We start from the raw sequence: 72,089 nt of genomic DNA on the forward strand, positions 1-72,089 counted from the left end.
AGCAATTAGTTTACTAATAATTAAACTCGTTGCAGTAATAAATAAGAATGTATCTAAAAATAAGTACTTTATGCAACAAACGAGTTGTGTAACACTGTAAAAGCTCTAAGATGCAGCTTAGGGCCTCGAGTTACGAGTCTACAGCTGAAAGCCTCGCATTTTTACCTGTATTGTTATTTGGTAGAGGGAAACGACCTGTTATACGTTATAATTTAGGGCCTCAACGAGTCCATTTCCCACTCTGGCTCTAAGGCTAAGGTATAAGTTATAGAGCCTAGTGTAAGCTTATACCTTAGCCTTAGAACCTGTACTAAAAATTATATATTTACAGAACATATTCGTGAATTGTATATTAAAGTGTATTATAATAACGACTATAACACTAATATTTATATAGTATACTATTATATACTTAGCCTGTACTAAGATTTCGTACAGGCTTACAATAATATGTAAATTATAGATTAATTTATTCATTATTTTAACAATTTACATCGATGTATAATTAATTCATACAGTTTAAATTAATATTTGACTCTAAATATATAAACTAAACTCCTTTCTTAGTAGCTTATCAGCATTAATTCTATACTTTTCTTTATTCGCATCGATAATTATTTAAATATTTGCTGTAAAGTCCGTAATATATATATATATATATATTGCTTGTTCTTATTATAGTTGTATTTCATCACAAGAATTTATAATATTAAAGATCTTTGACTCGATAGATCAAAGAGAAACAGAATGCATACATTGTCTCAACCGGTCCTCCTTCATTTTCGATATTTTTATTCGTAATTTATAATTAACGAGGTCAATAAACGATTGAATAATCCTGTTAATACAACAATTCGTTGTCAAAAATTGTGACTTCAGTTAAATATTCTGTAATTTATATAATTAAGTTATCGTTGGAAATGGTGCTTTTGATGTCGTTCCTGTGTGACTAGTGTTTAGGGATCATTACGTATACTTAACCTACAATGAAATTTAAATAAGGGGTGCAGAAAAATGGCGAAATGTCATTCCTATCGGGCGTTTCCATCAAAATTCTTTACATTTTTGTCAAAATTTCTAAATTGCTGGTCACTCCGAGTTACACGATTCTGTTAGGAGCTCGAATTTCTAAAGTCAAAGGTCATTGTTTCAATGTTAACTACTAACGTTCCGGGTCAAGTTATCAAGATGCCAAGTTGTATACGAGTGTAACAAGTACGAAATAGGCGAAGAGTTGATAACATCGCGTATCAATTAGAAAAATCAATTTTATGCCGCCTTAAAAACAATAGAAAATTAATAAACACTCGAGAATCGTAACCCTTCAACGTAATCGACGTGTTTTATATTAAGTTTTCATATTTTTAATTAGATCTTTATATAAATAAAAGTAAGCGCACTCACCTTTTCCATTCCGAATGCATTAACATATACACAAGTACGACGAAATGCACAAAACAGGATTCAAAAGTTCAAAAGTACTGTACATTTATATTTGGAGTATCTGACCGCAGGCTCTGATATGTGTTGGGGTGGGATTGGATGGACTATATGGGTCACGTTCAAGGAGATGCTCGCATCCTAACAGTCTCAGGTTGATTAACATGTTCGTACGTTTCCTCGATTACTGGTAACGTGATACGGAGACGTGTCTTAAGGCGAAAGTTTTCCACCCCTTTACATAAAAAATAAATAAATACTTTAATATTTATTTTTTTTAAATAAAAATACAACCGTTTATGCTACGAATAATTCAATTTTGCTAAAGATAATATAAGATTCCACGTGTCTAAACAGTCGATAAAATAGAAACACCCTCCCCCGAAGAAGACTTTTATATTTGGTTCAATAAAAACTCGTTTAATCTAAATCTAATTTTAAAATATAAATAGAAAATCGGTAAGCTAATATTATAAACTGTTTTAAATATATATACGTGAGAAAAGAAGAATTAGAACATCAGGAAATGCTGATATATTCGAGTTGTATCTTCAAGCGAATCACATCTTTTGTTTCTACTACTATTGAATATAAATGAAGATATATTCGTTCATCTACAGTGTAAAATATATCATTTTTCTAATTTTTAAGCTGTAAATGGCTTAATAAAATATTTTAAAATCTGATTATCCATCCGATAGCTTTGATAATAATATTAATAAGTGCTTGTATAGGAACAGATATTTGTTTCCTCTATAAATATATTTATAGATACGAATCTAGAAAGGTTTTTATATTAAAAAATACATAAATATTAACAAGGAAAGTTAATTAGTGTCGATAAATAAGCCTAAGACACGTATAGTGTTCAGAGTGTTGCTTGGAAAATAATGTTGCTTGCTGTGAAGTGTTTTACTGTAAAGCTTATAAATAGATTTTTAAAAGGTTAATTCACTTAAAATTTATTCAATTTGTATAAATATATAAGCGTATAAACCTTATTTTAAGGCATTCGTATTATCTGTCCGTCACTCTCTTACCACTTCATCATTTGATTCTAAGTTAGAAAGCCCATTTTCCATTCTAAAAAGTCCATTTTTTTTCTAAAAAAGCACCCAGTTACAAAGAAATTCTGGTTTTTTTAAAGCTTTTTTTTGAATTAAGAAGGCGTGAACACACGCGAAGAATATTTAAAAACTACTGTATTTATTATAGAAAAATGCGGTTAATTTATTGCACTGGGGTTAATTTTTCTTATTTCTTTCTCTATTTTTCAAATTGAAATAAAAATAGAGCTCGGTGGTCGTTCGAAGAATGGAACTTCACCTCGATTGCAAAGAGGACATCAGCAGAAGTGGGATGAAAATAATTAATTCTAACATAATTTTGATCGCTTATTTTTCGTTTTTATGGGCTACAAAATATATTTTCTTTTCCTTTTTTTATGTTTTGAACATCATTTTCTTCGTTTCTATCTTTATCCCTTCGTTATAAATTTAGGTTATCGCGTAATATCTTTCAGGTTTTAAGTCACGAGTTCGATCTTTCGTAATACATAAGTATTATTTTTTTTATGGTTATTTTTAAATTTAAAACACTAAAAACACTTCAAAAATTTAAATTAGTTACATTTGTAATTAAACAAGAACATTAAAATCAATATTTCTTTGGTATACTCGTATCCCTCCTCCGTTTAAACTTAATTAAAGTCCGTTTTTTGAAAGTTTTTCTGGCGATTTTTCCGTAAGAATTCGTATTTAAATACGTTTAGAGAAACCAATAATTACTTTATTTACTTAATTATATCGGTTAACCACTCTAAAGACTAAATGGCTGCCATATTAGATTACCCAAGAGTATCCACCATTTTATAGAGGGAAATCCGCTTTATAATTCGCATTCACCAAGAAAAAAAGGAAGGGAAAAATGTTAATTAATTGAATTTCGGACCACCCCGTCATTTTATTCTTAATCTTGCATTTATAATTAATTTTTAATTAACTCTTCCTCGTTATCTTCGCCAATTATCGCCATCTTAGCCGTAGTTTGGGACTGTTTATAACGTTTAAATTGCGATAATAGAGTAAAATGATTTAAAATAAATCGATAATTATTAATTAAAAAAAATAATTAGGGAAGAAGGTAAACATTTTTGTAAGAGGGATGAAGTTTCTGGAAAAATTTTCAAAAAATATACAGGGCATCGCCTCCTTTGTGTGAAAGAAATCTTAATAATATAGGTCGAAAAATTATCCTCGAGCCATTATTATTTCCTTTTTTTTAATGTTTTTAGGAGAAAAATTAGATAGAAATCTTAATTAATATATACATTAAGAACACAACACTGTACCGAAGTATAGGATAATTATTAAAGTGAGTAGAGGTGGCAGATACTTTATAAATCGCCATTTAATGTTAAAAAAAATTAGTCCACTGATCTCATTTCTATATTAATTTATTTCCCTGATCTATTTTCGTTAACAATAAGTAAGTATTTAAGGTTGCAATGACAATATTTGACCTTTATGCCATCGTCGAATATCATAGAGGGAAAATCTTCCCATTTTAATATTTAAATTCGAGTGTAGAAAACATAAATAAAGAGTAAAAACTGCAAGGTCGTATGTATATTGCCATTAGTTCCTTTGATAGAATAACTGTGTTGCCTTATTCGGGTCATTTCCATAATGTTATAGGTCAAACTCTATGAGTGTTGTAGGGTTTTCGCTTTTATTTTTAAGTGGCCTTGATGGTTGCATCGCCGGGTAAATTGTTTACTGTTAAGTAATTCAATTTTTAAAAATAGAACGGACTATTGTAATAGAAAGATTCCGCTGATGGAATCTTCCATCAATGGAATGGCTCGCGTGAGTGGTAAATCGTGTTGCACGCAAAAACCACGGGTTTAAAGCCGAATCCCGTTATATATTTATGAGTTTTAATTAATTTTGAGTCGATTTTATGAATTATTTTATAAGTTAAATCTACATCATAATCGGAGGATCTTGCAGAATCGGAAATTCAGATAGGAGGATATACTCTTCTGCAGTGCCGTAACTATGCAGGTGCAACAGGTGCACCCGCACAGGGCCCACTTGGAAGGGGGGCCCAAAATGCATGTATTTGTTTTATTAATTTTCCAAACCTAATTAGTTAAGGGGCCTAAATGCAAATTCTTGCACAGGGCACAGAATGGCTAGTTACGGCACTGCTCTTCTGCTGTCGTACTGTACGTTAAAAATAGCGAAATATAATACTTATAAAAAATAACTTTACTTTGTTTTTACTTGGCTTCCACTATTTTAAATTGGTATCGCGAATGATAAGTTTAAATCACGAATCCGAGTAAAAAACGTGGCAATTTTTGGATCGTCCTAGTAGTGACTATCCGTTTCGGTCGATCTCAGGCGAGATTTTCCATTCAATATTTGTAATATTTAACATTGGTTATTCGTAATGCCTCGTTAAAGTGTCTTTTTAATGTTTTATTCGGTTCTGTTCCACAGGAACGTAATTATAAATGAAAGTTTTGATTTATCGAGTCGCCATCTTGCTCCGCGCCTCGGGTCACGAAGTGTAAATTAATTAATAAACAAATAAACTGTATCCTATACGCGACTTCTTAAAAAAGAAAAAGAGATATTTCTTTAAAATTATCACATTTAAAGTTCAAGAATAGCGTAGAATCTATTGATAAAAATACTCTGCAGCAGTTTGTTTACGAACAGGTAAATTTATCTCCTTATCTAACTTACGTTATTAAGCAAAAAAACTGATTATTGTTATCTTTATTATCGAACGAAAGATCTTAAGAAGATTAAATAAAGTCTCGATCGATGTCAAGTGATAAAAATTGCATTTCAAATTAGATCAATCGCAATTGCACCCCGTTACAACGACTAAAACAAGACGTGTTTCACTCTGTAAAAAATACATCGATTTTAACGAGATCTTGTTTAAACAGTTTAAATAAAAACTAATTTAATAAAGTCATTTCGATTATTAACGAAGAAAGCCTTGTTAGTACATTATCCCTATGCATTCTAGCGCTTAAAAACACGCTTAATGCCGGTCACAATCGAGAACGACTGACGTATCCTGTTCATATGTCACCCTCAACACATGCCAACGTTACCGGTTTCGACATCAACAGAATATTAATTCGATCGCATTCGTCCTCGTCAACAGAAATTTCGTATATACGACATCAAACTCTTCACCCCTCTCAAGTATAGCTGCCATTTGCATGCCACTCTTCAATTCTAGGACACTTATAAATTGATATTTTCGAACCCACGATGAATATTAAGTAATTTAATCCAGTTTAAAGTCATTAAAAATAAACTTTAACTTACCGAGATGCGGTGTTTCTACTACTTCCATCCCAAGACTAAAGTATTCTATAGTTGGTTAACGATGCAAAGCGTAAGCTGTGTAAACTTTTTACTAATATTTCCTGCTTTTTTATTATTATTTTTTCTCGCAAATCTCTTCCTTCCAGGACTTCCGGTAATTCTGTAAAAAAAAAAAAAGTCTTACAAATTATTCAAAGAATAGCGCAAATACACCTGAATAATTGAAGAACACAGATGAGATCATACACTACAATTTTCTCTTCTCGGGTATATTTAAAGTGAAATTTCTAGTAATTTATATCCTTAAAAATTTATTTTTAATTTGTAATCGGTATAAAAACTTCTAAAAATATAAAGAAATTCGAAAAATATACAGGTTTTGTACCTAAATTATTCGATATTTTTCGAACGAACACGCAAAGATACGGCTTTGACCTTGTGTAGTTCGATACTTAGTTCCTTACTCTTTTTAAAAGAAAGGTCGGCCCTACAAACATACTTTCGAAAATATATCTACTAGAAACTCATTAAATATTCTAGAAATTTTTGGTGGGGTCGTCGAAATGCATGTGAGATCAAAGAATAACCTTTGTAAGTTCAAAGTAGTTAGGGTGCTTAGACATTTTCCTAGTTATAGATTAAACGAAAGGAAAAAAAAGTTAAACTATTAAGCGTTACTAAAATTAACACAAAGGGGCATTTGTTTTTGAGGAAGTATTAGTTATATCAACGGAACAATGACCCTTTTTACTTGAATTTTAAACCAGAAATTCATTTTTAACCATTCAGAGTATTACAAAATCTAAGTATAGTGATGGTTAAATTCAGATTTTCCTTAATATTTTTTTAATTTTGAGGTATGTTCTTGTGTCTAAATATCAAAATAGAATATAATTCTTTTGTTTATATAAAAAAAAAGATTAATTTTTTAGGCGATTTTCGAACATTTTCGTCCACTCGAGTAGCTTGGAGGAAGCTGCGATTTTATGGTTATTAAAACTTAAAAATCTAAAAATTTAATAAAATAAAGTCTAAAAAAACTCAATTTTTTGAATTTTCTTAAAAATTATTCGCAGTTAAATTGAAAATCGAGCTTAAAATTAGAGAATTTTATGTTAATTTTGCTAGTCTAAAAGCGCATTTTTCGTATTTACGTTATAGGATGATCGATAATCGATACATTTACCGATCGATTTTCTGCTATTTATTGATCGTTTTAAAAATATTTTAAAATAATTTGACTTCTGTAGATCTTAATTAACATTAAAACTATTTAAATTATTGTATTTTTTGATCGTAATAAACATTATTAAAACAATTACTCGCCATTAAATAATTGTAATTAACTTCTATTTTAATCGCTAATTCCAATATTTATACATTTAATAATATATAAATAATTAATTCTAATTAACATATATAACGTTATAGTTAAATTAATGTTTCGAATCCATTCGTAAGGTTAATTAAAAGTTATTTATATTAATTTGCCCAATTACAGATATATTTTAATTAATGTCTTAAAACTAAATTAAAACGTGAATTTAAAAGGTAAAAAACATTATGTTAAAGTCAATTTTTCACTTTTAATCATAATTATTTATTAATTCGATTAATTATTATGTCTAAAAATTCATTGAGTCGATAGAATTCCTTTGTGTTCAGGCGACAATTCTCGATGGAAGAACTAAGTCGACCGGATAATTGAAAGAAAATACGACGGTTTAACGGTTAAACGAGTTTAAAATTTGATTTAAAAAAAAAAAAAAAAACGTTATAATAGGCCAATTGGAAACGTTTTACGTGTTAATTTTGTTTAATTTTGCATTTGAACTCACGTAGTGTCTCGAATTCGTATGATTTTGAATGCAAAATCGCATTTGAAAGTCATACAAAATGGGCGAAATACATAAAAAAATTCAAAAAGAATGGTTTAAAAACTGTTTTGATTTATTCAAATTTCCACAAAACTGTTTTTAAGTGAATTTTTATGAATTTAAACTTGTGTTCATCAACAGAACAGTTTTTCACGTAGGCCTACACGATAATAGCGAAGTTGAGGCCGAAGTTTTCAACGCGAAAACGTGTACGTCTGACGTTGAGCGCCGCTTTCCTGTAAACCTAAAAGTTTGACAATGGCGTTTGAAAAGTCAGTGGAATCATGCTCGACGTTCCAAACGCCATTGTCAAACTTCTAGGCTTACAGAAAAGCGGTGCCGAATGTCCGACGTACACGTTTTCGCGTTGAAAACTTCGGGCCTCAACCTCGCCATTAAACAAGATCATCATTGATAAAACAAAAACCAGCAATCAATGAAGAAATTTTTAGATGAAAGAGCATTAAAAATGTCATTTACTTCGTTCCCTAACCTCAAATACCCAATTACGTAACAGCACGAAGAACTTCAACCATTTAATTTTCATTGCTGCATTAAGGAGAATGTTAAGATAAATATAAATCCCACTTAATTTATATTGAAATTATACGTTTTAAAATATATATAAAAAAGTTAAACTTAGCAATCCGAATGGCTCGGTTTTCTTCAATTATTTATATTACTCCGTCACGATTCTTCGTTTTGTATGAAGTAAATGGGTCCAAGAAATACGCCCATTGGAATTATGTAATTAACTTTCGTTCTTGACTTCGAGAAACGTCAAGAAACGAAACTTTTTCTTGTAAAATTACAATCTTTCAGGTAGCGAGCACGTGGCCCAGTGCCCTTGAGAAACCATTTATTCTCTCCTACTTTCTTCGCAATGTTTACTTAACACGCTTTGCAAATATTTTCTAAGCTCTTCTACGAGTAAATACGTGCGTATTCTCGCTCACTGGTGAGGTATTCTTAAATATTTTACGTAATAACCATTCAAAAATCGAAATTTAAATCATTATGTAAGGTAAATCATTTTGAGAAAGGGTCTTGCAGGATACAGAAGTGCTTGCTTTACTGGAAAATGCCTGAAAATTAGTTGAAAAACTTGAATTTTAGATAAAATTACGTGTTTAAAAAGTTCTTACAATGTTTATCTCATAAATTGCATAATAATTACTTTATATTTTACTAATTATAAGCCTATATTAGAACACTCAAGAGTTATTCGCCTTCAACACTAGACTAGAACTTAAGTTTACAACAAGACAATTAGGACAATAAGACAATAAGATACGTTACAATAAGACAAAAAGAAAATAGAAGTATGTTGTTAAAAAAGTTAAAAAAAAAAACTAATAAAATTTAAAATTTTTAAGGTAAATTTCCACAAATTAACGGGCGTAGAGAAGAAAATCGAATACATTTACGTAGATTCTCATCAATATTGGTGAAACGATACCGATATTTACATTCTCTTCGATATTGGTATTTACATTTACAAGGTCTACTACATTTTATCACGAAATGAATATTAATCACCGACGTTTTCCCTAAAAATCTCTTGAAAGTAGGTCACTGCTGTTAACTAAGTTTACACACAATTATATAACGAAAAGAACGAGAATTAACGTTCGATTTTTCTTATATATTCGCGAAGAATGCGAAACGGTTACGCGTTACGGGATCCTACCCGATGAGGTAACAAAACAGTAACGCGGAATTAACAGTTAAATGTTACAAAGTAATCTACGTCAGTTTTACGTAAGCGTATACGTACGCGGGGTGGTACAAAAGTAATCGAAGTTTGGGCCATCCCGTACATTCTTTAACTTAACTGGAATTATCTTCCATCAGATTGATGAATTTATTAACGAATAAACAGATAAAAATCTACGTATTTCTTATATCGGTCATTGCCTATTTAGTTTGCAAATGACGTATTAACCCGGAGGAAATTCTGGTGATAGACAGCGACAAGATGCCACTTCCTAAACCCGAAAAAAAGCTCTAATTCTCCGGGACATAATTATGTACGCCTTAACATTTCCTCAAATAATTATACGAGAGAAAAAAAATATATATTTATTAGGCCGTAGATTAAAGACGAGTTCATAAAATAAAAGAGAAAGTTTTACCTGCGCTCCTGTTATTTCGGATCGATAACCCGAGTTAAGTGTAGAACATACACAAAAGTTCCATCTATTTCTAGATAAATTACGTGGCGATCACGTGTCATTTATAATGATCGCCACATTTTGTCTATTATATCAACTAGACGGACGTATTTTACCCGTCTAACAATTACTTCGTGCCTTACGACTCGATCGTTTAATGCCTTCCTCTAACGAAAACTTCTCCTTTGAAAATGCGTAATTTCTCACGTTTTCCTCAATTAAATAAAGAATTTAATTAATTAATTACGAATTTTACTCATTAATCGTGTCGCAGAATATATATTTATGCATTTCTGTTATCAACGTTTTTCCTTACTTTCCTCCATGTTTTTCTTTTTTTACAAGCTCATAAAGTAAAATATAGCATTTTTTTTTAAATATATAATATCGTTCGTACGTCTGTCGATCCGTCATTTGTACGATTCTTTAAAACATGCGATAAGTCTACTTTTAAGAATATTTAATCTGAATTATTCAAATTGGATATAAATTGAGCTCGACTCAATCATCGCTCGATCGATAATCGTCGACATTATGCTAAATATTCTACAATTTTACGAATAAAATCGATCTTTTTTTGTTTTAAAAATATACAAATATTCTTCATTCTTATAATTTAAACCGTTTTAGACGAAGAAATTAATCGGGAAGAGGTTAAATCTACGTGATTTTTGCATACCCGATCGAATTCTTTTTCGGTGTATTTCCGTTCGCTCGATCTTTTCCGAAAATAAAATATTAATTAGAAAACTAAATTTAGTCGAAAAATCTTACCGATTTAACCGCATTTTAAATGTTATAATTTATTTTAAATGCCACCTAATAATAAAACTAATAAACATTTTGCTCGCTAATAACATTACGAGATGGCAAATTTAATGTTTTAAATAGCCACTAAATTATATTAAATTTACTTATTAAAGCGAAATTAAAATGCGAGTAAAGTCGGATGGATCGAAATTCCAGAAAAAAACGAAAGGAAAAAACAAAAAAAAAAATACACGTGTTTAAAATTCTGTAAATGAAGTAAATCAGTTAATTGACGTCCTTCAACTCGACCGTGTTACCATTCCCGTTAATGGCGATCAATTAATATTTCTAGGTTTTTCTTTTACTCTAAAAAATTTATTAACCACTTAAACCAAATTATCTTCTTTTTTTTTTTCTTCATTAACTAAGCCTTCTATAAATATATATATAGTGTTTTTAATTTATGAATTTTATAGATATTCCTTTAAATTATTCGTGGCGTAATCCCGTTAGTAAGAGTTGAAGGTAGATTTATGGATCGGCTCTTGCAAAAATTACGTAACGAGTTAAAGGTGAGAATGAATTTATATCGTATGACCTATATAAAATGAAGTTTTTCACCGGTTATTTTTGGTTTAATGAGAAATAAAACAAAGAATAAAGATAAATAAATAAATAAGATTAATAGAGGCGCGTAGAAATCGATACCATCGATTCCTCTTCTATTATTATTTGATCAGTTATGAATATATCGGTGTATACCGATGTTTAGTATCGCTGTAAAATAATAAAATTTCCTTTAAAATGACCTAAATTCACCGTTTAAATGTGCCACAAATACTATTTTTCCAAATTACAAACCAAAAATCTCTAGGACTGCAATATTTGGTACTTGTAAGCCATGTCGCTTTAAGCAGCAATAATCTACGCTTACTTGCTGGAAAATTCGGGTAACGACAATAAATTTGTATAGGAATTCGACTTAAATTTGCTTTAAAAAGTCCTAAATTTATCATTTCCCATATTGCAAATCAAAAATTGGTAGCGAGCGCTACAAATTTAGTACCGGTGAGGCGGTACCAAAGCGAATCTTCTCGTTAGAATATTCGGTCGATGTAGATATTTCTGTAAAGGAATTCTATTTAAAATTCCAGTAAAAATGGATTTGTGCATTCCGAAAGTAGATCTGATAGAACAGATACGAAAAAATTATTCGGGAGCGTGATAAGGCCGTTCGAAAAATTCTCGTCACGAACTCGACTATCGCTCGTGTTTATCGTATCAGTAAAGACTTAAGCTTGATTAATTCAATCAGAAAAATCGTGATTTAAAATTGATTCTTCCGGTCAAAAGAGTTCTTCGAATTAAAGGAATCAGAGAATTCATTTTCCGTGCAAGTATTGTCTTCTTTATAACACAATATTTCAAGTTTTATTGTTATATTTCCTAAAATTCGTAAGAATAAAGTAAGAATCGCTTATGCCAAGGTTATGTAAGGCTTTCGGTATTCTTTTTTTTATAGTATTCTATAAAAATAAAATGGAAAGTTAAAGAAAAACAGGGAAAAATATTAATTTTCGCTTCTAGAAACAGAAAACGCCAACATTTCCGAATGTATCAATCGTAGTATCAATGTTATATAAATGCGCAATGCAGAAAAAAACGACATTTACGTAAGGTAAAATTAGAATGCATCGAGAAAAAGAACTTCTCGATGATCAGATAAATATTTATAACTTATTGATTGATCGATTAATTAATACAACACATCGACATATTGTAGGTTATACTTACATCCAGCCTACATTACAATTAAAGGGCGGTTCTGATCAGCAATCCAATCGACTAAAGGAATGAAGAACGACGATAAGTTATATATTTGTAATTAAGAAAGTAAAATAATTTCATATTGAAAATTTATCGAGCATATAAATTTCTCTTTGTTTGTCAAACACATTTCGTTGTATTTTTTTTTTTTTTTTTGATTAATTGTTGGTAACTATGGATAAATTTTCTAAGTAGACATTTCGCTTTTATCTTCGTTCATTTGAAAAAAAGTATTGTGCCTTTCCTTCACCGAAGACTTTTGACTTTTCTTTAAGCGAAAACGAGTCCTTAACGGCGCCATTTTTCCATTGTTTCTAAGAAAATTACATAAGTGATCAATGCGGTGGGCCGCCGACTAGAAATACAAATGCCAAAGTATATCGACAGATAATTTAGTTAAAAAGTCTTGCATTTGCAATTCTTCCAAATATTTTCCTCTTTTTAACTATAATGTACGGAATCAATATCAAGTCCGACATGGCTTACGTCGGGAATAACCTTAGTTTCTCTTTTAAAAAAAATCCTCATATTTTAGAACCGTATATAGATTTTTTAATCTTTCTACCATAATAACGGTATTTAATATACAGTATTTAAAAGTATTATTAAAAATTAATTTATAACGATGTAAAAAACCAAACGATACGTATTAGGTTCGATTTCGTAACGATAATAAACAACCGCCAGAGTGCGCTGATAATGGAGATTAAAGACATTGCTATTGATGGGAGGAAGGAGGAGGAGGTTCGGAAACGCAGGATTTTTGAAATGTTGGGCCGCTTAATTCTAGTTTTCGAACGAGAATCGTCCGGCGGGAGAGTGGATTAAATTACATCTTTACTTATCTACGTACGAAGTGAAGAAAGATGGATGTACCGATCGAACTCGAACAAACTTTGTTTCGGTTTAGCTTACAAAAATTATGCATTTATACAGTATCTTTACCGTTAATCGCGATGATTTTCTGTTTTGTTACATCCATGCTCTTTAACTTTACTCTAGTCAATACTACAATATGTAAGGTAAGTTATTTTCTTACATATAAAACATTTCTCTTCAAACAACACCACATGTCACACTATACACATCTCTGCATTATTTTCCATTCACACTTTCTATTATTTGTTTATATTACATTCTTGTCTTTAAGTTTAAAGTGTTTAATGATGCTTCCACACAAGTATGAATTTAACCAAAAACAAGATCATTTATAGAAGTCGAGTGTAAATCTCATTATTATACAATTCTTTTTGTATAAATATACCACTATACAGAAATTGTGATTTGTGTGTTTAAATCTCTCCTTTCTGTAGCGGAAGAATGTAATTATGATTTGACGATACTCGAACATTTATCTTCTGGTAGATGTGAGAATTTTAATTATGTGCACGTGCTTCGTATCGTAAAACTTTTTTGAAAATTTCCTGCCGTGATTATTTGTGTGTTGCGTATTTCGTAGTACGTCTTATGTGTGCGGTACGCTTGCCGGTAATGAAATCCGGCACTTACGACGGAAATACCGGACGAAAAAGGATAAAACCGAACAGATTATCACCTATGTACTACGAAATACGATACGATAATTACCTTACTTAAAAATGCTTACTGTTCTATAATATTTTGATATAAACGAGTCTCCGTAAGATATAAGATAGTATTTACTGTACGTACTTTATAAAATTAATGTGGTATGACGACTCGCATTTTGATACGCTTATCGTGCTACGGAATTTTTATTCGTAAGCTATATGATGTAGCGAGTACGTCGAATATAAATTATTAGCACCGTCTTCGTTAATAATTAATTTTTTTCGAATCAACTTTGATATTTATTGAAGTTAATTCTGATTTAATTATTAAACTTATAATTTAAGCATTGACGTGTATGCTAATTTGCTAGTAAAATTCTTAGCTTTGATGGTATTGAAATTTCCGACACAATTAAATAGCCGTAATTTATCTTTACAAAAATATATTTGATTACAGTTTGATCTAATTTAATTAATAATACATTAGATCGTTATTTATGTATGGGTTTGTTTCTTTTTTTTTCGCCATTTCGTAAAATTATTTTATAAATTAAATAGAGTAGCTCTGATTTGGACGTAGAAGCGTTGCTGTGTTATATTTCGTTTTTTGTGCAGATATTAATAATGGTAACAATTGAATTTTTCAAATAAATAATTAAATCATTCTCTAAATATCTTTGAGTAATTATTATATTTCTATGAAATATAATAATTTGGAAAATGTATGACATTTATAGTTATTACCCATTAAAAATTTTATTAAAGTCATTAAATAATAACAATTATTGTTAAAATTATAATTTAATAGCAATTTCCGTTTTAATTCGATAAGAAGTTTTTAAAATGTGATAGATTGATAAATAATTATTATTAAATAATTAAATTAAATAAAGGTTTTATTCTATTTTTACTTTATATTTTGGTCTGTTAGTTACTTTATTTTAGGAGCTTCATTTTTTAATGCAGAGAAGGTTGGTTATCTCGTTCTTAACATCCTTTGTACCGAAAAAATTATTAACTTTCAAATATTTATTTATCTAAATTTGATAAATTCCTTTCATATCTCATCTTGATATAAATTTATTGTAAAAAATGTGTACATATAATTAAAAATTTTATTATAAGTTTGAAATTTTTATGCACTAAATAATTGCATTAATTTTGAAAAAGATTTAAAATATAGATGTTAATTAAACAACACAAAAAGAATATTAAAATAATTTTAAAAAGTAACATATTTTTATTTTTTAAAGGAAGTAAGATTTTTAGTGTCATATGAACTTAATTTCTTATACACTTTTTTTAAATAAAGAATTAATATATTTTTGTAAATGTAGAATGAATCGTTATTGAACAGCCTAAATACCAGATTTTTCCTACTGTGAAGACCATAACTTAGGGTGTGGCCGCATATCGCTAAAAGATAGTGTATGACCGTATGTATCCATTTAAAATATTTATAACGAAACACTTTAAGTGGACCATTTCATTTTCTTTTACAGTTCTGTACATCTCGCAACTACATTAAAATTTTAAATCTAGTTTCGAGAAGACATTTTTAGCTGCAAGTGGATAAAATGTGTTTAATCAAAAAAATTAATATTTCTGTAAGAAGAAGCTATTTTTCATTCAAATTATTATTTTAAACACCTACTTAAAAGTCAAAAAGTCATTGATATTTTTCTTCTGTTCAGTTATTAAAACAGATTTTAATAAAATAATTTAGTTAAATTTGAATTATGTAGCATGATATTGTTATGTATTTATTTGCTGAGAATAAAAATATTTAATTAGTAATTAAATTTGATAGCTATATGTATTGATTTTATTAATTCTTAATCAACTAGCAAATGAACTTCTGTATTAGACATACAAACGAATAGAATGGACAGTGAGTTGTAAACTATTTCATTCAGTTTAATACGACATTTCGCATGTCACGATTATCTCCCCTCTTTGTAAAAAAACAAATACAATTTTTCATTTTATTCTGTTTATAAAAGTCAATGCACTCTTTTTCTCTTTAAAATCAATACATTTTACAACTATATGATTTTAACAGTATACGATTAAAGGAATTTAAGCTTAATTTGTATTCAATAAAATAATTTAAAAACATTAAAGTCTGTAAAATTTGTCATTTTACAGTAACTTAGCAGTAGAGTGAATCAATCTAGAACATGATTCTATAAAAAAATTGACTATGCTGGGTCATTTGAAGAAGTTTTAAATAGATTTTCATATAAATAACATGTTTTGAATTAATAATTTTATAACACAATAATTATATATACCGATTTGTAAAATTATATTGAGAACTGAGCTGTTATTTCTAATAAACTATCAGAAAGACATGACGTCAAACTTCTATGTAAATAGATTTATTTTATATATTTTACATCATTTGTAATTGTTGTATAAGATGATAATGCACTTAATAGCATAGCTGTGTGTAATTATACTTCTGATCTTATTGGAGTGAAAATATATAATGCAAAAAAATTATTTATTAACTCTGACTCTTGAGCTCGGTAATGATATTGCTAGATCGTGTTAAAAAAATAAACATGCTTTTTAATAATAAATTTTATTTTATCTCTACCAGAGAAACTAATGACCTCTGGCAAAGATAAAAATCTTATTGTTTGCATATAGTTTTGTATATATAAATAGGACAATACTATTTTATTTTTAATGTTAGCGATATTTCATATTTTTTACGGTATAATTAAATTGATGTAAATATAACATTCAACAAAGATTGTTTGAAAGATGCAGAATGCGACATTTTCAATGTTTTTATACCGCTGTCAATATATTTTGCACATCAATTCAGCTTGAGGTTAAGGTTGTCTTGATGGCACCATAGTGATACAGAAAACATATTTTAATATAATCATTTGTTTTTTTATTATTTTGCACAAACATCAATTTTTCTTTTGTAATAAAATACTATCAGGAAAGTTACTTGTGTTTAAAACCAGAAATGTGTGTTTTAAGTTTATAAACTCATTTTAAAAGAAATTAACTTTTTTAAAACAGAGATTATATAAAGTTAAAATTTATAAATTATGTGTACTTTAAATTTTTGTATTTACATGTTTACATGAAAGTTTTGCATGTAAGTACATACGTGCATGCAGAATAATAACAAATCTAATTATGTCACATACAACTTATTATTATTGTTCATTAAATATTAATAGCCGAAACAATTTAAATATTTAACATTCAATTGTTTACTTGGATGCTTATGCTAAAATGAAATTTGTTTAAAACAATAACTATGAATTGAAACTGATTGACAAATTTATGATAAGTGAATTTACTTATATTATTTACAATTATGTGTAAGCTAATCAGATGCACAAAGTTTGTAAGAGAGTCGCACATAATCAATGTAACACTTATTGACGTTACTTTATAAATGAACAAAAACGTCATTTCTGTTGTTTGCTTTGCACATTATTCTCAGTTAGGTTAGTTTTCTTAAGAAAACTGATCAACATTTAAATACTTGTTCCATCTTGTAATGTAATCAAGATAGGTTGATAATAATAATAATAAGCTTAGAGCCCAAACGGTTAGGAGTTGAAAGTTAAAATTTGGGAATGCACCATGAGAATGCACACTAAGAAAGGATTTTTGGAAATCCCTCCTTGTGGGAGAGAGGGAGAGGGTTAAGGATTACCCTGAAGAACTCTGCTTCTGCTGTACTATTTTAGATGCGGTTTTTGCATTTTTGTGGGAAATCGAACATATTTTTAGACCCATCTAAAAATTCTCTAATTAGCCTTGGAAAAGGGGGACCTAATTCTTGCACCCATTGAAAACAGATACGATTGACTATGTAAGATAAGCTTTGTAGTTATATAAACCAAATTCTATAACAGGCACGGGCAATTGCGGCTCTTTTTGAGTTACGTGCGGCTCTTGCCGAAAGTGCTATCCTTTCCAGCCTTACCATACTATCCGCCACGACGGTACAGAACTGCAGCTCCCATGCATTTTGCAAAACCTACATTTCGGCTCCCACTGAACTCTTGCTTGCCCACCCGTTCTATAACATAATACAATAGAAGGGTAGAAGTACTAAATTAGCTATCGTAATATTTGTTCTTATTTCTTGCACAGACAATGCCTGGCTTACCCACTAGTTTATGTATAAAACATAAAACATTTTTGGATTTTTAACTGGAAAATTAAATTTTTTTTTTTAAACTGTTTATAATTATACAAATTTTAATTCTTAACTAAGTAGAAAATTAATTTAAATCAATATTAATAAAAATTTGATTTTTCTTATCATTTCTAATAATCTAATCGAGAGTAATCATTTAATTTTCTAATAATGTAATAGTCTAATTTTATTTTTTTTTAAATATTTCAAATTTTTAGATTGGTTTAATTTTGGTTATTGAAAATAATTTGCATTTAAATGATTATAAGAAAATAGTTTGCTAGAATTAAAATTTATAGACAAAGTTACAACTAGTATTATAAAAATATAATTAATTAAAAAATTAAAATTGATTGCACACAAGCAATTATTTCTTAATTATAAATTTCTCAATAATACATAAATTACTTATTTATATTATTACATTTAAATGGTGTGATTCTTTATTTCATAAAAATGTTCACTTTGCAAAGATGTTTTGCTGAATAAATAATTATTATTTAATTTGGTAGGTATTTTCTGATGCTAAAACCAAGATAAGGGGAAAAACTTTTACAATCCAACATTTCATTTTCAGAAAAACAAATTTTTTCTGCTAATTTAACTAGTCATATTCTCAGGTTTACTCTATATTATGTGGATTGAGCATGAGGATGACTAGTTAAATTAGCCAAAAATATTTGTGTTTCAGAATATTAAATGCTGGATTGTAAAGGTTTGTATATATTACTGCAGTTTAATAATGCATTTGTTAAAATCAATATATAACATTAGAAAGAATATTTAATAAACAGTAAGTTTGTAATAACAAATACACTTGAATTATTTATTAATACTTATTTTATTGATTTGTATCTCGCTTTTAATGTTAGAAGACTTTTGAAGTAAATATTTTTGTTTCTCTTGAATCTAATTTAAATAACATCAGATTATGCTATATTGATTGTTTATTAATGAACTTCTGAACTTCTTTTAAATTTATAATTTGTAAAAAAGAATTAAATTGCTTTATCAATGGTATGTGCAAACGAAAGATCTTGAGCATAAAGTGTTTACTTAATCTATATTCAACCTATTTATTCGTATGAAGGATCATAAAGTTACTTTGACTGTTTGTTAGAAAGCATTTAATTCAAACAAAATTATAATTAATTTAGTAGTTATTTTTTTATAATTTGAAGAAGATATTTCAAAGAGATGAAGGATTCATATATATAAAATATCACTTTATCTTCAATGCATATTTGCATATTTATTAACATAGGACTAATATAGGAATTTTCTGTTTGAAATTTTTGAAAAATAACAAACTACTGGTACATTTTTATCAATTAATACATTAGGAATATGTAATAAATTGAGATCTAAATCTCTGATTGAAAACTACTCATCTTCCAAAAGACTGAAATCTTATTTGAACAATGTTTTCAATGCTAGATCAATGCTAATTTTGAAGATTGTGTTGGCATATTTTGTAACTTTCACCTTAAATTGATTACCAAGAAAAAGCAACACATCAAGAGTTTCTGAACAAGAACAGTAATAAAGATTATATTGACTTATGGTATATCAATTTAAATACTGTAGAATCTACATATTGTAATCACAATATTATCAGTTGGAACTTTTAAGACAAGTTGAACAAGGGGGGTTGAACTTTAATGTACGTTCCTTTTATTTTATTAAATTTTATACAGTTTATGCATTTTATTATTCATAAAATGATAGGTTTTGAGGGGGATTGAGTTTTGTTGGATTTTCAAAGAGGGGGTTACAGAAACTTGGACAAAGTGGAACAAGAGAAGGGAGATTAAAAATTTCAAAAAAAATAGTCCTGGCATAATTTTAATGGACAATGGACAGCCCCTTTTTAATTTATTTAATTTAAAATACATACCCTTGATTTTAATAGTCTTGCTCCTGTATATCATACTTTTCCTGATAACAATTAAGTCATGCTGGTTGTCTATCTAACTCCATTCTGGAGAAAATTTTAAAATTGAAATAATGTGACTTCCTATCCAGACTGGAAGTTTGTATATAGTTAACTGGGGGCTTCCTTCTCATAAGCTTTCCATAGCTGAACTTGACTTTCATCTATATAACTCCATTCTTGAGATTAAGGAAAGCAAATAGACAGATACCAGTAAGAATTTAGGGTCTGCAATTTGAACAATTGTAGCCCAATTATTATTAGTACATCTTCAAGTTATGTTAAAACAATTAAAAAATATGCCATTTTAATATCACAGTTAATAAAACAAGCATCTCTACTTATTAGTCTTATTTACTTACCCAGTTAATATTATCAGACAGTTATTCTTATCAGTTTAGGCAAGTTCCACAGTAACTACAATAAATGGATTCTACTACAGTTATGTTTTACATTTAATGTGCAAATTGACTACAAGTTGTAAAGCAATTATTATTTTGCTTTAAAACAGAAATATATGCTAAAACATAGAAAAATGTCATTGTGTAGTTTTGGCAAATCATCCAAACTAATCTCATATTTGCAGTTATTTGGCTACATGTTTTATATAAATTAGATTAGAGATAAAAAACAAGTCATATCCTAATAAAAAAAATCAAATCTTTGCTAGTTCTTAAAAAAATTTTAGTCTGTCTTGTCAAGTCCATACAAAGTCAGTACTGGCAAATAGTATTGACTTTGTATAATTTTATCATTATTAATTGTAAGATCATTTACAAAACACACAGTTCAATAAATACAATTAGTCTTAACCTGATTAATGGTGAAAAAGAACCAAACAAAAAAACCCTTAATCAATACTCCAATAACTTACAATTACAAAGCTTAAAGATCACTCACATAGCAACTCAACCTTTACAGTTAGAACAGATTTGGAAGAATCTCAAAGAAATTCATAAACAATTTAATTTTTTGAATTAATTTAATAATAATTCTTAAATTTACATCAAATGGAACAAAAGAAACAAAAATAAGTTGTTTTATGCCAAATTTTAAGCAATAGATTTAGAGAGAGAATCTGTACAGACCAACAAACAGATGATGCAATTTAATTTTAAAAACTATTATTTTAAAATTAAATTGCAGAAATATTGAAGAAAATGTTATTAATGGAGAATAATGAAATGAAATGAAAATTAGACGTTAGCTTATTAACATAAATGATACAATGAGTATGGAATGCTGTATAATACAGTTGTATGTAAATCATTTTAATCTGCGTCGGTTGATCAACTGCCTAGAGGAACTGAAAATATATAAATTCTCTCTTAAAGGCAAATCTATAAACTGTCTGCTTGAGAGTTATTTCTTATGCTTGGAGAGCTTGTTTTAAATCCCTTGACATAAGAGATTTCCTACAGATTTCTTCATATTACTTTGTTATACTGCATTAAAGCCAAACAATTGCTGAATTATATTGGGCTACATTACTATTATTAATTAAATGCTAGGTAATTTGGCACTAGAGGCAGGCGTTAGGCACCATCTCTTGCCAAATTTGATAATTAATTAATATTTTAATAATTAATTTAGAGGTTCTAGAAGGGAGAAAGGTCCAGGTAGCCTAACTGTCAATGTGACCTCACGGTAAACTGGAGTTGCGGGTTCGAATCCACTTTGGGCCAATTCTTTTCTTCCAGAACATTCTATTTAATTATTAAAAATATTAATATAATTATAATTTTTCAAGTTATATTTAGGTTTTTATTCTTTTTATTCTTAGGTTTTTATTCAGGATATTCATAGAACATCAAAATTCTGTTGAAGTATTTTGATGTTCTATGAATATCCTGAAGAAAGTCATTAAATATGACTGAAAACGTTAGTTTTGAGTAACGTTAATTGTTCTGAATTTAACTGTTTGATTGTATTAATACTGTTTGGCCAGTTATTTTTAGTAACATAGTTTTACAATATTACATTTATTATTTATTAAAACCATTATTTATAATTCTGGTGTTTTTATGGATAATATTCCAATACCATGTGGACATGATTTATGCAAATGAGCTAGCAAACTAGGAAGCTCTGAGATAGTGCTTGAGATATAGTAAAAACCTTTAGAACTTAAGATACTAGAAATGAAATGGACAAGTAAAATTAATTTTTATGCTACTTCAATTGACTATCATCATAGATAACTATTTTTTGGACTTTGTGGTCACTGTAAAATATCGGTTAATGTTACCTATGGCAGGGAATGTGGCTGCTCGTCTCTGAAACAGTGGGGACACACGAACTAATCTAACCTAACCTATTCTAATAAATTACCATAATTATTGCCAACCAAATTATTAGAATAGGTTAGGTTAGTATGTGCGTCCCCACTGTTTCAGAGACGAGCCGCCATGTTTGCTACCATAGGTGACATTAACCAAAATATTTTAGTCGTCCAATTAATTGGTTTTTAAATTATTATTTTTTTAATTATACATTAAACATACCATAATTATATTGTTAGGATCTATTAAAATAACCTTCTCAATCAAAAAATTATTAATAAAAAATGACATAGGAGCTGAAACAAATTCAAATTTTATAAAAAACTAAAAAAAATTAATATCTAATTATGATAAATCTTACATTTGATTATAAATAAGAAATAGAATATGAAAGTTAATAAGATCAAAATTAAGATTTATTAGAAAATGTTTGTATAATTAATTCTTTAATAAATCCTTTTTATTGTTAAATTTACATTTAATTATATGAATTATAAATTATTGTAATTAAATCATTTTACTTTCACTCAGACTCTAATTAAACTGTAATACAAACAACACCTTAATGCTGAGAACCTTTAAATTTAATGATAAACAAACGTTTTCAGCTCATTCCATGAGCCATCTTCAGGTTACAACATTCGAATACTATGTCGAATAAGCAGTTCAAATTAAAATAAATAGAACTCACGCGCGTTGCTAAACTACACAAAACAAAAAATAATATAAATAACATAGAAAACAAAATAAAATAAAATAACATATGCTCATGGTACATGTAAACATTGTAAAAATCCATAACTCTCTAGGCAATCATTTTTTGTCTAGTTAATGCCTTTCTGTGACTTTTCTAATTAGAAACTTCCATGCTGACGGTAAAATCGTCACATCCTTGTAATTTAAGCATTTTTTGGTTAAGCTGGACCTATAAATTTCACATTTTTCGGTTGCAGCCGCCAGTGTCGGTGAACGTATCGGTGTTATAATCCTGGCCGCATCCCATTTAACCACGGATCCTTCAGCCTGCGCCATTTTTGCCAACGTTGTTGTGCATTTACCCTTTGCCACATCATATCTGTGTTCCTTAATCCTTTTACTTAGGCTTCTCGTCGTGACCCCGATGTATTCTTTATCAATCCTTAATTGGTCGTTGCTGTACGGAATTGAGTACACTCCTGGTTGCTCATTCGGTTTAATTCTATCTTTGTCGTTCCTTAATAATTTATAAATCGAGGGAGCTCTTTTGTACACAATAGTGCTGTTCCTGTGGCCCGCTATACTCTCCATAACCGAGGATAGACGTTTATTATACGTGAATTTCGTGATACCGTTTGTTCGATCTCGTTTTTTCTTGCTTTCTTTAGGATTCTTGTAAGCAGCAATCGATTGATCTTTGATTGCTGCTTACAAGAATCCTAAAGAAAGCAAGAAAAAACGAGATCGAACAAACGGTATCACGAAATTCACGTATAATAAATGTCTATCCTTGGTTATGGAGAGTATAGCGGGCCACAGGAACAGCACTATTGTGTACAAAAGAGCTCCCTCGATTTATAAATTATTAAGGAACGACAAAGATAGAATTAAACCGAATGAGCAACCAGGAGTGTACTCAATTCCGTACAGCAACGACCAATTAAGGATTGATAAAGAATACATCGGGGTCACGACGAGAAGCCTAAGTAAAAGGATTAAGGAACACAGATATGATGTGGCAAAGGGTAAATGCACAACAACGTTGGCAAAAATGGCGCAGGCTGAAGGATCCGTGGTTAAATGGGATGCGGCCAGGATTATAACACCGATACGTTCACCGACACTGGTGGCTGCAACCGAAAAATGTGAAATTTATAGGTCCAGCTTAACCAAAAAATGCTTAAATTACAAGGATGTGACGATTTTACCGTCAGCATGGAAGTTTCTAATTAGAAAAGTCACAGAAAGGCATTAACTAGACAAAAAATGATTGCCTAGAGAGTTATGGATTTTTACAATGTTTACATGTACCATGAGCATATGTTATTTTATTTTATTTTGTTTTCTATGTTATTTATATTATTTTTTGTTTTGTGTAGTTTAGCAACGCGCGTGAGTTCTATTTATTTTAATTTGAACTGCTTATTCGACATAGTATTCGAATGTTGTAACCTGAAGATGGCTCATGGAATGAGCTGAAAACGTTTGTTTATCATTAAATTTAAAGGTTCTCAGCATTAAGGTGTTGTTTGTATTACAGTGTAATTAAATCTGTATTTAACCACATTAATATGATTAAATACAGATATAATTACATTATCATTAAATATACTGAAGCAGTGTTGTAAACTTGTGTGAATTAATATGGATTTATTCTTTCTAGGTTTATTTGAAAGATTAAATTTAATAATTTTATACATGTATAATTTTAGATTAAAACATTCGTAACTGGAAAATTAATCAATACAGTGGAATCTTGCTTAACAAGCACCTTGCACAATGAGTATTTCGCATAACGAGCAAAACAAATTGTAAAAATTTGCCTCGCTTAACGAGCAATATTTCGCATAACAAGTGATGAGGAGAGGGGAAGTCCCAAATTGTGCGCATGCGGCATGCTCCATCAGTCCGTGTTTACCACTCCTTCCACTAGCATCTCAGTGTCGCTTGTGATCACGCATTTTTCCAAACTTGAGTTCCCACATATTACTTATAAACATCAACAACCATAGCCCGTTATATAATAAACACATCAAACGATATGCCAAATTCTTGGGTCGTTAAATTTAATGACCGATTCCAAATTAAATTTTAGAAATGTCTGAATTAAAAATTAACTATTTATAATTATTAAATTTAATACAAGATGGAAACATAACTGCCTACCTCTAGTCAAATTAATTAATTTCTAATATTTAATTATAGCATTTACATAGCCCAAGAATTTGGCATATCGTTTGGAGTGTTTATCAAACATATTAGCTGTGATTTTTTTTTTTTTTTTGTTTCTGCAAATCGAATTCTCATTCCAGGATGGTTCATTCTGCACTAGAAGAAAAGATGATGATGATTCACGCTCTTTAACAGTGTATATTGTACAATGTTTTTTGAATAGACATTATACATAAAACATTTGAGCATTTTTTCGGCGTGGAATGCATTATTGTATTTTACATTAATTTCTATGGGAAAAATTGTTTCGCTTAACGAGTGTTTCACATTACGGGTAAGACTCTGGAATGAATTATGCTCGTTAAGCGAGGTTCCACTGTAATTAAATCCAAAATGTCAATCTATTAATATCTGCTGATAACATTTGATTGTCAAATGACTATTGCCTTACTTTTTCTTACAGTGGTCATTCAAAATATAAAAAAATACTGTTCATCTTATCATGTGTAAACTGTCAAAATATAGATAATTTGGAACTTCACAAATTTCATCATCAGAGGATACAAAAATTTAAGTGCAGTAGAGTCACAATAGTTCGACGTGAACAAGAATGAGACGATCTTAAACTATCAAACTCTAAGTAAGTTACAGAATATATATACAATGGAAAATGGTTTTAAGTAAAGGTGTTAAATAATGTCATGTTTATTTTATAATAATAATATATTGCACTTAAAGTACATAATGTCCTATACAATACAGGGCAAGTAGCAACTGTATCTGGAAGTATCTAGCAACTATACTATTTCACAATGCAATAAATTAAAAGCCAATATTAGACCTTTTGGTATGCTTACAATTTCAGTGTATGGTGTCTCATCACATACTTGATTTGAATTAGTCATATGTAATTTTTGCATTTTCTGGTTGAGTACATATACTTTGGCTTAAGTGTGATAGTGCCTCAAGCACCGAGACTTGAAAATCAAGACTCTACTGTATTTATATAAACATATGGAGCAATAAAAGAAAATTTTGATTGCTTTTATAGGAAGAAGGTTGAGTTAATGCTTATGTAAGATATTTTTGAGTGTATAAGGATTTTTATTTTTCTTATAAATTTAACACTCAAAAATACTGGCAATATATTATATTACTAATAATTAAAAAATTAATTACATTGTTTTTAATGATAAAATTTAAGTAAGATGAAAAGACGAAACATTAACCAATGCGAATTAATATACTTTTGTGTAAAACATATTATAACCAAAGTTCAAATTTAAATTATACTACTCAACAGCAGGATATCCTTATAATTCTGCAGTACATTTTAAATAAACATTCTTGGTTTATAAAATAAGCTGTCTTCAAATTATGGAAATTAAAGTATGTAAAAATATATTTGTTTTAATATATTAAAAGAAGCTTAATATAATTAAAGATGAACTCAGATTAATATAAATCTCTTTTAGTGAAGGTCCTTCTGTCTTCTTAGTATTGATATGATTTATGTTTGAAGATTTCACATAATTATGCACAGTTACTATAGATTCAATTTTTAATTTCATTAATTATTATAGCTTTATTCCATTTAATAGCAGATTGTTGCAACTTGCAAAAGCTAATACCATATTTAGTCGTTTTTATATTAATATAACTGTTACATTTCAATAGCTTAACTAGAAATAGTCTAGATATATACCATATGAAGTGTGGTTTCCATATAAATTTTTTCCTGAAGTAATTTACAAAGTAATATTATCACCTTCAAAATGTATTCCTTGGGAATATACATTCTGCTTCTGCCATTGCTGGTATTAATGCTGGAAGATGTCTTCTGTTAAGTTTTCACAATTTGTGTCGTAATGATGACGTTTCAGCTTGTGTTCTATTTTCCGGAATAAAGTTTTTGCATAATGCCATGTTTGGATTGTAGGTTGGGTATGGGAGAACTGAAATATTTTTTCCTGCCAGAACACTAATGGCAATGTATGATAGGACATTGGTCTGGTGCAAAGTCAATGAGTGTGTGATGTCAGGTCAAACACACCGAATCCTTTTCCTCAAATGTTCAAGGATTTACCAACAGTTACAAAGTGGGACTAAAAACATTGGTTGCGAGGAAACGAAAGGATTCCACCCACAACTATAAAGCTATCTATAATACAACACCTTAATTTTGCTGAGAATTAGATATTTTAATCACAAACGCTTTCAACCTGATTAACAGGCCATCTTCAGGTCTACAAAAAACGATAATGGAACAGAAACGTTCCATGTATAGAATATAAATATTTAAATCAAAATTTTTAGAACAAAAATTTAAAAAATATACAATAGAGATGGAATAAAATATAAAATTAAAATATACAAGAGAATAAATAAAAATAAACTAAAAAATATAATATACATAATAAATCTTCCCATAACTGATTCTAGCATGAGTTTTCAGTGAATTTTTTAATCATGTATTTCCACGCCGACGACAGGCTCTCAGCATCTCTCGCATTCAAACATCCTTCCCGTAGCCTACTCCTATATATTTCAATCTTCTCCGCTGTCATTGATAAAGTGGGGGAAGATACCGGTTTTATAATCGTTGCCTCGTCCCATTTTACTATCGAACCTTGGACTTGCGACATTTGTGACAAAACCGTGGTATTGGATCCTTTTTTTACGTTATACCGATGTTCTTTTAGCCTTACCCCTAAGCTCCTGTTGGTGACGCCGATGTAGTCTTTCTTAACATCTAGCTGGATGTTTTCATAAGGAACTTTATAGACCCCTGGTTTCTCTTCTGTCTTTATTCTATCCTTATCATTTCTCAATATCTTATATAAATTTGGGGCTCTTTTTAAAATCATTCTTGCTTGTTTCTTATTAGCCACTTCTTTCATAATACTGCTCAAATTACTGTTATATGTAAACTTCAAGCGTCTATTGTGATCCGTATTTAATCCTTGTTTCTCATTGTTCTTTTCATATTTTTTGAGTAATCCTACCATGGTGCTTTTCTTGTAGCCTAGGGTCTGAGCTACTTGCAATATTCTTTCAATTTCTTTATTTCTGTCACCGATTCTATCACAATACAAATAGGCTCTTCTTATCAAAGTTTGAAACGCAGCCATTTTATATCGATATGGATCCATGGACTGTGCTGGTATATATAGCGGGGTGTGAGTAGGTTTAACATATACGCTTGTGGACAAATGATCTCCCATGAACTTTATATTAATGTCTAAGAAGTGCACACTCATGGAACTTTTTTGCTCTAACTTTAATCTAAGACCATCTTTGTTATTATTGATTTTATTCAAAAATTCATGTATCCTGCTACTGTTTCTCCATAATATAAAAACGTCATCCACATATCTGATGAAACGTATGATATCTTCCTTAAAATTTTGTAGAGCTTCTCTTTCCAACCTTCTAACTACCAACTCGCAAAGAATTCCAGAGAGGGGACCCCTCTTTTCTGCCTGTAAATTCAACCACAAAATGTAAAACAAGATTGATAACATACCAGGCTAGCGAGTTCTTCTATGTCTTGGGTGTAACTAAGCAACTGAGGGTTGTTGTTGTACATGAAATCCAATAATGCCTTCACACATGACTCAATCCTTACTGAAGGATACATATTTTCATAATCTAAAATGGTTGCAACTTCGTCCTCCATTAACGAAATATTTTGCATTTCTTTCACTACGACCAGAGGGTCTTTTGCCACCAGTCTATCGTCTTCTATCTGTGAGGATAAATATTCATGTAGCCTTTTTTCTAAGATAAAGGTGGGCCCCCTACATTTCTCTACTACTGGTCTTAATTCATTTCCAGTTTTGTGCATCTTAGCAAACGCAAACAATCTTGGAGCTCCTGAACCAATGCGAATTAACCTTTCCTGACCCTCTGGTCGTAGTGAAAGAAATGCAAAATATTTCGTTAATGGAGGACGAAGTTGCAACCATTTTAGATTATGAAAATATGTATCCTTCAGTAAGGATTGAGTCATGTGTGAAGGCATTATTGGATTTCATGTACAACAACAACCCTCAGTTGCTTAGTTACACCCAAGACATAGAAGAACTCGCTAGCCTGGTATGTTATCAATCTTGTTTTACATTTTGTGGTTGAATTTACAGGCAGAAAAGAGGGGTCCCCTCTCTGGAATTCTTTGCGAGTTGGTAGTTAGAAGGTTGGAAAGAGAAGCTCTACAAAATTTTAAGGAAGATATCATACGTTTCATCAGATATGTGGATGACGTTTTTATATTATGGAGAAACAGTAGCAGGATACATGAATTTTTGAATAAAATCAATAATAACAAAGATGGTCTTAGATTAAAGTTAGAGCAAAAAAGTTCCATGAGTGTGCACTTCTTAGACATTAATATAAAGTTCATGGGAGATCATTTGTCCACAAGCGTATATGTTAAACCTACTCACACCCCGCTATATATACCAGCACAGTCCATGGATCCATATCGATATAAAATGGCTGCGTTTCAAACTTTGATAAGAAGAGCCTATTTGTATTGTGATAGAATCGGTGACAGAAATAAAGAAATTGAAAGAATATTGCAAGTAGCTCAGACCCTAGGCTACAAGAAAAGCACCATGGTAGGATTACTCAAAAAATATGAAAAGAACAATGAGAAACAAGGATTAAATACGGATCACAATAGACGCTTGAAGTTTACATATAACAGTAATTTGAGCAGTATTATGAAAGAAGTGGCTAATAAGAAACAAGCAAGAATGATTTTAAAAAGAGCCCCAAATTTATATAAGATATTGAGAAATGATAAGGATAGAATAAAGACAGAAGAGAAACCAGGGGTCTATAAAGTTCCTTATGAAAACATCCAGCTAGATGTTAAGAAAGACTACATCGGCGTCACCAACAGGAGCTTAGGGGTAAGGCTAAAAGAACATCGGTATAACGTAAAAAAAGGATCCAATACCACGGTTTTGTCACAAATGTCGCAAGTCCAAGGTTCGATAGTAAAATGGGACGAGGCAACGATTATAAAACCGGTATCTTCCCCCACTTTATCAATGACAGCGGAGAAGATTGAAATATATAGGAGTAGGCTACGGGAAGGATGTTTGAATGCGAGAGATGCTGAGAGCCTGTCGTCGGCGTGGAAATACATGATTAAAAAATTCACTGAAAACTCATGCTAGAATCAGTTATGGGAAGATTTATTATGTATATTATATTTTTTAGTTTATTTTTATTTATTCTCTTGTATATTTTAATTTTATATTTTATTCCGTCTCTATTGTATATTTTTTAAATTTTTGTTCTAAAAATTTTGATTTAAATATTTATATTCTATACATGGAACGTTTCTGTTCCATTATCGTTTTTGTAGACCTGAAGATGGCCTGTTAATCAGGTTGAAAGCGTTTGTGATTAAAATATCTAATTCTCAGCAAAATTAAGGTGTTGTATTATAGTGGTTTACTTGCTGAGCACTTTTACTGTTATAAAAGCTATCATTTAATTTACATAAGAAATATGGATTTTTTGAAAATATACATTGGCCTCACATATACTGAATTAGATGAGTATATGATGATGATGGTAATTAAACTTTGTTGCTAACAGAAATTATAAATTAAACTTTGTTGCTAACAGAAATTTTTTCACCGAAACATTCGATCTTTTTAAATTTGAATTTTTGTTCGTTCTTTGTAATCTGTAACTGATGAAGATCGCTAAAAGTGATCGAAAACGTTTTTATGAAAATTTTAACAGTATGCTGGACAAATTAAGGCGTGAAATAGAGTTTATTCGGATATAGTTCCAGTAAGCATTTCTTATTAAACAGAAATTATGTAGAATACTGCCTTAGTAGTAAAATAAGTTTATAAATAAATCTATAAATGATTTTTAAAATATTCTGTTATTGATCTGATTTATCCAGTTTAAGATCGCATTTGTACAGTACCATATATAATACTATTTGCTATTTGTGGTACATTCAGCTGAAAGATTGAACATTTTTTAATCCATTATTGAAAGCACTGATTTTTCGATCATTGTGCTGTGGCACACTGGTCGAAAACTAACTATTCTAACTCATAAATACTATAATAATGGTTCTATACTGGAAGGCAGCAGCATATCTGTTTTGTGAACAACTGATCTAAAGATATTAGACATAACATATTAATAAAGATTTAAGGAAAAACATGTACAGTATAAATAAAAATTGTTATAAATATTAATTATGCCTGGGTTAAGAATTTTTTAATTAACAGTACTTAGGCTTTATTGATCAAATATAAATTAATTTTCTAATTTATATTATTCTATTTTTTGTTGTCTTATTTTATTATCAAAACTGCAAGCATTCATATTATAATTACAAAATCTATTGAATATAGTTTGTTTCTTTACTGTAATTAGTGTAGAAAGCAAATAAACAAGCATAGTCTTAAATAATTTTAAAGGGAATCAACACCATACTTAAGATTCGTTACAGGGAAGTGGTAGTGGTTAACAAAAAAACAGAAATTGTAGCTTGTTAACATTTGAATTCACAATTATGTTACTTATTATTGTATTTTGATGCTTAATCTGTAAGATCGGCTGAAACGATTGAAATTGTTAGATTTTTATGTAAGCATTTAAACAAACTAATAAAGGAATCTAAATGTTTTCTCGTTGTTTGTTTATCAATCAAATTGTTAATTAAATCATAATTTAAAGAATTGAAATGGCATTTAATTCATATTAAATTTTATTAAAATAACAGCTATAAAAACTTTGTACTTTCTGGATATTTCGTAAACTAGTTGGATTGAATAATGCACATAAATCTGTAAAAAAGACAGAACAAAAGAGAAGGAGCATATTGAAATCTGGATAATAAGCTATATTTCATCAAATTGTAACTTTTCTCTACTAGATTTATTCTATTTTTTTCTTTTTTCCATGTATCATTCTTAAAAAAAATTAATCTGTTGGAAACTTTTCAGTCCACTGACTTCTACTTTTAAGTTTATTGTACTCATTCTTTACCATTCTGTGTTCTTTTAAGTTTTCTTCCATGAATAATGCAATAACTTTGTCTATCCTAATGAGTTTTGTACTTTTTTTGTTTTGTTTATGCATATAAAAACCAGAAATGGCATTTTTGTTCACATCAGTTGTAGACAGAGTGAGAAAAATTAGTGCTGACTTACTAATACACACAATGTGCTGATTTAATTAAGTCATCACATTAAATCAACATTAGCTACTTAATATGGTTGTAGACTGTTATTGACAGTTGTTATCAATCCAATGGATATATGAGTCTTTTTTTACTATATCTTTAAATTGTATTTCTTATTCTTGAAATATTATATACTGTATATGTAAAATGTTAAATAAAAATTGTTGTTTGATTGATGATGATCCTTTTCTTGAAATGATTGTATATCAGCAATTTAAATTGATTATCTACCAGGACTTAATTAGTTAAAGATGATTTCAGTCTGTTAAAAGAGTATTTTCATGTTGTGTATTATTCATTTTAACTTAATGTGTGTTTTTATTATTTAAATATTTAAAAATGTTATATAAAAATTAAATAAATGCTATGTTTATATTAGTGAAACTTCTTGTTTGCTTACAAGAAGCCGAATGTTTATCTTTCCAAAAGCATCTTTCTCTTTGGATATTCTCAATTTCCATGCATTATTTTCATAAATCAAACAAGAATAATTTTTTTTTAAATTTTCTTTCTTTTTCTTGTATTCTCTAGCAATGAAAATTTAATATTATGATAATTAAACTTCAGGTTATTGGCTAGAAGTGAACATAAACTTACTTCTTTGAACTTTGTATTTATGTATGACAATAAAGGTGTTATTTTTCAACATATTTACCTTTTGAGGTTCAGACATTTTCATAGCAATAGAAATGCTTTTGCAAACACTCATCAAAGAAGTCTCTTGGCAACTTTTAGACACAACCTTGCATGGTTGTCTGCAGCTTTTTGTCATTGTTGAATTGTTGTTCTCCCAAAAAATCTCTTTAAATGTGAAAACAGGTGTAAGTCAGAAGGTACTAGATTGGAATTCTGTGGCACATATTCAAAGATTTTTTACTTGAATTTTTTCAATAAATCCTCTTTATGCTGGCAGGCTATGGTTGTATATTATTATAAGCAAAATTATTCCAGATACCATGTCTTTTGTTTTGAATAGTTCACCATAATTTTTTCAGGGTCTTACAATAACTTTTAGTATTTAATGTTGCTCCATAGTGACAAAGAAACTGCAGACACTCTTGCAAGGTTGGGTCCATAAGTTGGCAGGAGACTTGAGTGTTGCAAAAGCTTACCTGTTTCTAGGACAAATGTCTGAACCTCAAAAGGTAAATATTAAAAGTCAGCTGTAACTATGATTTTTTCCTATAACAATAAAAAGAAGTAAGCTTCTGTTCCTTTATAGCCAATCATAACTAATTTCTGGACATGCCTCATATGACCCCCACAATCTTAACTATATCATATGTTGAAACATATATTGATAAAGCTTCAGGATTTTTTTACTCACATTTTTCTGACAATAATTAAATAAATCAACCATTTGAACTTACATAAATTAAATTACATGTAATCTACCAATGGATTGTTAATTATTAAATTAGAATAAAAATGTTTATATCATTACATTGTAAAATTAGAAGAAAAAATTTATTTACATGGCCAGATGGTCAAAAATGGCTGACAGCTGCTCGAGACTATAGATCGATTCTGGATGAGGAATCTCTGGAATTTTTTGTATTTACTATCTCAAATGTGTCAGGCCCTCTCCCTCATCATTCAGTACCCATTGTGTGCCTGGCCAAACTCTTGATGAGCATGGAGAAAAAGGACTCTTTTTTTTTTTTTTTTCTCATAGTGTCCACAGGCAGAAAGATAAAAATGGAGAGAGGAAAAAATTTATTCAAAAAATCCAATTAGTGGTTTTATAAAGTTAATTTTTAGCTCCATGTTTACACTTTTAGTTCTTGTTATATTTAATTTAATAAAATTTGACAAATCCTGATTTAAAAATTGTATGTTTATTTTTAGGTTTACAACTTCTGCCCATCCGTCAGTGCAATTACTGGAGTGTCTCCCCAGAGATACATTTGGAGAATATGCGTGGCATTACACTGCGCACCACGATTGCTTCTGGCATCAGTGTATCATAAGCATTTTGTTCACAGAGTTACAAATGTCAATCCTGGCGAACGCGCCAAATATGACAAGATCGTAAAATGGAATTACTGGTTTAACGTTTTGGAAATCATGTCCTTGGTTGGAGTAACGTATATTTCGAACAGAGAGAATTATCGTAAGTAGCAAACATTTTAAAGTGACTTACAGTAGACGACATGCAAATGAATTTATAAATACAGGTATCCCTTGTATAACACGATGATTACATTCCAAAAAAGTGCCGTGTTATGCAAATCCATGCTGTACCAAACAAAGAAGTAATGCAAAACATAAGGTTAGGTTCCCAAAGTTAACCTGTTTTAATTGGTTTTAAAGTTTTTGTTTTACTACCTTTTTAATCAAAATTTTTTATATACATTTTTTACAACATTTTATTATATTTATTTATTTTTTTTTTTCATTCTTTAATATATTTCAGTTTTATCTTGAGGAAACCGTGTTTTATGTTTTCTTTCTTGTGAAGACACAATGCAGTGACAGTAGATTTAAAACACTGGGCAAATTTTCATCCTTTATTGGGTTGGAACGCTTTTTACATCGCGCATTTTGGGTTTCCTCAAGATAAAACTAAATTATTAATATAGAAATGGCGAATATCATCATTTGAGAGAAGAACATGGTTCGACATCAAGATAACGGATACCAAGAAAAGATAAAAGTTGGCTGAAGAGGAGCTTCGGCCTGAAACGCGCGATGTAAAAAGCGTTCCAACTGAATAAAGGATGAAAATTTGCCCAGTGTTTTAAATCTACTGTCACTGCATTGTGTCTTCGCAAGAAAGAAAAAAAATTTCAGTTTTACTAGTACTAGCTCATGGTTTTATATGATTTAACAAAAATAATTTTAATTCTTGTAAAAATAAATATATAAAACAACGTTTTAACAAATTACTTCGTTTACATTTATCATCCGTCGTTTGCTACCAGCTGACAAGTTCTCATCTTCACATCCACAGAGGCGACCTTTCTAAACGTAAACGTAAACGAAGTAATTTGTTAAAACATTGTTTTATATATTTATTTTTACAAGAATTAAATGTATTACCGTCAGCCATGTTTTAAATTTTATATTTACACAAAAAATAATTTTATTTCTACAGATATACTGTTTTATTATTTTAATAACATTTTACTACATTTATTTATTTACTTATTTTTTAATTTATTTCAGTTTTACTTATTTTACCCAGTGGTTTTAATTATCAGTTATTCCACCTGTCACTATAATAATTTTTAGGTAATTATATCTTTTGAAAGAATTTTTTGTATGCATATGTTAAATATAATTTAATACATTCTGTAATTTCTTACATAGTTTTTTGCTGATATATTTAATAAAATAAGACTGAATAGGGGCATTAAGCCCAAAATGCATATCCTGTTTAAATTATATAAAATAAACCTACTTTTTCCATCAAAAAAGAGTTTTCCTATGTGATTTGTTCTCAACAGCAACTATGTGCTAATTCCAAAGGACATACAAAGTATCCTCATCTTCTAAGCTTTTTTGTTGATCTTAAACAGAAATATCAGCAACATCTTCAATTTTTTTTATTGGGCTGCAATTTGAAAAAATTGTAGACCTATAAATTTCCATTGTTGTCTCCGTCTTTCCTTAATCTCGAGAACAGTGTTAGATAAATGAAATTCAAGACCAGATATGGAAAGCTTAGAGCAGGAGGCTTGATTTAATTATTTATGAACTTCCAATGCAAAGCAGAAGTTATTTCGCTTCAAAAACTTTCCCCTGAAAGGAGTTAGATAGATGACAGGCACAACTCCGTTGCTAATAGAAAAGTATGATGTACAGGGGCAAGACACTACAGTAATAATTTGAAGTGAAGATTTTTTTTTCAGAATTTGTGTTCGAATATGGAATTGTCAAGTTGAGAATGGTTTGAGTATCAAGATGCCACCATATTTTGTTTGTCATTTTTACAAATGATTACTTACCTATGGTTAAAAAAATATCTAACACTTGCCTAAAAATGTTTAAATAAACTTTATTAATATGAAGATTGAAAACAAAACATAGTAAAAGTCTTAAATTAAGGGCTAAAGTCTGAAAGCAACAACAACAACATCCAGTTGAAAGAAAAGCTAGGACAAGGAAGAGAAAAATTATACTATTAGTTTTCATTAAAGTAAACCTGACAGAAGGCAAAGAACCAATTGAAAATTTTAATATTGTAAAATTTGTGGGCAAATCTGAGAACTCATGCTTGCTTGAATAAAAAAAATATATTGTACAGTGGAGTTTACACTTCAAAATTGTGAAATTTTGTATGGAGAATGTCCCCAAATTTCGAACTGTGATAGAACAAAATCGCATTGTGCGAGGGATACCTGTAATTAATTTAAATTTATTTCTGGCTTCAAATATATTTTATTCGTTATAAAAAAATTTTCATGAAAATAATTATATCAAATTATTTTTAACAAATCAAAAACTTTCAAATCATTCCTTATCCATTGTTCATATTAAGAATATAGTTAAGTTTTAGACTATTTCAGCAGTGGCCAAACTGTGGCTCATGAGCCGCATACAACTCTTCTAGACTCTTACTGCAGCTCCTGTATAGTTAAACAATTTCATGCAGGTTTAACTTAGGAAATATTATGGAACAGTGCAGCATCATTAATTATTGTTTGTCAAAAACAGCACGTTAACAAAGCACATAATCCATTAATTTTATTCTGCTATTACAAGTACATGTTAGTAATGAGGAATGAACACTTACCTGTTAAGAAGTGATGTCATAAAGTCAAGTTTTAACAATTTTGTAGTTAGCAAAAATGAAAATCTACATAGACAAGAAATCGGAACTGAGTAATAATGATTCCATGGGTTGATGACAAGATTGTGAAGTATTTACTCCACTCAAAGCTTGTATGCGGCAATCTTTTTGCAAAATAAGCCAGAGGGTTCAACTTAAGGATGTGAGGTCTGACTATCATGCTTATTCCTCTATATATATATATATATATATATATATATATATATAGATAGTATGTAGCAATGATTCTTAAGCTGGTGTGAACAAAGTATTTCCAGGGGTGTGACTAACTTTTAAGCTGTCTTATTCTATATAAATTCAATGGTACTGTACTGTGTACTCTCAGAGGCCTTGATGTCTGGAATCTTCACTACTAACCTCTGTATCTTTAGCACTTTGGACTCATTTGGATTTCATAAAAAAACATTGGAATATAGTTTTTAGGGAGTGTGAGATGTATTTTGAGATTCAAGGGGTGCTGATCACTAAACAGATTAAGGAACACTGGTATATAGTACGTGGTACGATCCAAAAGTTCGGGGACTGCAGTAATCTATGACGACAAAAGCATGTATTTGAAGTTACAGCGTAAGAAATGGATTTTACCAAACCACCTCTACGTGTTCAGGTTAATTTCACCCATATCATGTGATTAAACCGCGAGCGCTGCTGTTTTTTTATTAAACCGCGAAGATAGTTACCTTTGTTCTGCGACGTAATAAAAGTGGAGTTTCAAGAACAACCTCCAACATTAAATTTTGTCAGTGTTTAGGTAAAACACCTATGGAGACTTTAAAATTGCTAAGAAAGGTGTACGGTGATTCTACCATGGCAAAGTCGAAATGTTGGAGGTTGTTCTTGAAACTCCACTTTTATTACGTCGCAGAACAAAGGTAACTATCTTCGGAAAAAACAGCAGCACTCGCGGTTTAATCACATGATATGGGTGAAATTAACCTGAACACTTAGAGGTGGTTTGGTAGAATCCATTTCATACGCTGTAACTTCAAATACATGCTTTTGTTGTCATAGATTACTGCAGTCCCCGAACTTTTGGATCGTACCACGTATATAGGTTACATATAAAATACTGTTCCAATGGAGGATGTGACTCACTCTCTTTCATATTTCTGATATGCAATATATGGCTCTGCAATATATGACAAGGTTTGGCAACCCCAATGTTTTTTTATTGAATTTTTTTAACTAAAAATTTATAAAAAAATTATGTAATAAAATATAAATTTCAATATTTTAAACCTAATTATTAAAAATGGATTTTAATAACATAATTGTAGTACGTTGTTCAGAATTTTTTGGATTAATATATAAAGTATTTGAAAGTCTCTCCACAATAAACAAATACATTGAAAACTTATGTTTAATTCAAAAGCAAGTTTTGAAATTTTATTCCCTATTTTATTTGTGTCTTAACTTTATGTGTACTTAGTACAATACTTAGAACATCAATTTCCTGTGCCAGTTTTCCCATTGATTTAGATTTTTATTGCATTCACTGTGAAAAGACCAGCACTGTATATCATAAAAGTAAATATTATTTTGTTCTAATTCAGTAATTATAAGCATGACTCAGCTGTTTTTACCATATCTCATATGCACTCAGTTAACATAATAAGCATGACGTAAACTATATCATAACTGCTGAAATAATTTTATATAAACAACCACTCATTTATTCCGATGACTTGGCAGTTTCTCTAGTTCAGGCTATTATGTTTTATGATATAATGATTATTACATATATCTATAAATATTAAATTCCTTTTTCTTTTAAATATTTTACTCAATAATAAATCAAGCTATTTTGTTAGAAATATTCAAAATCTACATAGTCTAACTTCTAACTGAGCTTTCTAAAAGTTGAATAAAAACATTAGCCTATATAGAAACGTTTTCTTATTAAATTGAAAGATGACATTTGCCTTAGCACAAATAATTATTCAAATATAGAATTAAACAAATTTTAATAAACTTGTTAACAAAATACTATGTATTTATTAAAAATAACATAAATTTGTACATTCACATAATTAAATTATTTGACTTGTACCTCTGGAAATTTATATTTCAACTTGAAGTTAAAGAGAAATGTTTGAAAATGTTAAAGAAATAATTGTAAAATTATAATTTTATTTAATTAAAATATTTAGACAATTTTAGGAATTCTATTAAAGGGGTTAATATATCTTTAATCATTAAAATAAATTAATGAATATTACAATTTAACTGTAACAAAATTATACTTAATATCACTATAATTTCAGTATAATTTTTGGAATTTTAAGTCCATAAAACTGAAGATTGAAAAACATTACGTGGAAATCAATATATTTTTCCTAAATGATATCTTCTCACTATTGTAAAATTACATGCCATGTCCAGTTATTACATATAGGATATAAGTTATTTTGAATATTTTATCTAGCAAACTAGCAAAGCAGCTTTTGGAATAAACTGAAGTTTACAATATCCATGTGTTACAAAAAATTTAATTAGTGTAATATAAAATGGAATAACTACTTATTTCTGACAGAATTATATCGTTATGGTGAGATCTTAGATGCATTTCTCTTGTGGACTGGTTCCTGTATATATAAAAATATTATTTTATCTTAAATAAAATAATTGTCACGAGAAGTATATTAGTTCTTGTTTATATTTGATCATTAGTTAAAATTCTATAAAAAATAAATGATTTTGAAAATATGAGTTATGAAAAACAACACTTTTTATTCTACTTGATTGTTTTATGAATATAATTACAATAGCAATGAGTTTTATCAGAAACTACTACTACTTTTGGTTTCTGAATGGTTTACAATGGTCAAACAATTGGATAAGTACGCCAATAAATATATGTGTTACAAGTGATAGGTTCTACAGAGTAAGCACACACACATACTCATATATATATATGTTCTTCAAGTTTGCATCATTGTAGTATGCTTCCATGATGGCATGATTTAGCATAGAATTTTCTAGCATAAAGACAAACATGGCATCTAGTAGTCATTCACATTTGCTGTCTCCTGCTTAATTATTGGAGTTGTTCATCACATTCAGATCTTCTGATTTGATTGTGTTGAAGAAGAAAATATTTCCTATTAAGTTAAAAAATATGAATTAGAAGATAACATACTAAATACATAATTTTTTTGTAAATGTTACATTTTTTAAAAACTAACTCTTGGGAGGAAAGGGAGCCACCTGTAAACCCACTCATCAAATGGTTAATACATAAATATTTCAAAGCAAATTAAAATCATGTTACGGATTCTCTTTTAATATTTGTAAATGTTTACTGTTAGAATAATTAGTAAAGAAATATATTATCTAAAATTTTAAATTTTACTCCTTATAAGTAAATGTACATCACCAATTTTTAATTGTTTATTGTATTTAATACATTTTAAATGAAATGGTTTATTATGCATATTAAAATTTAATATTATTGTTAATAAATTTTAATGATAAATATTCTTTTTATAGCTTTTTATTCCTTTCATAGCTGAATTTATTAATGAAATAATGCCACATTTCTTTTATAGCTGTTCATGAAAAAATCTTCATTGTTTTTATGTTTGCATCTGTTGCTTACATGTTAGGAACATGCATAGCTTCTTATAAAGGAAGACCTAAAGAAATGACAGATATGGTATGTATAATTGTTTTTTAAAGTCCAGATTTTAAACAAGCAAAGAAACCATTTGTTGAATTATTAACTGTAAATAATTTGAATAATATCAATTCATTGCATAAAATTACAACATATCACAGATTTTAAGTCTAATTGCATTATTTTAAGAGTATACTATTCTTTTAATTTTACTTTGCATTAAGCATTCTTCTATGCTATAAGAGATCTTTCTGATTTAGATATTTTCAAAAGTTTTACTGGTTAAATCTTAATAATTGTCCCATTCCTCATCCAAATGGATTTTCTGTAGAATCAGTTATGGTGACTGACTTCTTCATACTACATTTGAATGAGGAATGGTGAACAGAATTCTTGGTATCAGCATTTTTAGTCAATTCCTAATTGACAACTTTGTTACATAACCACTTTCAATTTTTGTGTCAGTATCTTGCAAAAAATCAAGCCTATTTTTTTAACGTAACTTCACATTAAATACAGTCAAACCTCAGGTTTTGAACACACCACTTTTTGAACAATTCGGTTTACAAACAAAATTTTGAATGTCATGTTTGCCCCAGTTTCTGTATGATGACTTGGTTGTCAAACAAGCTACTCGGTAAGAGCTGGCCACTGATTAGAGAGACAGAGTGTCAACTCCCTATATTTCTTATGTTAAAGAAAATCGATGATCTGATCAATCAACAATGGGACTACTGATTCAGAAGTTAGTGGTGCAGAGGTTGCTTCCCATCATTAGACAACACGACATGAACCATCAATGACGTTGTTATTCAAATTAGATTTTAATGTGCATGCATGTAAGATACTACTTCCATTTATCAGTATGCATCTGAATTGAATTAAATCAAATTAATTAATAAAAACTGCATTAATTGACACTCATGTAATATAAATGACATTCACAAATTCGTTTTTAAAGGTGTTTAATGCAAATTAAATAATAAAAATTTATTAATGTAATATAATATAATATATATTATAATATTAATACTTAATTTAATATTTATTAATACTAGGTAGCCAGTTAATTAAAACTAAAAATAGTAATTAAAACTTTGGTTTTTACACCAAAACGAAAATTAAAAATAAAAGCAATTAATTCTGCTTTTATTTTTAACTTTCGTTTTAGTGTAAAATGAATGAATGAATGAATTAATTAATTAATTAAAATTTAAATCAAAGCAATTGAAATATAATATTTTGGAAAGTGTGGATAAAGTGCTTGTCCGGCTTGATTGATTTGGTTATATTTCATGCAGGTAGTCAGAGTTGTCTCTCTGTTTATAGCACTTTTTGTAAAGTGATGGTTTCGGTTTTGGTTGGCAGTGACAGAACGTTTTACTTTTAATATATACAGTGGACCCCCGATAAAACGTGCATGTCGGGTGGGAAACAACACCCGCGTTATAAAGTGAATTGCGTTATTCCAAGCGGCGCAGTGTAATGTGGTTTACCTCTTTACTTTAGCAATATTGTCAAGCTTTTCTTTCACACTGTAATCTTTTCTTTTACTCATCATGCATACAATAATTAAACACTATTCAAAATACATTCAGGAACTCAATACATACACAATTACTCAATATGCAGTAACAATAAAATGCGCTACTCACTAACGCCACACGGACCTGTATAAACATGTTTGGGCTTATCGCGTTGTGAACATCTCCTGCACTATAACCGAGTGCATGGTATAGCGAGCAGCGCTATAACGAGGGTCCACTGTATATAAAATGGATATAGATGATAATATATTGCATTGTAGGCATTTTTTATGCATGAAATACAGCTAAAAAGGTAAAAAAGACTTTGTTTTGGGGGTTGGGAATGGATTAATCCATATTATATTATTTCTTATGGGAAAATTTGTTTTGGTTTGAGAACAAATCAGTTTTCAAACAACTTTTAAGAATTTATTAAGTTTGAAAACCAAGGTTTGACTGTACTTTTAAAAGTTTAGAAAGCATTTTGAATAGTTTTTAAATCCTCAAAATAGTTTTATATGATATTTTTTTATTTTGAAAAATTTAAGTTCTTAAAATAATTAATGATGATAGAGAAAATAAGATTGTTATAAAAGTTAATTTCTTTTTCTAAAGATATGTATTAAGAAGAAATGAATATATCATAATACTGATAATTCAATTACTTTGACACTGCTTTTTAAAAAAGCCAATCTTTAATTATTACTGAAAGAATATTTTTGACTACCATTTAGCCTCTTTAGTTTCAACAGTTCCAGTTCCAGGTGTTTGTTACAGAATATTCATCTTAAAATTGTTTCAGAGTTCTACAATTTTGAATGACATAAGCTTTGTTTTATAATCAAATAACCTTTGAATTTTGAGTATTTGTACATAAATTAAAACTTACAAGACAAGGTTTTTATAATAATGAATATTTGTTTATCAAAATAAGATGTTTATTGAAATAAATTGCGCAGAGTCCAAGAAGGTAAAACATATGTATAGTACGTACATACATACATACAATTAGCAAAAGTTTTTCTAAAAATATTCAGAAACAGAAATGTTTTCAATTATACTTTACTAATTCAAATTAATTACGTTAAGTAAAGTAGAACATTTTAACAGCATTAGTAGAGATGTCAACAATCAACAGACAGAACATAAATATCAACGAAGTCGTGAAGTCACACATTTAAGTTTCGTAAAGCCAGTTTCAAATTAAATAAAATTCAGAATCAAAACTACTTTGGCACTGCTTCTTTGAAGTTTTTATATATTTTTAAAATAACCTATTTCTTAATTTTAATAGTAACTTTTGTTTTTATATGGATTTGTTACTTATGCTATTGATAACTATCCCTTAAAGGCTGTTATTAAATTGGCAATTCTAAAATTCTGTTTATATTACTATATTTGTTATTACTTTGATTAGTTAAATCAGTTTGAATAATAATTAGTATTATTAAGTATAAAAAGAATTTAAGAATTCTGTTTTAAAAAAATGAAAAAAGCAGCAATAGTACAGATTTTTTTGACAAATTTGTAAATATTTAGAGAAATATGTCATTATTTCAGTTTTTTTTTCTAGGAAAGGAAGTCTATGAAAGTGAAAATCTTTCTTTTTGCAATCATTATTGTGTTTTCGGGAGGAATGATGCATTTTTTCTATAAGCATAGAGTGTATTGTGTTGAAATGGGTAAGTAATATATTAATTTATTTAAAAAAATTTATTCTGTATAATGAAAAACAGGATGACATTTAAATGAAATTTAATGATATAGTTAATAAATAGTACGAGGATTATTTTTTTCAACCTCCACCAACCCAGAATAAAAAAAACAAGAATGAAGAACAAAACCACCTTATTTGCAGAAGGTAGTTATAGTCTTCATCTATTTTTCCACATAATTGCCTTCTCGATTCAGGCAGACATCATACTGTGACACCAGCTTTTGACAACATTCTTCACATGGGTATACAAAAATACCCATGTTGAAGAATGTTGCTTCCAGGCCATTCAGCCAACCTTTAACAATGTCAGTCAGCTGTATACAGTGTGGGCCTTGAAATTTGAGGAAACTCCTCACTGAGCTCAGAAATTGTGAATCAATGCCTTTCTCGCACCAATTGATCCACTTTGTCCACCAAATCGTCGGTCATCGCACACTTCCTCCCTTGACTGCCTTCATCATTAATGTTGTCACGTCCTTCTTTGAATTTCCTGCATCATTCACACATGCATCCATAGCTCATGAGGTTCTCACCATACACATTACACATCCTTCGATGAATTTCTCCTCCATTCAGCCCTTTGGCCTGTAGAAATCGAAATACTGCTTGTACTTCACAGTTGGCGGGAGACTGGATTGGCGGTATCATGTTTACGTGTTTACTGCAGAGTAGCAAATGTCTAAAATATCTTGGCACAATACTAAGTGGTGAGGGAATATACTACTCACTAGGTATGCCCTGTCCCTGTCTCACATGCTTCCAATTTTTTTTTTCATGCATTAGTGGAGGTTGGAAAAAAAACCCCTTGTATATTGGCAATTCTTTGATGGTAATGTTTCTTGATGATAAATTTTATAATCATTTAATGATAACTTGATAGAATTTGATTATATATACAGTAGAGCATCAATTATCCGACTTAATTGGGGACTGGGGTTGGTCGGATAACCGAAAAGTATGAAAAAATACATTATTAGTATAGTGTATTAGGCCTGGTTTAAATACTAGCCTCCCTTTCATGGTCGAGCCAGTGCTGCCAGCTAAAACATGCAAAAATTTAACAAAAATAATATTAAAGTAGCCGAGACATAACCAAATATTGTAGCGCCACATCACTAGCGGACATTTGAATTTGCCGACTAGAACGCGGTCGGTTAATCGGGGGTCGGATAATCGATGCTCTACTGTAATCAAATTATTACCAATATATCAATACACCAGTGTATATACATATGTAAATATGATATAATCTCTAAATAGCGGACATCGTCGGGATAGATGTTTGTCAGCTATTTAGAGATGTCCATTATTCAGAGGTACATGGTGGTGGCTATACTGTATTTTAAACTGGTCGTCATGTAGTGAAGAATACGATGGATTACAAAAACATCAAATTTGTGTTAGGAATGTGAATATACTGGAAATTATACATTAGCAAGTATATATATACAATACATTATTTAATTTTTCAGCTGTAAAAATCTCATTTCAATGTTGAGTAACAAAGATGATTTGCTATCCAATTGAAGGGGTGATAAATATATTTGGAATTGTTACATTTATAACGTTGTTAATGATCTAACAAATAAAAATCGATATAGAGATTTGTCTGCTTTGTAGTTATCAAATAGGTGTGACTTTTCAAACATCTTGCCTTTTCCAAACTTTTTTAACTGATTTATTAAAAATTACGCTTTAGCCCCCACAAAGCTGTTAAAACAGTTACAAGAGCAGTGTTTGTTTGGTGAATGTTCAAAGGTCGTATTACGAAGGCAACCACTTTAAAGTCTGGGAAGATATTTGGTTTTCTTGCATTTATAATGTCATTTATGATTTTAAGTTTCTTTTTCATTAATACTATACTATGGTTCTTGTCAAATGAATGAATAACTTTGGAAAAATTTATAGGTTTTGGTATCATAAGCTTAATTCTAACAATAAGACAGAAGTTTGATAACATTAATATATGTAACGACATATGGTGATTGAAAAGTTAACCAGATTAAACTTCTCTAACAGATAAAGAATATTATTTGACTTCTCATAACCTGCCCTTCTCCCGTATTCCTATTTTAAGTCAGTCTTTCTTTGACACCTACAGTCAAAATTTATTATCTGAAAGAGTATTTGAACTTATTTTTTGTATTTGTTTTAAAATATTTCATGCATAATTAATTAATTCTTTCGGAATATTGAAGGCAGGACATTGTATTTTTGTAAGGTTTGTTATGGATGACTGCATCCATTATTTAGTGTGTCTGCTATTTAGAGGTAAATGTAATAGATGTCCTATTTGACGAGTCTGGGGATTGTAAATAAAAATGTCTGTTAAGTAGAGATGTCCATTCATGGAGATTTCACTGTACATATATACATACATATATTGAGATATTGTTATCAAAATAAGAGATATATACATAACTTTTATTTTAAACACTTAATATATTCACTACATAAATTTTTATTCTTTCTCTTGTAACATACACATTACTTATTAGATTAGGGAAATTTAAAATTTAACACACACACACACACACAAAGTTGAAGAAATCAATAGATTTATTCCAAAAGTGATGCTTTCAGACCTATTTAGTCTATCAGCTCTTTATGAAGAACTTAGAACAATTTATAGAATAGGACAAAACAAATGACAATTGAGTTTAGAATAATTTCAATTTAAAACTTTTATATAGAAGAAAATTAAAAAATTAAAAATAGAACTTAAAATTAAGAGTTAGGATTATTTAAGTTTATAGAATAAACATTCTGACACCTTCCATACTGGTTCCAGCAGGTCTGTTTACTGGAAAAAACAAACATTTTCAATCACTTTCAGAGATCTTTTTCAGCTATCAAAATTTATAAAGCAATATTCAAGGGAGGTTGCATTAATGATTAATAGTAAAGAAAACATTAATTTATCACAAGCGTGGCAAGCAATGATATGTTACCTCCAACTATGTTAACACAGCATTGTAAATTTTGTCATCTCAATCATTAGTTTGTGTGTTACAACACTTAAAATTTTTGCAGTTTATCTCCAGTCATATTATGGAAAGTTGTATACATATTTTAAAAAATTTTTATTATGTCATATTTTTTTATTATGTATGTTACATTTTATTTTTTAAATTTGAATATTTTATATAGAATGATCCTTTTTTTAAATGCTCTTCAAGTAATAGTATTCAATTTATGGAAACTTATAATAACCTGAAGATTTCTGAAAGTGATCAAAAATGTCCATTTTTTTCGACAAACCGACCTGATGGAACCAGTACAGAAAGTGTCTGTGAGTAAATAAACATTTTCAACTGTTAAAAACAGTTGAAAATGTTTATTTATTTAATTCCTGTTATGTTGTTTTGTATTTTACTTTGATTTCATTTTATTTTTCTTCGACGTTCTTTTATGAATGCAATCACCGGCACATGTTTAATGCGTTCTATTTTATTTAAATTTTGTTTTTTTGAATTTTATTGTATTAACATTTCATTACCCGAAGAATGCTGTTAAAAGCAGTTGAAAACATTTGTTCTTATAATAAATTTGTTCAATTTTAACTGAATTATAGGCGATAATTGGTGTTTTTATTTAATCTCATCCAGTTTTGCAGTATCTTTTAATGAAAATTAACAGTTGTGATTTTAGAACATTTAATTTGGAAGTTGCAAAATTAAAAAGGCTAATGAGTAAAAACCATAATTTAAATATAAAATTTTTAACAATTCATAAAAATTTAAAAAGTTATAACATTTAAATGTTTTAATATATAACAGTTGCCCATATATTTAATTAAACTTGGCTAGTATCTTCATACAACAAATGTAGATATCTGAAACATCTAACATTCAGTTTGAAGCTACATGTAGCTAGATTTTGGGCATCATGAGAGTTTAAATCCACTCTCCATCGATTATACATATGAGTTTCTCTAAATTCTGATTTCCAAATAATCATCTGTTTTCACGTGGGAATGGAGTAAAACTTATATTGTGCTTCCGTGTGATTTTGGAATTTCAATCTGGAATTCAATTCAAAAGATTTGTTTTTCCTATTGCTATTTATCTTTATTCCTGACAATATACAAGAACGATCAAACAACCCAGATAAAATACTTGTTTTTAAATACAAAGGGTAAGCATCCAGTAAAAAAATGTGAATACACAGTTCACAAAAATTATTTGCAAAAATGCAAAGAATCTTTCGCTCGCTCGTATAGGACGAGCCAGGATTTTGAAGCTGATAAATGAATAAAAACCTCATCTTATATGCGAGTAAATACTGTAATTATTCTAATAAGTTAAGCTGACAGAGCAGTCTTGTTTCTTTAATTAAAATTGAAAATATCCCATATAACCTGTAAGATTTGTTCTAAAGCCTAATGGGAAGAGAAATGGATTCCAGTACAGGTTCCCTCTAGTAACTGAACTATATTGTTCTTGATCCTAGACCTTTGATGAAGCTCAAAAAACATTTCTTTTAGTGTGAATCATACTAAAAGAAATGTTTTTTTGAGTTTCATACAAGCATTGCAAATGTGTGGATTATTCATGACTTGACCAGTAGATAACAAAGAGATATTTAGCAATTTCAAGAGGCAATATTTTTTGACAATTCTTTTTAGTTCGAAATAAAAATTTGTACTCGAGGATAATTTCATAGATAATCAAAATCTTAGCATTGGTTTGCTAGACTTTTGTATTTTCCAAAGTTAATTAACAAGAAAAATATGTAGATAAACATTCATTTATTTTTACACTTACCTTTTTCTTTGTTTTTTCCCTCATAGCTCTTAAATGTTCCAAAAAAGAATTATTTTATCTTAAAAATAAATTTTTGATTTCAAAGAAGAAATTATTTTTTTGGAGATCATCATCAAAAGAAGTGCTTATGCTCCAAAGATGGTACACAATAATAAAGATGTTTTCTGTACAGCCATATACTAAAGACCACTAATATAAAAATGTAGTCCAACTAAGAGGCATTTCTCACTTTACTGTGGAGATGTGCTACGGGGGAGCATAATGGCTAAGGTGAAAGATGCAGATGTGACGCTGATAGTACACATTTGTGAACATAAGACAATATAATAATTGTTTTTTTTATAAAAAACGAACAGTGTATAACATATATTAAATATTACTGTATTTTATTTATTGAATCATTACATTATACAGTTAATGTAAGATTATTTATTATATTTTGTGATCTTTATAACATGGCACTGTTTTTGTATTGTAATGAATTGTAGCTTGTTGTGACAAAGCACATGGACAAAATGTTTTACAGCTTACAGTATTTGCACCTATCATTCTACAATATTCATCTTAAAATTACAAATATTGGATTTTAAGTACAAAAATTATTGTACCTGCACTTTCTGCAAAGTCTGAATAAGTTCTGGCTTTTCATTATGTCAAATGAAAAGATAGGCTTATTCAGACTTTACAAAGCACTGTTGCAACCACATAAGCAGCTTGAATACTATAAATATCTGTATTTATGAGCTAAACGTTAATATATTGATATCAGCATAATTTGGTTGATGAGGTATTACAGAAAAGTGCAATTATCTGCACCTGACATTATATTAAGTTATTCAACCGGCACTTCCCTTTTAAATAATCATTGTTTAACTTTTAAGTTCTCATTTGTAGATGATATTTTCTTTACTGAGTTTAATTATAAATTTGGATCTTTTTTTTATTATTATTATAAATTGAGGGAAAGTCAAAAATTATCCACACTTTATTTTTTTCAATTTATTTACACAAATGTACGGATTGAACAAGTATGTCATTTTTCTACATAGCCTCCTTTTTCAAAGCATTTGGCCCAGCAGTCTACAAGCTTGTGTATTCCCTCCAAGAAGAAATTTTTCAGTTGGTCACTCAACCATTTATGCACAGCTTCCCACACTTCTTTGTCCATAGAAAATTGACAACCTCTTAAAGCATCTTTGAGTGGTTCAAAGAGATGATAGTTGGATGGGGTTGTAGGTAGGGTATTCCAATTCAAATGGGTAATGGTTTCAATGGTCTGGCCGGCTGTGTGTAGGTATGCGTTGTCATGCAACAACAACACTTTTTTCAACAATAGGCCTCAACATTTGGTGTGAATTGCTGCCTTCAGATTGTTGGCCAACAAATCACTGTATCTTGCACTGTTGATTATATGTTCTTTTTCTAGGCAGTCTTCCAGGATAGGCCTATAGGCCCTTGTGTTTCCCAAAAAATGGTTAGCGTTACCTTTCCTATGGAAAGCTGAGTCTTGAATTTTTTCTTTGTTGGCAATCTTGGGTATTTCCATTCCATACTTTACTTTTTGGATTCTGGCTCATAGTTATAGACCCATGTTTCATCTCCTGTGACTGACAAATGCTTCATCTTCATTGTTGTAGCAGTCAAGTAAGCATTGGCAGATCTCAATATGTTTGCACTTATGCTTTACAATAAGCTCTCTTGACACCCATCTCACACAGACTTTATGGAAGCCAAACTGATTCATGACTAATCTGCAGAGAACACACTACATTGTCAGTGGTGGAGGTTGATAGGTGTCCTGCTCCTCTTCATACATTATGCTTGTCTGCCCACTTTTAAACTTCTCAATCCACTCATACACACTTCTGTGTGGTAGAGCACTGTCCCCGTATTTTGTGTGTAAGTCTCTGATGAATTTTAGCCCCTGACACATCTTCAAACCAGAGAAATCAGATCACTGCTCTTTGTTTCTTCTTAGTACACACTGTTAATGGAGTGGCCATATTTACACTGAAACAGAAACAAGAAAAATAATGCTATCAAGGCTAAACTTTGATAATGTGACCATGGTAATATCAAGTCTAAACATTCATGCACAGAAGGCAGTGTGACAAACCTAATGATATGTTAGGACAAAAATGAGGATAATTTTTGACTTTCCTACATATAACATAATTTTTTGTGACTTTCCTACATATAACATAATATTAATACAATAATAAATGGAAAAATTGTCTAATATTTAAAAGTTTTTGATGTCAAGCTCAAAAGAACAACTCTTTTGTAAGATATATAATATTTCTTATTTCATGCTGAGAGTATTTTGAATTTTAATGGTATAATTATCATCATTGCATCTGTTATTTTATATGATCAATATTTATATTAGAAAATGAAATTTATTTCTATATATGAACAATTTATGCTTTAAATTTTATAAAAATAAATATTTTCTAAAACATTTCATTTTGTTTCAGCTTTCAGCTGGTTTTCTCTTTGTGAATATGTAATATGTTTTGCCAATATGGCATTTCATGCCACTATTGTTTGGGATTTAAAAGATCAAGAAATAGTAATTGGACTACCATCTAAAAAGACTGCAGTGAATCACATAAAAGATCACAAAGAAGATTGATTTCATACTGTAAATAGTAAGTGTTAAGTCACCAGGAAGCCCAACTTGGTTTTTCTCTTCTCATTTGTACAACATCCTCTCACAAATGTACTTTTAAATCTGTGATCATTCTGCCTATGTGATCATTTGATCGACAGTGAGCTGTTTTTAAAGAAGTCAAATGAATCGTTACGATACTCCGAATGCAATGAAGAGATACAGTAAGTGAATCGCCTCGATGGCATTAACAAAGAAGCTATTATCAAGAGTTGTCGGGAAAAAAGAAATACTTTTTATTTAAACGAATGATACATACAAAACAAAAGCATAATTTATTACCGTATTTTTATTTAATAATTTAGTAATATAGTTAAATAGTTAGCAGCAGTATTTAAAGACTACTTACAAATAGAAAACCACTTTATATCTTTTCAAAATTTCATTTTTTCATCAAGACTTTTTAATTAAATCTTAAAAATTTGAAATAGAGAATTTTAAAAATTATTAAATTACCATTTTAAAATTCTAGGGTATTCTAATATGAACTTTATATACATACATTCCGAACGTTTACTCTTTATCATTGTAGTTTAAAAAAAGTATCAAATTTTTGAAACCCTATAATATAATTTAGTAATAGAAAATGTTTGTAGTTTTTGTTTTAGTTATCAAAAAATTCATTAAACTGTTTTTAAAATGGAAATTTCCCTCTATATAAAAGAAACTTTATAAAAATATTCTGGCACAGCAAAATGAACAAAAATTACAAAACCTTTAGTTCATAGAAATTTGATACATTGAAACTAAATAAATTTAAAGTTAAATAAATTAATAAAAATTTTTGAATCTTTCATGATGATTAAGTATTAATTAATTAATATTTCAAGAGAGAAATTCACTTTTACTTAAAATTGAATTTTTTTTTCTGAAATATTGTTCTACTTACTCTAAGATCATTTAAGAAACTCAAAAATTACAGTTAACTATTATTACCTTTTTCTATATATGAAGGTTGATGTCGAAATGTTATACATTTCACTGATTAATCATCTACTAATCTCACGAAACATATTTCTGCTAGGATTTTTTCATATCATTTGTTAAGAAGAAAACTTTAAACATTATAGTAGTTGATTAATCATTGAATTCACAAAACTCAATATAATATATTAACAACCTTGCTCGATTTTTCTTGAACTATAGCCTTTGCAAAATGTCTTCGAACATTGTAATTTTCACGATATAATAATGATATCTGATGTTTGGCAGATTGTTTCACACACGTTCTATTTTATTGTAATTCAAAAACTATGGTAAAATATTTTAAACTTTATATAAATTGAAAAATGAGAGATTTTTTTGTTCTCTTTGAATACTGCTGTTGAACTTAAATTATTAAGTCGTGTGGTGTGTGTGAGTATGTATATATTTTAAGATATTTATTTGAAAGACACACTTACTTCTTAACATCTTAACTTTGAATTTCTTTGTAATTCTAATAATTGAACATAAATCATATAAATGAATAGAATATAAAACAAAATTTTAAAACTTAGATATACTTGAACATTTGACTAGAAAATTTCAATAGATATAAATCAAAAGTAACTAGTTTAGATACCTGTTTATAAATTCCAAATTACGCAATTATTTATTAGGCTGTACTAAATAAATGTTGCAAAAATTGTTCTTTTAAATTTGATTATTTGAAATTAGTAATGGCCAAGTCTTATAAGCACATTTTATAAATAATTTTTAAAATAAAATTTAGATGATTATTTATTTGAAATACTAATTTCATAATTTTGATTTTGTCCATTCAATTTAAATGTAGGGAACTAATAAATTAATTCCTCTTATGTAAATAATAATAAATAAAAAATTTGATTTTCAGTTTAAGTAAATGTGATAACACTTTCCTTTGTGAGAAAATTGATTTAATTCTGAATATTTTAGAATCCTAATTAGAATTCATGTCAGAAAACATATCAGTTGAGAGAAATTCATACGTACGTTTGAGACAATTAATAAATTATTTAGACCAGACATTTTCATACATAGCTGCAGGAAACAATGAAATATTTTCAGTTGAACAGGATGATAAATTTTACTCTTACCAATAACATAAGGAATTACATTAGAAGACTGATAATCTTTTAAAGTAATACTGTAATAATAATTTCAATCCAATGTTTATGAAAATGTAAACAGAATAACAAAAATTTTCATGATTTGTCAAATTTAGTAGTATATATCAATGTTTCCCAACCTTTTTGGACTAGCAACACACTGTGAATTTAGTTATATTCCTGCAATGTTAAATTCCATAATTTTTAAAATAAAAATGTATAAAATTCTTTTCTAATCAAAAACTTGTCCATTTTATTATCTGCTTAAAATTTAAAATAAATTATGATTGATTTAAAAACAAATTTTGATAATACAGAAGTTAAACTTACCGAGAGGAAAACTCACAATTGTACAAATGTGCAGTACTATAAAAATAAAAAAACTATTTGAATCAATGCATAAAGAGCTAGTATTGGTCTATAAGCCAGTAAGCTGCAATGTTAATAGAAGCTCTGAAGAGTTGGTATGCTGGCAGACACATAGATGCATGCCACTTTTGTGAGGGTGTTTGCCGATTCTGCAAATTTTGTAACAGTTGGCATTTTAGTGAACTAGATTTGATACAGCTAACAATTCTAGAAATATTTTATATTTGATTAAATTCGGTAATATAGTAGTTAGAATTACCAAGCATGTAGACAAAATTTAAAATCTAACCTAAATTATTTTTTCTGGAGCAAAAAATTTTCAAAAACTTTACACTTCTGGAGTATACATACACTTTGCTTGTTTCTCCAGTTGATTTCAGACAATAACTTTTTCTCCAGTTGACTCCTGGGATAACTTTTAACTCCAAAAGCAGGAGAATTTTTAAAAAGATTGACTCTAGAAAAGCAATTTGGATAAGATTTTACATTAGAGGAGTTTCCTTACAAAAATAATTTAATTAATTAAAGTATCTTAAAAATAAATTCAAAATGACCTATTTTTTTTTCTTGTGAAAATTTAAATTGAAATGGCCGCACATTTACTTTTTCTATATTGAGTTGGATAAGACCATTTTATCCACTACAACTGGAAGCCTGTTTACTCATTTGCAAATTATATTTTGGGCATTGAACATACATCAATTGATAATGTGCATAAAATATAATTTAATATTAATGCATTAGATAATTAAGGATATTATGCTGTAATTTAATTACAATAATTATTCATTAACTTTAAATATTAGTTAAATTCATTTTTTCCATAAGTGTTCTCTCTTAAAGAAATTCGTACTGCTTATTATTAAATTAATAATTAAATTAATTACCAAATTGTAATTACCAAATTATTTAAAAGTGGACATTCACTAGCTTTTCTTATTAGGATTATTTTTCTGATCGTCATACATACTCATTAAGGGAAAGACAAGATTCTAACAATGTTTCTAATCTTATTTTGTGGTATTTATCATAATCCAAGACCATTTATATTTTTAAAAATATTTTCCAAATAAGTCTGATTGTGAGAATTTTCTTATTAGAGTATCTTTGAGAGATATTGCTCTTATTTTTCTTATCTTTTAAAATGTTGGAATGTATTCTATACAAAACAGAATTTTTAAAATAAGTGATAAAATGCTAAATGGCATAGAAGTTGGCAAGTTTTCTAAGATGCAATGGTTTTTGAGGCTAAGCTGGCCTCCTCTCCCGATCTCTAATTGCAAACACCAATCAAAAAATGACATTTTCGGGCGTCGGAGATTAATTTCAAATAATCAAAAGCCAAATGGGAGGAAGTAACCATGTACTATAAAAATATTCATTTGAAAACCAAAGAATTTACTGCTATTACTTGCATTTTTTAACATAGAAGACACGGGACAAAACTTGAAATTGTCACACGATTATCACAAACATTTCATGATCCCTGCCAATTGGGCTTATCTGTAATCTCGAGAATGAAGTTAGACTAAAGTCAAGACCAGATATAGAAAGTTTAGGGGCAAGAGGCCCCGATTAACTGTATACGAACTTCCAGTTTGTACCGTAAACATTAACTTCCTTCTCTAGAAACATTCCATCTTATAAAATCTGCCGACTTCTTTACCATTTGGCATTTTAATTGCTCATTTTACCGTTATTGGCGGAGTCACGTATGAGGCGAGACAGAACTTATACCTTGGCAATAAACTTGAGCAAAATTGATGAGGAATTGCATAAGATACAATATGATCAAAATCAAACGTGCAATTTCTATTTTTTTAATTTTATTTTGTAACAGATTTGAATAAAAACATATGAATCTGACTGTTTTCTCTCCAATGTAAACCCTAAATTATTAATAATTATAATTCTAGTGTATGTAATCTTTAGTTTCATTGACTGATGTTTTCTTATTTGTTATTTTATTTTTTGAATTGAATTGAATTTTGCTGTGGATATATCCAAGAATACATTGCAATCTGTTAATATATTTTAAATGGTATAGACAGAATCGTAATTCTTGTCCGAAAGAAGGGAAGAAAAGATTCCCATAAGTAGAAACTAGAATTATTTTTTCTTCTTGCGGAAGAATTGGTCAAACGACAAACTTCAAATGAACTACTTGCACGGTAATCAAGCAATAAGCTTTGTTACAGCTTTTGCTGATAATGTATTGCAAATTATAACTTTTGTGTGACTCATGGTCAACGGTGATCTCTGACATTTGCCCTCTAAAAAGGTATCTTTGTTTCTTGTGTACTCTTTGTTTACTTTGCAAATATTTGAAGTAGAGAAATCGAATTAGGCCTAAATTTTTTGCAGTTAGTTTGGCAAATGAGCACTTAGGGCATTTATTTGCAAAAATTCTTTTTTGTACAATTTGGAGCTTTAGTTCATTCCCATTCGTCGTCGATTATTTATGGATGTTACTGTCGTAATTCATAATGACGTTAGTGGAAAAAAGTTTGCCATTCATTCAGAATGATTTAATTTAACATGTTACAATAATCTGTTAAGAAAAACAAAAAGGATTGTGTCAACTGTTTTTTAGAACAATATTAAGTGTTTATACGTATATTTTCTTTTGTGCTAGTCGATTGGCATTTTGGTCACTGCCAAATGTTCGGTCAGAACAGCAAAAACAATTATATTCGGAAAAAATAGCTAAAATTAATACGTCGAACGAAGTCAACAGTTAAAATTTAACATTCTTTAATAGAAACACACAATAGTGACCATCTAGATCAACTAATAAGGACAGATAAAACCCTCCAATAAAACAAAGGTTATAATTTGTACCATTAGTGAAATAATCTGTAAAATTACTTAGTTTATATTCAGTTTTTTTCATTGCATGACCTTATTAACAAATCTTTTTCAATCAAAAATTCCTGAGATTTGAAAGGCAAATATTAATCTCGGGACCAATATTAACTTTTCAGAAATTAAGTCGACAGTTTTCAAAATAAAAATTTTCAAATTATTGATTTCGTCTCTGAACGAATAAATTTTAACCTCTTTGTACCTTTTCTCAATTTTCCTAATTCTTTATAAAATTTGTTCCCGGACAACGATATGCGGTCATTCGAAAACAAATTACATTTATTATTTTGATACATAAATTATTAAATTCTAATTATGGATGTCGGAAAAGTTAGGTGTTTACAGAAAAATCCGACTCGATATCTTATTGCCGACAGTTTCTTGGTGAATTTCATGAAAATTTTAATACGGTTTGATGTCTTACGTCACAATTTAATGTTTACCTATGCTAATTAGCCAGATTCCAAATCGCTGGCATCCCATGTAATCTCAAACAGTGCAATAATTAGAACAGGATTTTAATTGCAAAAAGTGATTCTACTCTTGCAGATTCTTTAGACAGGATTTTTATTTTGTTTTCATGAGATTTCGGTAGGAATTTTACTCTCTAGATCAATTAATTGTGTTGAATGCTAATCAAAATAAATTATAACTTTCCGGATCACTTGTAAATTAAAAACTTTACCAGCGATTGTCGTTGTGTGATCTTTACGAGGCTCGAAGCTCAAAAAATTAGAATTTTAACAGATCGTTTCCTAACCATTGTACACGAAACATTCCCGACTTATAAGTTTTATTTAATGAATCTGATTGTATTAAAAACTAAATCGTGAATGGCCAAACAAAAATTTTAATACTCAATTTGTATTTGTACATTAAAATGCTAGATTTATGTGAAGAATTACTGACGATTGGAATGTTCCCAAAAACTTTCCAGATATTTCGATTGTTGCATTATTAACGAATAGACTGTTTCAAATAGAGACCCTTCTCGTCCACGATGTTAGATAAACGTGGTGTCCGCGAGAACTTTTCATTGTTAAATATTTTGAAACAGTACTTGTGCGTTAATGACACCACATCTAAAATAAAGCCAAGACATGAAGAAATGCCTTTTCTGTATTAGAAACTGATCGTAGTCACACATTCATTAGTGCAAGCCCATATGCAAGAATGGCACCATCACTCAGATCATTTCTTAAAATTATCCCATTGCATCTGCGTATTAAGGGAGGAACCTTTGTCAAATTTTATTCTTTAAAACAGAATTACATTTTAAAAAATGTTTTACCCTTTACTAGTCCCAATTTATTAGAAAAATAAGTTGCTGGTATTTGTCTCCGAGATGCCCTGCACGGAAAGTATTGCACATAAATACTACATCTTGATGTGGCCCAAATTTGGCTAATTTTTCCACTTATTACACCTTGCAGGTCAGGTGATGAAAACTGAGTCAGAGATCAGATCCAAAAAATATACACTTTTATTAATATTCAAAATTCATTTCGGACTCTATAGAGTTCTTCGGTCCAACCAGTTCGCATAGATGACTAAAATTATATAATAATTACATATATATATAATATATATAAATAATTATCAGACACGTAAATTGCACCTATAATCAGAAAATTCTGGCTCACGTATATGAAGATAATATGATGAACCTCCTCATAACAACAATCGTTACTTCGAAAATGCACATTTACCTATTTAATTTAGACATATTTATAAAAATTTTAACAAAAAAATTCCGTACAAATAATTTTAGCTTACACTTATATGATTATCTTACCTCTGAATTAACAAGTTGCAGAAAAAAAGACCAGCCGGTTTTTTAACACACAAGTATAAAGTTTAATTGTACTGTACATATTACTTGTAATGCTGTTAATTAGTACTATGAGGATCAATTAGGCCACATCAAGATATATTAATCACAGACAAGAAGCAAAAATATTCAGGAGAGTAAATAATACATACCGGCGAATATGTGACTCGAATAAATTTACACAAAATTGCAAAAAATTTTACTTCGAATGGCGGAAAAGACAGACATTAGTACTTGTAGAGAGATTAGGCTATATATTACGTAACGGTGGCTTATCCGGGTATCTTTGTTACCGGGCATCCAGAATAGATTTGTCCGTACAGGTGTCATCGTTACTTTTGTAGATTATATAATTTTTCGTTAACAGAAGGTAGACTCGTCCTCCAGCCACATATAAATTCACACAAATTTTATCCATCAAAATAGCAATCTAATAAGCTCGCTGCTGCAGGCAATTTGTGTTATTTATCACCTATCAAAATGGGCATTGGAAGATTTCCGTGCATTGACTGAAAGTTGCAATGGGCATTGCTTGCTTTGGCGTTAGGAATTGTTAGGTGTATTTAAAACTACGGCGAAACGTAATCTACTCAGTGTAGAATGTTCGCTTCTTCCATTCGAAACACAAGTGACAAAAAAAACCTTTCTTCGTAACATGTGCCATAAAAGTTATTTATAAATGATCTGTGCTTAAAATAAGATTGGCCACTTTCTAGTTTAATTTTAAATGACGTGGTAATCATTTTGGTGTATTAAAATCATACTTTGCAGGAAAGAATGCCAAAATTCTCATAGAATATTTTTTGTTAAATTTTTTTTATTACGGGTACGCCACACAATTTCCGGCACCTCTAACCCACTAATTACACGCCTCCCGTGTGTCTAAAGTATATCGTATATTGCTAGAAACTTAAACAACTGTCTTTTCTATTATAGAAGCCAAAGCTAAGGGTTAAATTGAAGTAAAATAAACTAATATCACAAAATTTCGGTAACACCACCGACGAGTGCACTGTAAATAATGTAAAGAAGAGCGCCATCCATCGCTACAGGAATTTCAAGTTTCTCCTGTAATCTTGTCTGGATCAAATGAGTTTCTGGAAATTCGGTGGTGTACACGTACCAAGTTTTATGTGATAAAAATGCATTCCGCAAATGTAATACTTTGTGCTAATTATGCAAAAATTGTTTGAGTACTTAAAGCAAAAATGTACTTAATTTATCACTTGCTGGTTAATATGTAATCCTTTGAGTGGCATGCACACAGTCAGTAATTACCCATAAATTTTGCATAAATTAGTTCATTTGGTTCTTTTTTCCCGTGCTCAGTTTAAATACTTTAATATATTCCAGCGTAAGCAATTATTAGAAAAATTTAATTAAACTGGACTAAAATTTCAAAACACCTGACAGCTTTTGCAATTTTCCATTATTTTTTCTGGTGGCGGCGAGATTTTTGCCTTGCTCGAAACTATTTACATATGGTAATTTGTTATAGTGCGAAGCATTAAAATTGGCAGAATGTTTCTTGTAGTACAGTGGTAGGTAGTGTTTTCTCTCGTTACTAACATTTACATTGCGTTAGCATCCTTACTTACACATTGCATAAGATAAGAACTTTCTAATTAGTTTAATAAACACTGCCAAATGTTTACTATAATTAATACGTTAATAGGGTATCAGAACAAACTAACAAAATTGGATTCTGGACACTAACCAGGTAAAACGATGCTCTAGTATCCGTTCTACATCCATAAAACTGCAGTTTCTAGTCTTACACGTTTCTTAGCGCATTAGTGCCAAATTATTTTCTTTCAATTTTAGAATTTACTGTGTTTTGACAAATTAAGAATTTCGTCTCGTCCCGGTACGTTTAAAGTAGTCATTTGTGTATTAAATGCCATCGACTGTTGGTAGCATTCGAAGAAAACAATAGTAGAAATGTAAGAAAAAACTAGAGTTCAAACATTTATTTATTAAAACAATTGAATATAAATAAATTTTAATTTTCTTCTGCAAAACCGAATTTCCTTTCGTTAAATATGCAATATATCGAAGGCCTCGGTATTTTGCGCGAGTAACGCTCGAACTGTCCAACAAGAATCCATACGTATTCCTTAATTGCCAGAATAATTGTGAAAAAAATTACATAGAAAGAAAGAAAAAACTGAAATTTTCTTTCTAATAATTTACATCTTCATGATTTCTTTTGTGAGTAGTAGAAGAAAAACTGTGTAAATAGAAGCTTTTCATCCACTAAATTTTTGTGTAAATAGCAAATAATCCATCTGCTAAAGTTTTTATCATATTATTAATGTCATCAAACACAAAGTAAATTATAATTAAGCAATGAAATTGATAGCACTTAACAATTTTGAGATTCTTCGCCATTCTGTCGAGGATTTAAATATTCCCATTTCTGTATATTATGTAAGATATTTACGAAAGATAAGGTAAAAATCCTTTATCTTATGATTTTTGCACAATATTTGTGTTGCATTCTCTCATGCAAATATTTATAGTCGTAATGGTTTTTTTTAAATCTTGTTATTTATTAATATATTTGGGAATTGCACCCGTTATATTCCGGTATCGAATTTTAACTTTACCAAACGATCGAATGGCTTGATTCGAACTTTTATTTAACTATTTTGTGTTGATCGCTATAATGTACAGTATATTTTTCACTACTTTGTTTATAAATGATGTACAGAATATTTCTTCTAACATGATTTCTAGAAGAGATTCACTTTTCTAATAAAGTCTTAATAATATCAGAGACTATGTTTTCATTTAACTGGATCTAGTATTGAGAATTCCTCTAGACGGTAAGTGCGGGCCACCCAAATTGCCGAAGGACTCGAACCCCACGACCGTCCGCGTGCCGAATTCTTCCACGTGGCATCTTTCGGCGTAATGTCACCCGGTGCTATGCCAAAAGACGATACTGCAAACGTCGAAGAAGTTGGCCGTGGCTCAAAATTCCAGTTTAGACTCATACCTGCCACATTGACTGGTATTGGTAGGCTAGTACTGAAATGTAAATATAGTATATGGTAGTCAAAATGAAAGTGTGTACATAAGGGCACACCATTTTCAAGACACTAACAGTAAGATTCTTAGATGTGTGATATTAAACGTTAGCAAAGTCACATTATATATGTAAGTTATTTTGGTAAGAAATCTATTGTGTATCGGGTTTACAAATAACATATTAGAGCCAAAATCCACACGGCATGGTATTGTGACCAAATAGAATTTAAAAGGCAAAAGTCCAAAGAAAAAATTGTGATGCACAAAACATAATAATAATATAAAAACAAATGTCTTTATTATTACAACAGAACTGTTTTAAATAAATACATTTTTGCAATCAATTTTTAAACAGAGAATGATGTAGAAAATGTGGAGATAGAGAAAAACTGTCATTACTTTCTGTCGTGTTTCCCTGATATTGTTTTCAGCCAATCGCACATCTCTCTGATGTTAAACATCTCCCAGAAATTTTCTAAACTCTACTCCATTGCCATCTCCAATTTAGTAAATAACACCATAATAATTATTATTTACCTTACTCGTGGCAGTAAATACATGCCCACCCCATGTGCACTTGTCATAAACAGTAATGAAACTTTTTACTAAGCAAAGTACTCCACTTGCTCTGCAATGAAAATCAGTACATACACCATACTACACATCTCAGTGTATGCCTGGAAACATCATTCTGTTCAAAAACGTATAGATGATAAATTTGTGTGGCCCTGCACTTTATGTACAGTCGAGCAATGACCGAAACAAATTTTTTGCTGTTTTGTATTCTGTACAGTCATAGTTGCATACAAACGTACAAACTTTGGTGCCATCTTGAGTTGTTTGGGACTCAAAACAATGGCAAAAAAGGCTATAGGACCCAGTATGTGGGCAGTCCTCTGGGAAAAACTTTAGTGAAGTGACTGTGCAGCAGATTTCTTGGGAATTGCTTGAACAAGTCTGTCAGAGTGTCTTCCTCAGACTAGTGTATACAAAGCAGCAATTCAACAATACCTTAGACAAAGCAGTGGTGGACTACCATCTACTCCCAGAGAAAATTAAATTTTATGTCGCCTTGTAACGAAATACCAACTTGGTACATTCATGTTGACAGCAAAATTGTGGACTGAACACACAGACCATCTTGCATTGTGACAAACTGCTAGCAACAGACTACATGACATAATTTCAACTTACTCTTGTACAAGCAGTACTTTATGTTAAACATCAGTTCAGTGTAGAAGTGGTTGCAAGAGCCAGGAACCATTTGCCTGGAAAGCAGAAAGTGATTTGGTCCGAGTCAACCTTCCCATTTCTGTACAAAGATATGAGTTGGAGAGTCAGACAGATCAATAAAGGACTCACCTAAAACTGTGAAGGTCATTCCAGCCACAGTGTAAGTGTGGGGAATGTTTTTGGTGGTTTTTGGGGAATTCTGCCATTGATGATTTAATTTTATACAACAAGACTGTCAATGTACAATGCCACCAGGCAATTTTGTGCCAGCATTTTTTACCTCCTGTGGCTAACCTACGTCTGCAGGGAGATGTGATCTTCCAACAAGCATTTGTCAAAATCAAATCCAAGTCCTGGAACAAGTCTCAAATTCATTTTATCCAAACCCAATCAAAGACCTATTGTGTGTCCTCAAGAAAGTGCAAAAACACAACACAACCTCAATCGGCCAAAGACGGTACTTTGAGAAGAATGGGCCAGCACATCGCAAAACCTTCGTTATGCCTATATCACATCAATGCTCGGATGAGTTGCCGACAGGCATATTAAAATGGAGGACCCACAAAATGGTTAATGTATGCAAATGTAGGGTGTACACAAATTTATTACTTCCATATTTCGAGCAGGATGATGATTCTAATTCTAGGTTAAGTTGAGATGTCAGTCAGTGTATGTACCAATTTTTGTTGCAGGGCATAGCTGAAGTGGAGTACTTTGATTAGTAAAATACTGCTTAAAAATTGCAAATGAATTTACTTTTCTTATCTTTTGTGGCAAGTGCACCTGTCACAGTTTAAGATACAGTGCATTCTTTACAGCAGGGATGGGGCAACCTTTTTTTAAGGGTCGCACTTTAAAACTTTTGAACCGACGCAGGCCGCATACTAGAGAAAAGAGAAAAAAAAACAAATACCAATAAATCACAATTGTTTATTCATAAAAAATTATAAATTAGTTCAGGTATACTTAATTTAGCTTCTGGAATATTTTGGTAAATATTAGTCACTGCTAGTTTTAAATTAGTTTCGACGTGTCTGTTAGCCGGTTTCTTGTTTTAATTTTTACTAAATTCATTGTGGAACAAACTATTCAATGTACATAAGTTGTAGAAATGCAACAAAATTAAAATGTTACTATTTCCTTAAGCTGGGAAATTGATATATTTATTCATATTTTATGCGATGCGGGCCGTGGGTTGCCCGTTCCTGCTTTACGGGATGCCAAACCTAAATACGCACGTATAAATGATTATTTCTCGGTTCCTTACATTACATGCCACACAAATTATAAAGATAAATCTAAAGTGCATGTTTACTTTGTCTCTAAATTTCCAAAAAAAATGTTAACCAAGGGACTTTTTATCCTGGAAATTGGAAATCAATTTAATATCATTTAAGGTTATTTAGCTATTTCATAATAAGGCAAGTTTTTATTGTAGATTTTTTTTAGTATAATTATTAATGTTTGAAAATAGTTTCTATAAAATTACAAATGAAAAAGAAACGAGCTAAAATCAATAAATAATAATTAATGATAATTTTGTAATTGGAGTTTATTTTATAGATTTTAAATACAGTAAAACCTGTGTAGATTGGAATGCACAATACGAAATTTTTTTCATTTTAAACAGATATTTTTTTAAAATCATCTTTATACTACAGGATGGGTGGAAATTAACTAGGCACGAATAAATTTGCCATAATCTCTATATTTCTAATGTAAAGACAATGAAAATTATTTGACATGCATCTTATTAAGTGGAAATATGGCTGCATATATTAAAATTCAATACAGGCACCGGTGCCATCCGTCGGCTTCCTCGAATGACCAAGGACGGAATTCGCGATTTTCCGAAGGAAGTCTGGAATGCCGGCGATAACATCCCAAATCTGGCCCTCCGATTCTTCCGGTGTGCGAGGTTTGGTTCGGTACACTTCCTCCTCTGCCCGGCCACGAAGAAAAAGTCGAGAGGCGCGAGGTCTGGACTTCTTCGTGGAGGCCATTTGCGAGACGATTATTCCCATTACGTGCTACACTGCAGTATAGTAACGTCTAAAGATCCTCAGTTGTACAAAATTACATGGCAAAGTTTGGAGATGAATGAATGGTGTGATTTCTCAATTTTTTCTTTGCTGGGCATTTTTGAAATTATTTGATGCAAAGAACCTTGACACACTGTCACAGACTACTGATATTAATCTGTTCTCATTTCATCCGTGGTTTCTATAATATAGATTTTAAGCTTTATTTTACATTTTCTAATCTTTATGATGTGATATAGAGGAATTTCCAGTTGCGTACGTAACTAGTGAAACATTTCGACAATATAACAATTTTCGTGAAGACGACGCTAAAGGTTCGTTCTTTCGATGCCGATCGGCTTTCCTGCTTCTCGTTAGCAAAGAAACTAGCCGTTTTCGAGCTCTGTGCCCATCGGCCAATATTTTAGTTTTTGTCTAACTTCGCCGAGGGCCAAAACGCACGAGGATTGTGCAATGCACTTTTTTTCCGGAGCAGACTGTTGCTTCACTAACTCAAAATTTACGATCTAAGATTTTGTAACTAATTTTTTGTACTGTCTTTTTTGTTTTCAAGTGGACAAGTGACGACATCATAAAGTCAAAGACTGATATAAGACTCAATTACTCTGATTGCACAACGTAAAATTCAAAATTTTAATGACATTCCACACCTAAATTAATAGTTTAAAGTTTTTAATTTGCATTTAAGAATAAGTCTTAGCACCCCACATTTTGAAATTTTCAAAAAATAATTTTAGTGAAAACATTGTAATTTCACAACTTGAGCCAATCAGATTTATGAGTTTGTCCACAGGTATTGTACATTCTTATTTGGAACTAAGCATTCCTACTGTACAAATTTCAATGTAAAGTTTTTAAATCGCACGCCAATATTTTCATAATCGAGAGTGATCGGTTAATCATTATATCGATCATTTTCATTCAAAGTAGGTAGAAAACAAGATTTTGTCAGAGAGGAAAAATTTAATCTATAATAAAAACTGCGGAAAAAAGCAAAGAGTCAATTTTCCATCGAGCACTCTCTTGACATATCCGAAAAAACAAGGAGAGGATTTTGAAAAGCTTCAATGAACAATATAATCAGATGAAATAGAAAAGAAAGCATGTATGCCAAAATCATTTATGCAAGAATATTCCTTTGATGGAAAACTTATCCAAATTGTATGGCTTTTTTCTATAACGGCTGGGATGTAACCGAATTCGAAGCGATCGGCAGGCAGCAGGACGAACTTATGAACGGGCACTTAGAACAGTTTTCAATAAAACCTGTAGGAAAGTGCAAGAGGAGGATTATGCAAAGTAAAAAGTTTGAAGAAACTGTAGCCGAGGTGACATTTTTGGTGCAGACAAATCAAGATTATTTTTAACCGTCTTCCAGACAAAACGATAATGTCAAAAAAGTAATTTGTGTTACAAAAGTAAAAAGACAAGGATTGTGTAATTCTTCTTTTGGGAGCAAACACGAAAGGTAGTAAAAACTGCTAGGGTTATTATTGAGATTTTAAAGATTTTTCCAATTGTTTCCACAATGCCAAGACATTACCTATACAATATGCAGAAAGTAAGAAAGCACAAATGATGTCAGACCTGTTTTCTAACCAGATGAAAAAATTAACCAGCACATTTGACAAAGACAAATTTTTTTAAACCTACAATTACAGTGTGCACTTAATGATTCCTACTCTGAAAGTTATAACAGTTCAATTTTTAACAAAAAATAAAATTTGTAAATTGCAACCTTTAGATCAGACAATCATTCAAAGCTTCCCATCATTGTTTCGTCGGTGTTCCACAACCTTTTTCTACTTGCGGCACACTCGTGACTCAACACCACACGCCAAAATGTCATTCCCCTCAAAAATGTATCATATGATAATAGTAATAGAATTATGTAATGCCACTAACCTATCATCATCATCATCATCATCATAATTCTTATTATTATTATTAAACAGACATCAACACCTGTGAGCAAATTTATTTTACATTTAATTTCTTAGAATACGTAAAAATGTGTGGCTTGTAATAAAGAATAAACAAACATCATCTTATTTCATCAGTTCTGCGACAGAGAATGAAATACAAGCATAAGAAACGCAGCAACTGTGATAAAAATATATAAATAAAACTTGACAATTGTAAAAGTTCGTGTCACACCTTTGACATTGTGACAGTACACCGGTGTGCCACGGAACACTGTTTTATTGTACAAAAGACATATCATGCAAGAAAAGGCAAATTAAGTTGCCTACTTGTCAACCTATGAAAACCTGGCTGACATTGCAATGGATACAGTCAAACCTGTTTTTATGCGGGGGATAGGGACCGCATTAAAAAAATCGCACGAAACTTCACGAATGGCTGTAAAAAATAGTTTTCGCAACACAATTAAAAAAATATTTTTTTTATGCGGTCAACAGGGACCGCATAAAAAAAGTCTCACATAGAAAATAGCTCAAAACCGTACGAAATAGAATTTATTGACAACAGATGTCAGCACTTGACTGCATCGTCTGGTCTATCGTCTGTTTTACATATTTTTGTCCAGGTGGTGTTTTGTTGACTTAAAAAGTAAATTATTTCATTTTTCGCATATTCATGCAATAATATTACTATAATAAGTGCATTTATGCTATAATAAGTTTATTTAGCTATAATATGAGACATGACGAATCGCACGAGACTAGTCGCCACCTATACCGCACAAATTAAAAATTTGCATTAAAAAAAATCGCACAAATAAACATCGCACATAAAAAGAGCAGATAAAAACAGGTTTGACTGTATTTCTCTCTTTCGGCAGTGCAGAAAGGGTTCGGTTATAGAACCATACCGTTCCTAGACACTTAGGGGAAAAATATTATAAAGCTTTGTTTATAGCATAATGTTTTTTAATGTTCATTAGTAACAAAATTCATGTGTGTGTCATAAAAGCAAGTTAATGCAAAAACCATGAGTAATATAAAAATTAAATTTGAAATAAACCTTTACTTCTAACTTTAAAAAATTAATAAAATGGAAACACGTGCATGGATATTCCATTGATCGATATGCCAAATGGACCCTATCGCCGTTAGAAGTCGTCGATTTTCCCGTTTATATTCTCGACGACTATAAATTGAAACTTTGTGCCGATCGGGGTCCGTGCAAATAACTTTCGCCTAAATGTATCTTGCAATTACATATACAGTACAATACAGGTGATATAAACTTATATTGATGTACAGATTGTCAAAGATGGAGAGAAAAGCTATTTTAAATAGTAAGCAGGTTATTTTTACGAAAGGAGAAAAAACTATCGACAAATTGGCACAAACACGTAATTACGGTAAGCCTCGGTTCCACCTGCAAGTTTCCGGCGGCAGCAAACGTTCGGTGACAAAGATATAGAAATTTATTCCGTCGAAAGTGGTAGTATTTGTGTCTATGCAAAGAAGACGGTCGGAATGCTAATATGTTGGCCAATTAGATTCACTGTCACACTCGAACGTGGTGAATAGTAAGATTCTATTGTTCCGACATCAGATATAATCACTTTATTAGCTATCCAAAGCAAAATGTTCCTTAGTGTTACGTCAAACCACTAGAAAAATGCCTTTTAGGTTGTTTCCATGTTAACTGGAAACTTGCAATTTAAATCAAGGCTTTAGTGCCAACAACACTGGCATAATTTCTCAACCACATGAAATAAAGGTTAGCGTACATTACATACCTGAATATGACAAACAGCTTGATTTTAACAAAAATTTAACTTTGAGCTTTATTTAGGATTAGTATTTTTTATTAGGCAAAACCAAGTGTTTCTGTAAGAGAAGAAAATACGAAGCACGACGTAAAGCACGTGGTGGCAACTTTAAGTATACGTGGAGAAGCAACGACGAACGACATTAGTGTTGTGGTATTGAATTATTGTAGTATTCTTCAATTAACCCATGTCAGTTTTTGCATGGTCATTTTGACCCAGACGCTTAAAGTGCTATAAAACGAAAATGAAAATTTAATTTTTCGGGTTCGTTGCTATATGTATTTTCGTTTGCTGCCTCAAGAATATGTCAGTGTGATCGGAATCAACCATGCAATTATCATACCACACGATTCTGTGTCGGAAACCAACCCAAAGTGTTGTCCATTTTTTGATGGGATGCGACATTCCGGAGATATGAGTGTCAAAAGGTTTATGGTGTCACTTCTGGTACAGAGAGAGAAATCAGAAGTAACTATTAGAGAAATAAGTTAATAAATAACTTAATAATGTAACCAGTTATGCTACAATTTGTGTTCAAAATGATCTCTATTTAGCGTGGAATAAGCAGCTGTTTGTTGAATAATACTCCTTTGTATGCTTTGCAGCACGGCAGGTGTTATAGTTGTCACGGCTGCGTGCATGGCAGCCACTAGGTCTTGTTGGCAGTCTATTGGCTGTCTGTAAACGAGTGCTTTGAAATGCCCCCATAATAAGTCTACAGTATTCAGATTGGGTAAGCTATCAGGCCACGTGATGAACACCACAGAAATACTTTGGTGTTTTTAGAGCTAAAATTCTGAATGACTGGAAGTGATGTCATAAATCCTTTGATGCAAATAGCTCTGGAATGCCACATCTAATAAAAAAAAACTTTTTTTCAGTTGGTTTCTGACAAGGAATCATGCAGTATGATTATTGTGTATACACATACTAATGAAAGACCTAAATATGCTAAACCAATACAGAAATGTTTGTATGAGTTCAAAATGTATAAAAACTGACACCATGGTATCTTTTTGTTACATGGCACTTAAAAACTAAAACTAGATATTAATTACTGATTTTGAGAGACTTGTTAGTTCTTTCACTCTGGGCTTAATGGTGTTTACGTTCTGGTACAAATTATTAGTTTCTCACTATTGTAAAATTTTTTCACTTAATAAATGAATCTGTATATTATCGAGCATTGTCGGACGTGCGTTGCATTACTATAGAATTAATATAGTCAAGTTCCAGCAGGTTCAGCACAACTGGAAAAAGGAAATAAAAGATCAAGATGTCATTTACATCTCAACAATAGAGATGGTAAGACAAGCAGTGGGTACAAAAAACACGAAATAAGCATTTGTAGTAATCACAGTAAAATCATCTGTAGGGGTTATGAAAATTTATTTAAATAATTCATAAATTTTTGAACTTGAAAATAAATAATTTCTCTAACATGTTTTTATTTCATTTGAAACTTTATAAATATTTGTTAATTGATTATTGTTAATCATAAAACCTCAATGATATTGTTTACTTTTGACATATTTTCAACGTAAATTATGTGAGAATATAAACAATAATCACCATTTATTTGCACAAGGTCAGACTGACTGCTACCGGGAATTAAGTTTTTCTATGATACGCAACGTGGGTAAGTAATACTAGAATATTAACCTCTATTATCAAAAAATCATAATTATATTTCTGCTGTGGTTACCAATAGGAAAACACTGGTTCTTGTTTTTCTGTTAGGCCTATGAGGTGCAAGTTGTATTTTTTCATTTTACTTATAATAGTTTACAAGCTTTAAAAAGAATCGAAAAAATTTAATAATATTTACAAAGTTCGACAGATGGCGCACACGTATATCATTGCATAAATTCAAAATTTCGGGAAACATCTGACTATTAAAAGATGCTTAGTAAGTGTATTTAATGGTTGTAAAACTTGCATTTGAATTAAAAACAGATATGGTTATGTCCTTATATCTCCTGCTGCTACTGATGTTTGAAAACAAAAGTAACAGACAACTCAGAAATGACTTAATGTAGTGGCTAGGGTCTAAAGCCACAAAAGAATCGCTTTGAAGTAAATGTGAATATTTCAATGACATTCAGAATAAAATTAATACTTTACTTGCAGTCTAAAAAGATCTTTCAAGTTTTTGATAATTTTCCTGTATTTATATCTGTTAAGACACCTACGTAGTAAAAAGTTTCCCAGAATGGTGTTCCAGTGCATTTGCCTGAATATACCACTGACAATATTGTCTGGTAGGAATTTTCCAATAGAATTCTGCAGTGACCCACAAGAAGCTTTCTACTGCATGCATTCTTTTCCCATACCTCACGGGCGTGCATCCGACTCGACACGACGGAGAGCCGTAGGAAAACCGAAAGCCGAGCCGGTCTCGACCCCGGGTTGCGAGGAAATCGAATGCCCGTCCTATAGTGTTCGAGGCCGTGGCGGCCGTTCGACGAGATCGAGCGACCCGGCTAAATCTCGAAACGGCACCAAAGAGTATAAAACTGTGGGAAGATTATTATTATTAGCTTTAATCGTAAGGCGTGACAGATTATGCATTGCCAGACAGCTGTCTCCGGAACTGTTTGTAGTCACCGGGATAAATGTTATGTGGGCCTTTATACCGAGAAACGTGTAGTTTATGTATTTCTAATTTCTCTCGCAGAAGAGATTGTATTTCTGTAGACAGCATACATAGTCAAAATAGACTGGCTTGTGTTTTCTTTACAGACTGGTTCTTGTCATTTCATCTGAAGGAACAAGAGACTGGAACCCATTATCTCTCTTCAAATATCAGAAAATGAGAGTAGGATAGCATCACTGTAAAATAGCACCATACCCTCCACGAGTTCAAGAGAAATATTTTGAATATTGTGCGCTAATTTCTACTTTATTAACATAGACAAACAACTTAGAAACTCTTGAAAAGTATAATAAAGCATAAACTTTTTGATTTAATTAAAGAATGAATCTCTTAAAATTTAAATGTATTTCTATGCTATATATGAATTTTTGTTTATGTACACAAATTCCAATTAATTCCTGCATTAAATTCACCCAAATTATGCTATATATAAAAGTTAGTGAAATGCTGACTTAAGAATATTAAAAGGCGATTGATGGTAATGATTAATTGCTCTTTATTTAACACGTTGACTGCCATGTGACTTTTTAGGATTCTGTTGTAAAACGCCAACTTAATTTAATTATATTATATTATTAAAAACTCTAATCAGAGTATATAGTAATAATCAAATAGCATATAGAATGTGTTTTTCTTAAAATAAAGGTATTACGAATTATCTCGTAGTTGGCTTATGTAACAGAAAGCTCTTCGCTAAAGCCAAACTACG

General features: G+C 30.1%; 1 protein-coding gene across 1 annotated transcript; it reads left to right on the top strand.

Moving 5' to 3' along the window:
• Positions 1 to 13,103: 13,103 nt before the first annotated feature.
• LOC136974256 (post-GPI attachment to proteins factor 2-like) lies at positions 13,104 to 54,181 on the top strand. Its single transcript, XM_067269094.1, has 5 exons — positions 13,104 to 13,445; positions 34,292 to 34,556; positions 40,787 to 40,893; positions 43,954 to 44,062; positions 51,341 to 54,181. The coding sequence occupies exons 1-5, from the start codon at positions 13,290 to 13,292 to the stop codon at positions 51,496 to 51,498; spliced, it is 795 nt and encodes a 264-aa protein (XP_067125195.1). The 5' UTR covers positions 13,104 to 13,289; the 3' UTR covers positions 51,499 to 54,181.
• Positions 54,182 to 72,089: the final 17,908 nt, after the last annotated feature.

Source organism: Centruroides vittatus, unplaced genomic scaffold (genome assembly GCF_030686945.1).
Source record: "Centruroides vittatus isolate TY-2023 unplaced genomic scaffold, ASM3068694v2 contig_345, whole genome shotgun sequence".
In the NCBI taxonomy this organism is placed as follows: domain Eukaryota; kingdom Metazoa; phylum Arthropoda; class Arachnida; order Scorpiones; family Buthidae; genus Centruroides; species Centruroides vittatus.

What these genes read in the sequence shown, in the direction of transcription:
- LOC136974256 (XM_067269094.1), top strand. Translation starts at nt 13,290, where the DNA reads ATGGATGTACCGATCGAACTCGAACAAACTTTGTTTCGGTTTAGCTTA. An exon ending in TCAATACTACAATATGTAAG is followed by an intron (nt 13,446 to 34,291) that starts GTAAGTTATTTT and finishes GTTTATTTTTAG; the next exon opens with GTTTACAACTTCTGCCCATC. An exon ending in CTAAAGAAATGACAGATATG is followed by an intron (nt 40,894 to 43,953) that starts GTATGTATAATT and finishes TTTTTTTTCTAG; the next exon opens with GAAAGGAAGTCTATGAAAGT.